Here is a 72,089-nt window from a genome sequence, read left to right on the forward strand (position 1 = left end):
GGAAAGCACGGGCAATTCCACCAGGATAACTTTTCCCTAACGTAATCAAAAGCCTTAACTAACTGAGCTCATCTGACCAAACCCGTAAGTCTTATAATCAGATTAGGAAAAAGATTGTACTTGGATCATAGAGACCAACGCTTTTTTCCTTATTGAGAGGCACAGCCGTTGATTCTTTTCCATAGAACAATTTTTGTCCGGAATTTACTTCATCTATCGAACTAAACAGAAATTGAGTCTCGATTACGGATCCATCAGTCCAACCCATCCAGTCCCATGGGTTAGCCAACCGCCCAACCACTGTAGTGATGGGATCTAATTAGGAATTTGGTTAGGTTTTATCCCGGGTACCAGGGAAAAGAGTTCCCAGGTCCCCTAGCCGGATGTTCATGCAAACATAAAACTAGTCACACCACTTACACACCCAATATGAAATTGCCTTTTTCTCAGCATCAGCTATCTTTAAAACAATCCTTTAATGAAACCATTGTGTCACTGATCACAATCCTCAAAATCTCTAGTTGAATCCTTATTTCCAATCATTCCTTCATCGGTGTACTTATGGCATCATTGGCAATCAGAACGCTCACCACCTGTTCACACAGGGGCCTTTTCGATAGTTCCTAGCTCATAGTAACCGGAAATATATTCACATAACAAAATGGAATCTCCGTGGAAGATCAACAAGATCAACCAATAGATCCATATAAAAGAGTCATGGACTCATCCGTTGAGGACCAACAAGGTCAATCAACCAGATCCATGCCCAGTTTCAGAAAACAACTTCTACTCCTTGATTCAATATCTTTCATGATGCACGTGTAGGTATCTTCAGCGACCCAGAGTCTGAGCATCGTATGGTCAGCACCCTCTAGGATCGTTCGCAGGTCACCTAGCGCTTCACTCATAGGCCGCTTCCTTGGTCCCTCATCTATCGTACTAGAAGCTCACCATTTAAATCGAACCGAGGCTGGTCAAGACCTCGGCCGACCATGCTACATGAGATGTCCTCCGTTGACTCTCCGCCGTCAGGTGTTGCAACTTTATCAGTTAGGTCTCCACGACTTAATCACAAGATGGTCAAAATGCTTCCCCAACATTCTTGACATAAAACAATCATTTACAAACAGGTCGCAAATATAGTTTCTATAATGAACTCTCGTCTTTCCACATTATCCCTCATTAGTCCACATTACTTATTCCACATTCCATTCATAGGTGTACTCATTGTCATCCAATCACATCATTTTCCATCTCATCACCTCAGATTCATTCACATCACATATCATTTATTCACTTCCTAATTCAGATGTCATCACATCTCATCCATTCACTTATATCGTTGTCACATCATTTCACATATACATTCACATTCATTATTCTACATACATATCCACATCCATACATCCACTTCCATATCCGCATTCATACATACACATCCATACATCCACATCCACATTCATACATCCACATCCACATCCACATCCATACATCCATTTCCACATCCACATCCACATCCACATTCATACATCCATTTTCACATCCACATTCATACATCCATATCCACATCCACATCTATACATCCATTTCCACATCCACATTCACATCCACATCCACATCTACATTCATACATCCACACATCCCCATTCACATTCATACGTTCACATCCACATCCACATCCATACATCCATTTCCACATCCATACATTCATTTCCACATCCACACTCATACATCCATATCCACATCCACATTCACATCAATACATCCATTTTCACATCCACATTCATACATCCATATCCACATCCACATCTCCATTCACATTCATACATCCACATCCACATCCACATTCACATCCACATCCACATCCACATCTACATTCATACATTTACAAATTTCCATTCACATTCATACATCCACATCCACATCCACATCCATACATCCACATCCACATCCACATTCATACATCCACATCCACATCATCCATTCATCCATCTACATCAACCCACATCATTCACACATCAAACCACATCATCCATACATCAATCTACATTAACCTACATCATTCACACATCAAACCACATCATCCAATTCACATACCGTCATTCATTCACGTCCCTTATCATTCATTCATATCACGATTCACATTCCTTCACATCCTATACCATTCATTCATATCCTAATTCACAGGACATCACATCCATTCATCCATTTTTATTTATCTAATTCATATCACTCCCATCCATCTATTTACATCTATCTAATTTCTATCACATCTCATCACATCTATTTATAGAATGTAAGAGAATTTTAATTTTTTTGATATAATGATTCTTTACGCATCTAATTAGGCATAAAGATAACTTTAGTAGGAGTAACACTTTTATAAAAATCCTTTTATGCATCTATTTAGGCATAAATTCAATTTTAAGAAAAATAACACTTTCGAATTACAAATAAACCTTTTATGCATTTTACTATCCATAAATTCCATTTTAATGAGAATAACACTTTTAAAATAAAAATAAATCTTTTATGTATCTATCTATGCATAAATTCGATTTCAATGAAAATAATACTTTCGAAATAAAAATCAATCTTTTATGCATCTTTCTATGTATAAAATCAAAATTGATAAGAATAACTCTTTTGGAATAAAAATAAAATTTTTTATGCATCTATTTATGCATAAAATCAAAATTGATGAAAATAACTCTTTTGAAATAAAAATAGATTTCTTTATGCATCTTTCTATGCATAAAATCAAAATTGATGAGAATAACACTTTTGGATTAAAATAAATTCTTTATGCATCTTTCCATGCATAAATCCAATTTAGTAGGAGTTACACTTTTAGAATAAAAGAATTTCTCTTATGCATTTAATTTATACATAAAATACATTTATGATGAAAATCACACTTTTAATATAAAAAAAATCTTTTATGCATATGTTTATGTATACAAATCATTTATGATAAAAATCACTCTTTTAATATAAAAGAATTTCTTTTATGCATCCATTTATGCATAAAAATTATTTATGATGAAAATAACACTTTTATAATCAAAATAACAATTTCTATATGCTTCCTTATATGCATAGAATTTAATTCTGAAGAAAGTAACACTTTTTTAATAAAATATTTTTAGAATGTTTTTTTTCTATACCTAGGATGAAAAATAACACTTTAAGAATACATATACGATGGGAATTACTCTTTTTGAATAATAAAAAAAGTAAAACTTATTTTACATAATTTTAGAAAATTTTACCATAACCTCCTTTGTATGGTTGACCATTTTTTAATTTTTAACTCTCTAAAATTAATTAGAATTTCACCAAGAGTATTTAAATCATTCTAGTGTAAACATTTTATCTAAATGATTGAATTCCAATTGTTATAGGAATTTCTCTTTTATCATTAAATATATTTATTATAATTTTCTCATTTCTTAATTATTTACTTACACATAAACTTAAAAATTAGTTTTCCATTGAATGTGACAAAAACCATTCTTTTAACCTAGGATATTCAATCCTAGAATATGATAGGAAGTCCTCTTTTCACGTTATGCATAAGAATGAATTATGCATCAATTTCTTAAAAAATTTGCCATAGCTTTGCTCCTATTACTGGCAATTTATAAATTTTATGAAAATAATAAGACAGTAAAATAATTATGATAGTATAACTATCTTTTAGCATTAATACTTTTATCGTCGAGGACAACGATTTCTTAATGGGGAGAGAATGTAACATACCTCCAAGATTAACTAAGTTAACATTAAAGATAATCCTAAGTTTTGGATGCTACAAATTTGAGTAATGAATTCCAGCAACTAAGTTTCAGTGGTTTTTTCGTAGCAATAAAGATTCTAAGTGTTAAAATTAAGTGAAAATTCAAGATTGAGTTTTCAATTAGTTAGTATACTCAAAGGAAGCCTTTAAGTTTGTAGATGGACATGCAAATCGAAATTTGATAAAAAAGTAAAACATGACCTATTTTTGGAGTCAACTTTCACATACAGCTGATTTTGGCAATTCCGCTCGCATTGGGTCGGAGACCGCATGCGTTCTCGTAATTTTAAGTATCCACACAACTAGTACTTGATAACCATGTGTGAAGTTATACCTATTGTAGATTGCAGCCCTCCCTGACAGAAGATCTTGTTGGAATTAGGGTTGCAGGAAAGCACACAAAGCTTGGAGAAGAAGAAGCAAGAATGCACACAACACAAAGTGTATTAGATTGTGTCAATGTACAAAAGATAAGTTAGCCCTAGAAGTATAGGCGTATATACAAGCTGGGGGAAAAAACCTCCTAAAGAGGGACTTGTGGACACTCTTGTGTCATAGCAACCAGCCCAATCTGAGTCCGAAAAAGCATGTAAATCTGGCGGCAACGATCCCCCCTTGGGATAAAACAACCCAAGATGTATGGTGCCACTTAAGTAGCGAAAGATGCGTTTAACTGCCTTCCAATGTTGAGACCCTGGGCTATGCATAAACCTGCTCACCTGTGAGACTATAAAGTGAATGTCCGGCCTCGTAATGCATACATAAATGAGACAACCAACAGCTGTCTGATAGAGTGTGACATCAAAGTGATCTCCAGCATCATGAAGACTCAACTTCAAACCTGTCTCCATTGGAGTAGCAATAGGCTTGCAGTCTTCAAGGCCAAATCTCCGCAACAATGTCTCAATATACTTTGTCTGACACAAAGCAATACCTCCATCACACTGCTTAAATTGTATCCCCTAATAATGATGCAAATGCCCCAAATCTGACATCTCAAAAAGGCATTCAAATCAGCAATATGACTCTCATTTGGTCCTGTGAGCAGCATGTCATCGACATAGAGAGCAATGATTAGATGTACACCATCCACATGTTTAACATACAAAGTGCTTTCTGTTGGACTATTTTGAAAACCATGTGCAGTCAAATATGTATGTATCTTTTCATACCAAGCTCATGGAGCTTGCTTTAAACCATATAAAACCTTTTTCAACCTGCACACTTTGTTTTCCTGCCCTCTTTGAACAAAACCACGAGGCTGCGATACATACACCTCCTCATGCAAATCTCCATTCAAGAATGTAGTCTTTATGTCCAACTGATGTACATTCCAACCATTATGAGCTACCAATGCACAAATGCTACGAATGGTAGTCATACGACAAGTGGGAGCAAAGGTCTCATCAAAATCAATGCCCTTTTCTTGAGCATAACCCTTTGCAACAAGTCTAGCCTTATAGCGATCAACACTGCCATCTGGCTTTCGTTTCAACTTAAAAACCCACTTACATCCAATGGCCTTTTTACCAATGGGCAAATCACACAAAGACCATGTACCATTCTTGATTATAGTATCATATTCACTTTGCATTGCAGCCAACCAATTTTCTGAATTTTGTGCCTCATCAAATGAAAGAGGTTCTTCCTCTTCACACATACCAGACACAGCCAAAGCATAACAATCTGATGCATAAGGGGCATGCTGAAAACCTGAACGAGTATGACTAGTCATAGGTGCATCAATCTTACTATCACGCAAGGTTTGCACCAGCCATTTAGGCATACCTCTAGCCTGCTCATTTTCAGCCCTATCCTCATGAATTACATCCTATAAATCTGCATCAGAAATAGGCTGATCTATGATGTCGTTTGAAATTTGCATAGGCTGAATATTTGCCTCATTAGGACTTACATTTGAATTCCCACCTATAAAGAGAGGCAACAATGTATCAAATACATCTCGTGAGCTCACACCTATCTCTTTGGTACATGATAACAAAGGCTGCACAGCATCTTCCACAAAAACAACATCTCGACTAATCAAGGTACGCTTTGACTGCGGATGATACAATCTGTAACCCTTGCTCTCAGCACTATAACCAACAAAAATGCATTTGACAACCTTATCATCCAATTTTCTACATTGTTGCACAGGCACGAAAGCATAGGCCAAGCAACCAAAGAAACGTAAGTGACCAATAGAAGGCTTCCTGCCATGCCAAGCTTCGTATGGAGTAATAGACTGCAAGGCCTTAGTGGGACACCTGTTGAGTACATATGCAGCACACATGACAGCCTCAAGCCAAAACGCATGTGGCAAAGCTTGGCTCTTGACCATACATCGTGCCATCTCCATAAGTGACTTGTTTTTCCTCTCAGCAACACCATTTTGCTGAGGGGTATATGGCACTGTACATGGTGTTTTATCCCACGATTAGCCAGAAATGCATCAAACTCTTTAGACATGTACTCCCCCCCTCGATCAGAACGGAGGGTGCCCACAGTACAATTGGATACATTTTCAACCATAAGAAAAAATTGTTTGAAGCACAAAAACACTTCGAACTTTGTCTTCAGTGGATATACCCATGCATGCCTTGAGTAATCATCAATGAAAGTCACGAAGTACAAGTGTTTACCAAATGACGGAGTTTGCATAGGCCCACATACATCACTATGTACAAGTTACAATTTGCGAGTGGCCCGCACAGAACCATCCTTTGAAAACACAGAACGCTGCATTTTGCCCAAAATACAGCCTTCACAAACATGTTTCAATGGTGCCTCAAGAGGGGGCAGTGAAGCAACCATATCAATATTCTGCAAACGCAGCAAACTAGCAAAGTTTAGATGACCAAAACGAGCATGCCATAGTTTTGCATCTAAAACTGCCTTTTCATCAGAAACTACATTTGCTGAATCTTCCACACACTTGTCATAAGAATTGAGCCTATATAGCCCACGAAACAAGGTGCCAGATACAATAATCGTATCACCAGAAGTCAAATCATGAACAGTACATCTGTCATCCACAAATTTGACTACAAGTCCAAGTCTAGCAAGCACAGAGACAGACAATAGATTCTTCTTTATCCCTGGCACATACAAAGCATCTAAAAGTGTGAAAGTGCTGCCATTTGCAGCAGTAAGCATAATTTTACCAATGCCCTTCACTGGGTAAGAAGCATTATTGGCACATGTGATAGTATTCCCATTAGGGATAGCCTCAAGAGAAGTGAACATATCACGATGCGAGGTAATGTGCTTTGTAGCACCACTGTCAAAATACCAAACATGAGAGTCAACAGAAACTGCCAAACATGCATCATGTACAGATGGGTCATACTGGCAATACACGCTAAACGCCCATTCTGTATCCTGCACAACATTTGCAGAATCTGCATTTGTAGAAGCATCCGCTATTGTGGCTGCATTTGACTCTTTCTTCTTTGCCTCTTTAGCCTTTAGCTTAGGGCAATTCTTAATGACATGATCATTTGCCTTACAATAGTTGCACCTGGTCTTTTTCTTGCCTTTATCAAGAGCCTTCTCAGACTTATTGTTGCTACCTGTGGAAGGAGAAGAAGTTGCAGACCTACTAATAGGAGAAGAAACAGTGGAAGGGGCTGCCTTACCACTTCTTCTCTGCTGTTGGGCAGCAATAAATGCTTGATCAACTGCACGTTGCCTGGCCCTATTTTGCCTGGACTGCGCTTCTTACAAGAGCTTGTTGACTAAAGTATCATACTTGACAACATCAGGTCTGTCCTCATTAAGAAGTCTCCACGTGGAAGCAAAAGTCTGATATGTCTCAGGTAAAGCATCAAGAACAGTCTGCACAAGAGAATGATCAAGAATAATCTCACCTGTAGAAATCAACTGTTCTTTGATATCTTTAATCTCAGCAAGAAAAACATTCATGTCATCATCTTCTTGCATAATCTTCAATTTTAGCTCTTTACGCAGGTAAGCAATTTTTGCCTCGTTACGACCTGCATACAAACCAGCTAGAATATCCCAAGCCTGTTTTGCTGTTTTAGCTGAATGAATATGTGGGGTGATGTTACGTTTGACAGAAAGTGCAATCAAGGCATGAGCCTGCGCATCTTTACCATTCCAAAACGAGCTTGTTCAGCAGTGGGTAAAACAGTAGCAACAGTAGAGCTGCTAGAACCTGCAACATCCTCAACAGATCCTACATCCACAGAACCTGGACGTACATCTGTACCCTGCACAATGTTTCACACTCCTTTTGCAACCAAAACATGCTACATCATGTATGCCCAAAGTGGATAGTTGCTGTCTCCATCCAGTTTGTCTTCAGCAGACAACATGCGAAATACATCATTGCTGTTATCAGCCATGGCCACTGACTGAAACTGATGCAAAAGCTACCTGTAATGAAGCAAAGACTGAACAGAAGACAACTTGTGCTATGTAGCACGGTCCACAATAGAACACGTATGCCTGTTTTGCAGAAAACTGCACTGTCAAAATTTCTGCAGAAAATGACGAAAACACATGTGCAGAACTTGAAATGCAAAAACGGAGCCCGAAACGACCTTAGATGCAAATTCTGAGAACGCAAAGCCCAACGGGTGTATTTGCAGAGTCTAGGGACCTGCAAGCGCTCATGAAAACTCACCTCAATCGGAGAACATGAGTCGGAGGGTGCTGGCGGCGTAGCCCTAGGAGCCGATGCTTGCTCTGATACCAATTGTTGGAATTAGGGTTGCAGGAAAGCACACAAAGCTTGGAGAAGAAGAAGCAAGAATGCACACAACACAAAGTGTATTAGATTGTGTTAATGTACAAAAGATAAGTTAGCCCTAGAAGTATGGGCGTATATACAAGCCGGGGGAAAAAACCTCCTAAAGAGGGAAAAAGTGCCCCGGCAGTCCTAAGTGTGTTCACACACATCACTGCCTATATATATATGGCAACAAATCTGAGAGACTTGCCAAGTCTACAAACAACTCTTCCACAACTTCTGGAGAGTAGACATGGATTCTCAATCAATCAAGACATCAGAAAATATATCGGGGAAGTACTCAAACACTCTTTCTATTATTTTTCTTTAAATTCTTCATTAGGACTTGTTTGGGGTCTTCTTGGGCCCTTTAATTTGCCCCAAGCCTAATGACAGTCATTAAGGAATGGTGCAATGGGAGAAGGCCATGTGGAGAAAAATGTTGGGTTTCCCTGCCCCTAATATGTAGGGGTCAAACTTGAATCATACGTTTTTTTTAAAGAAATTGGGCTGAAAATGCAAAATCTTTCAATAAAATCAAATTTCCCACCTTTTTTTAATAAAGACAGCTCAAATTGGCATAAATGACCCCACCTCAAAAAGTGGGCTAGGGCCAGAAACGCCCCCCCCATCATTATCCCTCATTTAAAGCTACTTTTCCCTCTCCCCACTCCCTCTTCCTCTCTCTAAAACTAGCAATTCGGTTTTGAGTCTCTCTCTAACTAAAAGAATCTTTTTTGGCCTCCTCCCTCCCCATTCTGCCTTCCCCTTCCCTCCTAAAGTTAGATCTATCTTTCTGTGCCTTCTTGGCTATGGAAAGCTTGGAAAACAGTCCACTTTTTCCCCCATCAAGTCGATCCTCTCTTGCTTGCACACATTCTTCACTCTCCTCTTGCTAGCTTATACACATTCTTGACTCCTCTTGCCAGCTTATATGCTCTGCTAGCATTAGGTTGCAGAGATCTTCTTGGCTATGGAAAGCTTGGAAAACAGTCCTTTTTTCCCCATCAAGTCCATCCTCTCTTGCTTGCACACATTCTTCACTCTCCTCTTGCTAGCTTATACACATTCTTGACTCCTCTTGCCAGCTTATATGCTCTGCTAGCATTAGGTTGCAGAGATCTTCTCACACACCTACAACTTCATAGCATTTAGCTTAGTCGGTTAGCCAAGCACAATGAGTCGCCGACCTCGTTCAAGGGTGGAGTCCTTTAGCACCAGCAACGAACAAGACACTGGCTTGTGGGTTACAAGCACCTTTGCAAAAGGAATGTGGGTGACGATGCGTCCAAGCACAAGGGGAGCCCACAAAGTCTCTCGCAGATACATAGGATTAAAGTCACACCATTGGAAGGGTCGCATAGTGGATCTCAAGCAGGGGGCTGACGGAAGCAAGCAGGTGATGATCCAACACGTCTACAAGGCATCGCAACTCCGTGTTGACAATGCCAATCACAAACGCTTTCCTGCAAATTGTAAGTTTTATTTGTGCTTCTTGTTTTATGGGCTGCACTGAGACATGCTAATATCATTTCATGTTACGGAAGCTTGATTTTTTCAAGTGTGTTCTTGTAATGTTCTGTGCAGACATCTTTCCGTCGACATTTGTGGAATGGGAGCCTTTAGAGGCCCTTTCTGGAACCTTTGAGGTGCACCACTTTGAAATCGGCAAGCTACTATATACTGGTTGTTCGGCATCAGAGCTTTTAGAGCGCTCAGTTTTCTTCTTTCATGCAGAGTATATTGTACCCACGTCAAGAGATGGTTCTGGGACTCTACGGAGGCTCCCTACACCAAGTCTCACGGACCATGATTGGCCAAAGCCCGACAATACTTTGGTTGCACTAACCAGACGTCGGATTGAGATTGATGTGTGCAATGCAATGAAGTGCACCTATGGGTCACATCGTGCGACTCTCACGTTCTTCATGCCTTTACATTTGTTTGTGTTTTTGTTCAAGGAGGCTGATGTTCACCGGACTCCTACAATGTGGATTGCAAAGGGAGGCACAGTAATGAGTGCCTTTCTGCCACCTTCGTGGGATTTGAAGGTTATTCAACATCAGGGTGACAAGATAAAGTGCATGGTGGTGTCGGAGAAGATGGTCGTTCGGTAGTACCAGCTTGGAAAGCAACAACTCTCTATTATCTTTCCTTACAGACGTTGGAAGCTGACTGGAGGCAAATGGCAAGCACTCGATTCGGACATCAACCATGCAAAACAGCTTGATGTACATGTTAGCACGCAAGCTGATGTGTGGGATATCGTAGTAAATGCTGATTGGAATATGGCGAACCTAAGGGAGTACTTAGGCCTTAGGTTTGCACTGAAAGGTGACTTTTCATTTGTGATTGATAACACACCTCTACGTAAGAGGAAAGAGGCATCTTACTTTTGTAAAAGCATTCCCTTCCCCAGATGTATCCATATCAAGCAAGCTATGTAACAGATTTTGAGAGATTAATTCAAAACAATTTTGGCTACTCGCAATTTGCGTTCAATTTTGTGCACTTTTAAGTTTTGTCGCGTGTTTTTATTTTTTTGGAGGTTTTAAGTGAGTTTTTAAACATAAAAAAAGTTTTAGAGACCTCTTTATAAGTCACTTTTGGCCACGTTGAGTTCATCTCCTCACTCTCGGCATCTTTGCGGTCCCCTCGCCTTCTTCGCTACTCAAGCATGGCCACCCCCGCCCAAGCTCTCCTATCTCAATTGTGAAAAGATGCAGGGGGGAAGAGAGCTTGAGCTCTTGCAAGCACACACACACACTCACAAAACCCTAATAGAGAACACACAAGGTGAGAGGCTGAAAATCTTCTTCTTCTCTACTCAACACTCAACACACCATATACAAGATAAGAGTACACACAATATGAAAGGTACTCAACCAATACATACACGGGTTCTCTATAATGTGAACCCGACTAAATGAGCTGGCGCTATAACTATGCCAGTCTCTAGAGTGGCTGTCACACAGCCTGTCATCCCACTGGCCGCATATCACCCAAGATCTCACCAACCATGCCAGTGGTGTAAGTGCGGGGCCTATCCCCCAGGCGGGTCATCAGTGTCCACCGCCTCACTAGAGCTCGATATCTCAACACTCCCCCTCGAGCTCAACTCCATCTCATGTACACCAAGCAAAGCTCTGAATCTGCGGAGCTTCTCTGTACCCAATGCTTTGGTGAAGATGTCAGCTACCTGATCCTCTATGCTGACATAAACAAGGTCAAGGTCTCCTGCCAAGACCTTCTCTCTGACGAAGTGGTAGTGGACCTCTATGTGCTTCGTACGAGCATGAAAGACTGGGTTCCTGGCCAACTGTATACTGCTAATGTTGTCACAGAAAATGACAACCTGTCTATCCACTGATAGACCCAAATCTGCAAGTAGCTTTCTCAACCAAGCTACCTCACATGCTGCCATAGCAGCTCCTCTGTACTCGGCCTCTGTACTCGATAGAGCAACCGTAGGCTGCTTCTTGCTGCTCCAAGTCACAGCAGCACTCCCCAAAGAAAACATGAATCCACTGGTAGATCTTCTATCTGAGATACTACCAGCCCAATCAGCATCTGTGTACCCATGTACACATATCTCTGTCCCAGTCTCATAGAATAGTCCACAATGCAAAGTAGACCTCACATACCTCAGTATGCGTCTCACTGCATCCAAATGCGGTTTCCGTGGAACCTGCATAAACTGACTCACCAACCCAACAGCATAGCTCAAGTCTGGTCTGGTGATCGTCATGTAGATCAAACTTCCTACTATGCGTCTATACATAGTAGGATCCTCCAAGATCTCTCCTGAATCTGCACTCAACTTGCCATTCTGATCCAATGGCACAGAAATAGGCTTACAGCCTGTCATACCATACTTGGACAACATGTCCAAGCCATACTGTCTCTGCAGTAATCCAATACCATGTGGTGACCTAATCACCTCAATGCCCAAGAAATATCTGAGCTCCCCCAGATCCTTCATCTCAAACTTCTGTCTAAGCAAGATCTTTACATCAAAGATCTCTGCATCATGGTCCCCCGTAATGATCAAGTCATCTACATAGATGACAACAAGCACAACTCCTCTATCACCATGTCTCACATACAATGAGAAATCTGCATTGGCTACATGAAAGCCAATAGTGACAAGATATTCAGAAATCTTGTCAGACCATGCTCTTGGTGCTTGCTTTAAGCCATACAAGGCTTTCTTCAACCTGCAAACATGCTCGGGGTGACCCACATCCTCATAACCAGGTGGCTGCAACATATACACCTCTTCTTGCAAATCCCCATGCAAGAATGCATTCTTTACATCCATCTGATGTAAAGACCATTGCTTTGATGCAGCCACTGCTATCACAACTCTCACCGTTGCCATCTTGGCAACTGGGCTGAAAGTTTCCTCATAATCAATCCCATATGTCTGCGCATATCCTTTGGCTACCAATCTAGCCTTGTACCTGTTTATGCTCCCATCACTGTTATGTTTAACTTTGTACACCCACTTGCATCCAATGGCTTTCTTGCCTTCTGGCAATTGCACTAAATCCCAAGTTTCATTTCCATATAGTGCATCCATCTCCTCATCCATAGCTTTCTCCCAATTCACATTTCCAACAGCCTCATCAATGCATGTGGGTTCAACAACCTGCACAACCTTTGCCATATATGCATAGTGATGTGCCACATAACCATCATAAGTAAACCTCTGCACAGGGTTCTTCACTCTCCCTGATCTTCGCAGCTTTTCATTCATGGCTTCCATAGCCTTCTTTACACCAGGTGTTCTCATAGCTGGGATCCCAAGCTCCTCATCAAGGCTCATATCTGAGCCACTAGACTCTCCATCAACATGAGAATGCCCTGCAGAAATGTCAGGCATACCAAGGGGCTCAACCACTTTCTCTTTTCCTTTACGTGATGTACTAATCACATTTGCAGGACTGGTATTATGACGCAACCTGCCACTCCATGGTCTATCAACAGACCCACTAGATGAGGACTCTCCTGGTCCACTCAAAGACTGTGATTGCTGACCTGCATTCTGTGCAACCACACTTCCACTCACATCAGCCCCAATAGCTTCTTTTTCAGCAGCATACCAGCTGCTCATCTCATCAAAGACAACATCCCTGCTTACCCTCAACTCACGTGTAGCAGGGTTATAACACCTGTATCCCTTTTGCTCAAGGGAATATCCAATAAACACACATTTTTCAGCTTTCGGATCCAGCTTAGTTCTCAGCTCATCTGGCACATGCACATATGCAATGCATCCAAAAACTTTCAGATGAGACAAATCTGGTTTTCTGCCAGTAAACCTCTCCTCTGGAGTTACATCATGTATGGCTGCAGTTGGAGTCCTGTTCATGATGTATACTGCTGTAGAAACAGCCTCAGCCCAATAGCAATGCGGCATATTCTTCTCTTCCATCAATGCTCGCGCAATCTCAGCAATGTGCCTGTTTTTCCGCTCAGCAACTCCATTTTGCTGCGGAGTGTATCTGCATGTATACTGTCTCCGAATACCATTCTTCCTCAAAAATTCAGAGAACTCATTGGAGAAGTACTCTCCCCTTCCATCTGACCTTAGGCACTTTACATATTTTCCTGTTTGCTTTTCAACCAAAAATCTGAAATTCTGAAAGTGAGTGAACACCTCACTCTTCTCCTTCATGAAATATACCCACACTTTCCTTGTGTGGTCATCAATGAAAGTTACATAGTACCTGCAGCCTCCCATAGACACAGTCTTCGTAGGACCCCATACATCTGAATGCACAACATCTAGTGCATTTCTGCTCACATATCTGTTACGTGGAAACACATGCTTTGTTTGCTTCCCAAATTGGCATGCTTCACATATTTTCTGCATACCTTCCACTTTAAATTTTGGCAGGCCTGTCACAATTCCTTTTGTCTGCATAGACTTCAATCTCTGCACATTTACATGTCCAATTCTTTTATGCCATATGTCTGTGTCTGCAACAACTCCTGAACCATTTGCAAACATCGCAGCACTCATTTCAGGCATGTCTACATCCAACGTAAACATTCTGCCCACTCTGTTGCCTTTTGCAACCAACCTGCACTTGTCTTTGAAATCTTCAACATAACACCCATCAGGGTTAAACCGAACCTGCAACCCCTGCTTAATCATCTGGCCAACTGAAACCAGATTCTTTGTTATGTTCGGTACATGAAGTACATCTGCAAGGTACTTCACTTTGCCATCCTGCATAGATAATGGCACATCTCCAACGTGGGCAATTGGATGAGCAGTGTCATCCCCTGTTTCCACAAAACCTGGTCTTTCTGGGTTTTTCATTTCCTTGAACCACTCCCCATGACTCGTCATGTGGTTCGAAGCGCCTGAATCCACATACCATACATTATCTTTTTGTGCTGCATCAACATTTTCAGACATGGCATTTACAACATGCTGCATAACAAACAACCTTTCATTGTCCTCATTATTTCTGCTTGAGGATGCATAGTTGTTTTGCTGCACTTTCCCATTTTGCATGTCAGCCTGCTTCTTATAACATTCTGACTGCACATGTCCTGGCTTACCACAATAGTAGCATTCACGTGCATCATTATATTGTCTTTGCCAATTTCCACGGCCTCTTTGACTCCCCCTGCCTCTGAATTTGCCTCTTCCACCTGCGTGTTGTTGTTGTTGTTGTTGATTCTGGGACTGTTGTTGCTGCTGCTGCTGCTGACCATAATTCTGATTACCTGTTCGGCCACCTCCTTGACCGCGTCCATGGCCTCCTCTACCTCGTCCTCTTCCTGAACTCGTGTAGAAGGCCTGTTGCTCTGAACTGTTCTTGCTTTGTGAAGACTGTTGGTCTTCACCCAAGCTCTTCTCTTCGATAATCAGCATAGACACCAAATCTGTAAAGTTGGGAATGTTTTCCCGAGTCTGAATAGACGTCTTAAACGCCTTGTATTGTGGCCCGAGACCACGTAGACAGACTTCAACCTTGTCATCATCATCTACTGACACACCAATAGATGCAAGGGATTCCACAATACCCTTTATCTTCAATGCATAGTCATTCACAGACATGCTCTTTTTCTCCACAGTATGAAGTTCATTCTTCAACTGTATCTTACGTGCCTTGGTATTTGTTTCATAAAGCTTTACCAAGGTGTCCCACGCCTCCTTGGGGGACTTGGCATCCTGAATATGCCCAATCATGGCGTCCTGTATACTAATGGAAAGCCAATACATAACCTTCCTGGCTCCTTGGTTCCAGTCTTTAAACTCTTTCACATCTGCAGCAGTCGGATTTATATCCGGTATCTCTGGTGCCTCTTCATGCTCACCTTCAATGTAGTCCCAATAGCCTTTTCCCATCAGGAAATTCGTCAACCTGAACCTCCAAGCATGGAAGTTATTCTTATCCAGCTTCTCAGCCACAATCTGTGTTATGCCATCATTAGACATCTTGCCAAACACACAATTTTACCAGAACCTGCACTCTGGTTTTTCCTGCACAAATGCTGTATTTTCTGCACAGCGGTACTGTAGTACTCTCAAATGTCACAACCAGTGACTTCAATGCACATACATACACCCAATGGCAACTGTAGACCTCTTTGCAGCACCCACAGTGTCTGCACAGTCAATCTGTCTTCCTGCAGTTCATAAAACAGAGTTCTGCAGAGAATCGATAACTTACCCGCAATGCTCGAAATCGCCTGCTTTCTAAAAAAGGGAGGTCCTGACGCGCCCGAAACGCGTTTTCGGCCCGAAAATATTAGTCCAAAGGACTGTATAGTTGCCCTATAGCTTTCCTCCCGCGAAGAAAGCTCCTCAATCAGAGACCGTTTGCCGGTGCCTCCCGTACAGCTCCCGACAAGGGTGTAGTCACCAACACAATAGGGAAGAGTAGTTGCAGCTCTTACCCTCGTACCGCTTCCTGTGGTTCTCTTGCTTGCAGCTCAGCCCTTAGCACGAACCAGGCTCTGATACCATGAAAAGATGCAGGGGGGAAGAGAGCTTGAGCTCTTGCAAGCACACACACACACTCACAAAACCCTAATAGAGAACACACAAGGTGAGAGGCTGAAAATCTTCTTCTTCTCTACTCAACACTCAACACACCATATACAAGATAAGAGTACACACAATATGAAAGGTACTCAACCAATACATACACGGGTTCTCTATAATGTGAACCCGACTAAATGAGCTGGCGCTATAACTATGCCAGTCTCTAGAGTGGCTGTCACACAGCCTGTCATCCCACTGGCCGCATATCACCCAAGATCTCACCAACCATGCCAGTGGTGTAAGTGCGGGGCCTATCCCCCAGGCGGGTCATCAGTGTCCACCGCCTCACTAGAGCTCGATATCTCAACAAATTGCACAAGCTTGACCTCGGTCACTTGATCGAGAAGCTTGCACCCATCTTTCAGACATCTATTGACATGGAAGGCACCGTCGAACTCCATAATGACGTGTTTGGGGCGTTCACTAGCTACATGGACACATACATGGCTGAATATTGTGTCAACTTTGAAGACGAGGAGGGAACTTGGGTGCCTGTGGATCTTATCAAGCATACCTACAAAGCGGACAAAAATTTCAGGTTCAGGCTTGCAAGATTCCTCAAAGGCCTTAGTAGCACATATCTAAGGGAGGAGGAAGAAGATAACCTGGTAGGTCTTGGAATGGGCAACATCGGCACAAGTTTTTTGAGGTGGGACATGACTCTTGCCCTCCTGATCTTAGAGGGAACAGAGAAAAGCAAGGGAAAGAGGAAGGCCACTCCTCCAAAGAAAGCCACACCTTATCTCTTGATCAAGGAAGCTGACCCAAAGGAGGAGATTGTCACCCCAGTGCAAGAAGCATCTCTTGCACTTGTGACTCTGGCGGAAGAGCCGCAAGCTGAGGCTGTGAAACGGGACATCGAAGGGGACGATGTCATGGATGAAGTTCCAGAGCTCGAAGTGCGAACTCTACACCCCATCATAGTAGAAGGTGTAGAGTTCTTATTTTTGGATGACATCGCCCATGTCCTTGGGCTGCACCAGGATGAAACTCTCTCAGTCATTGCTATGTACGCGGGCATGCGAGACACACAACGGCCGTCCAAAGATGATGACATCCGCATTGACTTCAGTTCCGCAGATGTCACAAAGGTGCTTGCGCTCCCGGAAAATCATGCCTCAATAGAGTCCCTTGTGGCGGAGACTCTTGTACAAATATCCCAGTGCAAGGATATCTACGAGAGTGTGCCAGAAACTAGCTTTGCCCCTCACAAGCCGCTTGCCATTTCGGATTCCGTCAGCCTCGGGAGCATCAATATTAGTGATGCAGACCTTGCGGATCATGATGATGCCACTGAGGTAGTACACCCAATTTCTTCCCTTCTTAATTTGTAATTTTTTGAAGTCAACTCATTCTTCTATCTACTTTGTAGACCGCAAGAGAAATGGACTGGTTCGCAAGCCGAAAGGGTGGAGCACGAAAGGAGGTGGAGGGGAAAGATGCTGCGCTATGGCACTACATCCCGAGCTTCAATGCCGAGATGCTTCGCGTAATTCACAACGACTTTTCAAATGATGCGCAAGCTGAATTTTTGAAGTGCAGAGCCCTAAGCGCCATCCTGTCTCAAGCCCCTATAGCCCAAAATGCCCATAAATGTATTCTTGTAAATAGGGAAGCAGCTATCTATAGCTTTGGTGATAAAAGTGCAGGGTCTTTCCTAGGATTTTGTGGCCTTAGCCTTGGACAAGGCATCACTGATGCCAAAGAGATAGCCGAACGCATTGGTGACAAACCATCAGTAAAGACTCTCACCCACGAGGCTTTCACCAAGCTCATCAAGCGAGTTGGCTAGATCCAATGTACTCATTTGCCTTCTGTGAAAATCAAACAATTAATGACATCAAGATGTTTTTCGAGCTGATTTTAAGTTTTATCTTCTTGATGTGTTTATATGTTGTTGTCGTGTCCTGTCATGATGTTTCAATCAATTTTTGTGAACGCTCATCTGCCACCGCCCGTCCGACTTTGGCTCGACTCGACGGGCCGATTTCTCCTGCGTATGGCCCCAAAAGGGTAGATCAGCTGTGCGGGGTGCGCCGGGGCCGAGGGGGGGGCCGGTGGTCGCGCCGTGGAACCTGTGTGCCACGGAGCGACTTTTGCCTGTTTGACCGGTCAAACAGGCAAAAGTCGCTCCGTGGCACACAGGTTCCACGGCGCGACCACCGGCCCCCCCCTCGGCCCCGGCGCACCCCGCACAGCTGATCTACCCTTTTGGGGCCATACGCAGGAGAAATCGGCCCGTCGAGTCGAGCCAAAGTCGGACGGGCGGTGGCAGACGAGCGTTCACATGAGGTCGAATGTACATAGCGACAACAATTACATGCAAAAGACTACAATTACCTTGACAAGAAAACAATCACTTGCACTAGAAAATAACTTTTTTGAAAATAGACATGGTTTTTCATTAATCAAATTGAGATTACAAAACACGGTGTCGTGATGTGTGCGGAGTAGCCAGGAAAGTACGAGACTTCTAGCTGTGAGAGTTGGTGCCAAACCTAACAAGGAAACTCACATTCAAAATTTCCCAAAAAGCATAGGACAAATCCATCCTCGAATTCGTGTTCCAATTGCTTATCCCTTTCCAAGCATAGATTCACTGGCTTCTTTTTCCAAAACTTTCCAGCTAATCACATGTAGGCATAACATAACCTTTAAGTGTTTCCAACATACATGTGACCCCTTTCATTCCATACATCCACTGTCACCATTCCCAACATCTCATAATGTTCTTTATCACCTGAAAATCTGGCTTAAAATTCCAACAACTCACAAACACAAAATGATATATGGCATAACTTTAACATATTCTTATGATTTTAAAAGAAATCCATGGCCTGCATTTAGTTCCACTAAGATAGAATCAAAATCAATTCTCACTAGAGTCGTTGCTGTATTTCTGACTCTTTGATTCCATGTCACTTGATGGAATATCCTCACATATCTTCATATCAAAATCCACCCTTTATTTTTTTTACAAAACCTTTGAAGGTTTGTTGGCATCCTGTATTTACAAGAGGTAGGTAGGAAAAATAAAGAGATTTTATCAAGCTTTACTTATCTGAAGACGGGGAAAAGCGATTCATTCGAATTTCTTTAAAAAAAATTCTTTCCACGCTTCACTGCAGGCAGCGTACAGCCGGCGCATAGCTGGGTTTGTGAATTTGTAGTAAGCATTTCATTAGATAGAACCAGCTCAGCTCTCTAATTCAAGCACCAACACGCCATATACAGTCGATAAATGCATGAAATGAATCTCTCTGGTCGTGTCGACTCTGTCACCTATTTTTTTTCTCTGCAGACTTCTTCCGATAAGCACCCACGCAATTCTCTGGTTTTTCTTCTGGTTATTCCCGCGAGGAAGTCGGCGCCCACGCCCTTTTGCAGCTGAAATCGCGCATTACCCATTTTAATTTTTCTCAGTGCGCCTACTATTTCCTTTTTTCTTTGTTTTCGAGTGTGACTTTTTTCCTCTATTTTGGAGTGTTGACCATATATATATATATATATATAATCAAACTCCTTTTCACCATAACCTTCAAACTCCTTTTCACCATAACCTTGCTAAGGGTTTTTCTCACGCCTCATCAAAAGAAGCTCCATTTGGCATCCTTATTGCACATATGATTTTTGCCATCTAAAGCATACGATCAAGACCCCAACCATTATGTACCATAAAGTTCTCTGTCTCAGTGCTAATATCAACTCAACCATGGTAGGCACAGCTTATGAGCAATTCACCATCTCATGGAATCAATAAAGTAGTCGAACCACAAGCATAATCCAGTCCTATCAAGGCACAAGGTATTTGCTAGCTCCGAAATTCTCCATAAGCATAAAAAAATCCTCCACAATTCACACCACACTGTCAAAGGCTTCGAAACCTGGCTCAGCCTCAGCTCATCTTATTGAACCTTATCTACAATATGAACATATGTACACGGCATCATATAATGACTCGTCATGGCACTTAACCCCATGCATCTGGATGTGTATTAGATGGCCTCACATGCACGGTTTCACATCATAGACGTGCCATGGCACGACATCCACCCCCTCTAAACCTGCACATCCTCTGGTATGTGCCAAATCATCATCAAGGTCCACATATAACTGGATGTCGTCTTCATCTTCTGCAGTTCCAGGAAGATCATCCTCTTCCTCTTCAACCATATCCATACTACCACTGTCAAGCCTCTCATCCTGAATCTCTTGTGAATCAAAAGGATCATTATCATGCCTTCTTTTAAATATCTTGATTCTTTTGCCAGCCACAAGATTCTTTATTTCTGTTCCATCAAGCTCACACAAAGTATACGTGGCATTTCCATGCACATGCTTGACAATGTAAGGGCCAAACCATCTTTTTGTAAATTTTCTTTGAACAGTGAATTGGTTGTCAAGGCTACTATCATACATTAGAACCCAATCACCTTCTTCAATAGGTTTTGGCCGGAGTCTGTGTCTACTATCAAATCTTTCTTTATTTTTCAGCCTTGCATCTTTCAAGCGAGCTTTAGCAAGCTCTACATCTTCAGGCCTCCTCTCCAACTGTCTTATTCGCAAGGCAAGGAGGTCATCTCTGCTCAATCCTTCCACCCAGGGCAATACATTCCAAGTTGGAACTACTTCTTCAACTGGCATCACTAGCTTCTGACCATACATTAATTCTGCAGGCATGTATCCTGTCTCACTGAGCTATGAGTTGTACGGTCAGCCCACAAGGCATATGGTAGCAGCTTTGGCCACTCTCTCATTCTTTCTCTACATGCCTTAGCCAAAGCTTTAATGATTGGAGGATGTCCTCGCTCACTTTTTCCATTGCCCTCAGGATTGTAAGCACATGTTAGGGACAGTTTGATACCAATTCTAGAGAAGAATTCCCTTGCTTCTTTAACATCTAGCTCACCCCTATCAGCTGTTATTTTCCCAACACAACCATATCGGCAGATCACATCTTCCAAGAGAAATTTGCATACTGTTTCCGTACTCTTTGTTCTAAGAGCACGCCCTTCTACCTGATTTGTCAAATCTTCTCTTGCAAGTGCTAAATACCGCATCTGCCAAATTCCCAAAGGCATTGTAACTAGATCCACTACCCATTTGTAGTGCATGGCAGGTGGGTAGGTTGGTTGCAAGCCATCACGATGCCGCACATTTGAGTACATTTGGCATACTATGCATGTTTCCACATATTGGGAAATATCCTTGTACATTCCTCTCCACCAATATTTTTCCTTTATTTTGGTAAAGGTGGCCCACACACTTCTATGTCCAGCCTAGAGACTCTCATGGAATTCTTTCACAAGCTTTCCTTGAGTCTCTTTATCACATATGACTCTCTGTGGCATAGCATTCCTCTGCTTAGGATGCTTCCAGAGATACCCATCCTTTAGGAAATAACCATATGCTTTTCTGCGGATTCTCTTAAATTCTGAGTCAGACCAATTTTCTTGCCTTGTCAGAGTACTCAAATATTGACCAATAAGCAACCAATCCCCTTCATATATTTCCTCAATAAAAGACTCAAGTGCATTTGATAGGCAAATATGATCCCCCTTTGCATATGCTGTAGTATAGAATTTTGTACCCACATCATCAATGTCACTAATCATTTCTTTCTCATCTTCATACCTGGCTCTTGATAGCATATCTGCAACTGGATTATCTTTTCCTGCAATATACTCAAACTCAGGATTTAGTGACTTGATATAAGCAATCCACCTAAGCATAGCAATATCTGGAGTGGTACAACTTGCTATCATCCCAAGAAGTGGCAAGCAATCAGTTTCCACAAGTACAGATGCCCCAATAAGATAATCTTTTTCACATTTTAGAGCAGTGACTATCCCCCATAACTCTCTCTTGATCTGTGGATACTTTCGTTGCCGAAAGCTTAACACCTTTGCTCCAAATCAAATTACATACCTATGATCATCCTCATCATCTTGCCCTACTGCCCATCCTATCCCAGTAGGACTAGTATCAACTGTAACAATCACAGGCCTGCCACACTCATAATCTGCCTTTCTCAAAGTGGGTGATGATTGAAGCAAATATTTCAGCTTCTGCATAGCTTTAATATGTACTGCACTCCACAGAAATTTCTGATTTTTCCTCAAAAGTTGATAAAGAGGATCTGCTACATGTGCATAATGTGGGATCCAAATAACATAAAAGACACATGCTCCAAGAAATCTCCTCAGCTCTGTAACATTAATGCATGTCTCTTTCATTCTTTGTATTGCATCTATTTTGGCTGGACAAGGTCGACGTCCACTAGTACTACAAAGATGTCCCACTATTAGCACTTCACCAACTCCAAACACTGATTTCAGCCCAGATAAAGTAAGATTCACTTCTTCAAGCCTAGATAGAATCATGTCACAATCCTTTATATGATTTGCCACAAACTTGCGGCACCCTTTTGAATCCAAATCCCCATCTTTGTCTTTCTCATCATAGCCCTTTATTGGCACATCATCCAGAAATGGCATAGTTTTTTGTGGTATGAAGTCTCGTAAGACTTTATTCATTCCATTCATCATATGTGCCACTGAGTTAGTGGCTCCCTGTGGTAAGGTACACATCCTTACTAATCCCAAAGGAGTTCTCATTGTGGTCAAGTCCCTGCTTTGTATATCCAGCTGGAACTGATCATATCCCGAATACAGATCACCCATAGAGTATATAGCTTTCCCTGCAAATGCTTCTGCAAACTCATCCACAATTGGGCCTGCTCCCACATTCCTGATTGTGACTTTGTTTACAGGTTGCATGTCTTGAATAAAGCGCAATGTCCCATTTTTCTTTGGTACAGTAAACCATCTGTTGGAATATGGGGCACATGAAGGCTCCAAGATTCCCATCCTGATCTTTTCCTTTAGTAATTCCATCAACTTTGGCAAGAGAGCCTTTGGTACTGGAATTGGCCGCAGGTTCCAGGGTACATGTGGAACAGTAAAGATCACCATTGGTGCTGTTACACTTGGATCAACACAGCCTATCTCATGCGGCTGAAAAGCAAAGGCTTTCCCATGTTTTACAAGCATCTCCTCAAAGCATTCCCTTTCAACTGGCAACAGAAAATCCTTCTCACCAATCTTCAGCTCTTTTAGAGTTTCTTGAGTAAATTTATGCCCAATTTTCTTCGGATCTCTAAGATTTGGCTGCATAGAAGCTTCATCTATCTTCTCCTTGCTTCCTGGTGGCAAGGGCAAGGCAACTGGTTTCACCTTCTTTGCAACCGTTTTGTACTTTGTATCAACATGAGCATCCATCTCACAATTCATGTTTTTACATTCCACCCCCTCAAATTCCTGGATTATATCATACATTTCCACAGATGACACCTTTATCATTTCATTTCCACCCTGTAAGCATGCTCTTCCCATATCAAAAAGCACATCCATAGTATCTATAAATGACACCTCATCAAGCACCCCTGAAATAAACTCATTCTTCCCCAAAAGACCACACTGCTCAAAACTTTTTTGTTCATTTTGTATATGTTTTTGCACGCCACGCTTCAAATCCTTGCTTTTTACAAAAACCAGTGACCCATAGCTGGAGAATCCCTGAAAATTTGCTGAAAAACTATTTACATTGATTGAGTCCTGCGAGAACTCATTTCCCTTTGTACCATTGGAATCCCGCTTTACAATGGCACCTGGCCAAAATCCCTCATCTCCCTGCAATTCATAAACTCTCTGTTTATCTTTGGGAGTGACTGTGTCCGAAGAGACTCACAATTCCTTTCATGATTAATGCAAACTGTCAAAAACTGAACAGCTTTTTTGCCATCTTTACTCCTTATTCTTGCATATGCTGAACCATCATCCAAAACCTTTGTTTCCATCCTTACAGCTGTAATGTAGGGTTGCCCAAGGATAAGGGGATACGATGACATCTCCTGAACAAAGAAATTCTGATCATCCTTCACATCCCCTATAGTTACCCTTACATTTGGACATGCTGCATAAAGCTCTCCAGATGAGTTATTAGCTGCTTTAATCATCCACCCATGATCCACATCCATTGGCCACTTACATTTGTTGTAGAGATTTTTAGCCATAAGATTTATTTCAGACCCATGATCAATTAGAGCGACATATGGCTCTTCCAAATCACCTATCTTGACAAGGGTTTCAGTGGTTGCTCTTGCCCAATGGCTCCTGGAGTAATGACTCTTTGTAAGAACTTCTTTTTCATCATCCTCTTCTACAAAGCGCACTTGTCGTGCCCCATCAGCCGAGTGATTACATTCCACCACATTTTCTCTCTCTTCCTTTTTCTGTACCTGTACTCCATGAGTCTTGGAAGTGCTTGCCTCTCCTTGTGATGGAATAGATTCAATTATGGACTGCCTTTTTCTTCGTATAATATCAATTATCTCATCATGAAATTCTTTCTTTGCAATCCCCAAGACTTCCCCTAGTGTGAATTCCACCCTGCTGTTTAGAATCCTTTCTTCAAGTACCTTTTTGAGATCTGTTGCAACTTCAATATCAGATTGAAGCTTGTAGAGTGGACCTTTCCCTTTACCCTTCTCCTTCATTTTTGCTGGCACTTCTTCCATTGAAACATCCTGTGGAGGTCTGCTATGCTGTGGAGGCATATGTGATGGCCCAGGATCCTTCTTTTCACTTCCACGTGTAACTCTTTTTGATGGCCCTCCTTCCTCATTTTCCCTTTTTCGCTTCTCCTCTACCTGTGCCTCATTATTTTGGCATTTGGCAATATAGGCATGAATGGATAAAGAATCCACAGGCTCCTCCCAGCCAGTCTCAAGACGTATACAATCACCTGCCTCATGCAAAGCTTGCTTTGACACTTTCTTTGACGCAATTAATTCCATTGTTGATGGCCAAAAATTCTCATTCTCATAATCCTCATCATTCTCCAATCCCTGCTTTAATTGACCAACCTTTAATCCATAGGTTGCTGCCTCAACCATAGAAATGGCATGACTAGCAGCCATATCCTCTACCAGCTTTTTCATCCCTCCTTTCCCAAAGTTTGTACTCAATGGAAGACCAGTCTCTGTAAGATGGATTTTCCCATCTTTGAAAAACACAAGTTGATTTTTAAGAGCTTCTTTATAGCTGGTACAATCCTTCTTTGCATGCTCTGGGTCATCACACCATATGCATCTATATGTAAACCCTTCTTTGCTTTGAGGCCTTTGCATAGAAGCCTGCCCCAATGGTAGACCTTTTTCTTCAATCCTGGACATCTTCAATTTTAAGTCACGCATACCCTTGATAAGCTCATCCATCTGCCCATCTATCTTTGGAATTGTAGCAGCTGGTTTGGATAGATTCTCAGGGGTGACAGCAGTTATGGGGGTTGCAGAGCCCATCACCATTTTATCCCTCCTCCGCTGCCGCTTTGCTAACATAGTGACTGCATCCTCAACATCATTCCAATCACTCTTTAATCCCTGCTCTGTATCCTTATCCTCAAGGAGGATTTCCAATTTCTCCTGGAGATCTTTCCCAGCTGCTTGCAAGAAGAGCTCTGTCTTTTCTCTGTCCAAAGTTGCACGCTCTATCCTTGACAACTGGGCATAACGCTTCTCAAACTCTCTTAGCAATTCTGTGGCAGAAATTCCCATTTTAGATTTTGTGACCCATTCCAAGAAAGTTCGTTTGGTCACTCGCTCAGAATCTTCCATAAAATATTCATCCTTTAAAGCAAGCTTGAACTCTTCCCAATTTCTGCCACCATATGCTGTCTGCAATCCTTTTATGCGCTCTCTTATTTCAGGAACACATACCAGCTCGAAACTTCAAACCATGTCCTCCTCAGTCACCCTGTTTAGCTCCATCTCCTTTATATAATTGCGCAGGTACTTTGTAATGTCCTTCCCATCAAATTGATCCATCTTTTTCACAATTGATTGTAATGCTTTGGTCGTGGAAATTCGTCCTCTTTCAGCAGCTTGTTGTTGTTGCATGTACATGGTAAACATTTGAAACATCTGCATAACTCCGGGGTCAAAATGAACCCCCTGACCCTCAGAATTCTCGGCCATAGCTTCCCTGTATATTTCACCACACTCTCACCCCAGCAGTTTCACGTCGGGTTCACCAAAAACTGTCGTGATGTGTGCGGAGTAGCCAGGAAAGTACGAGACTTCTAGCTGTGAGAGTTGGTGCCAAACCTAACAAGGAAACTCACATTCAAAATTTCCCAAAAAGCATAGGACAAATCCATCCTCGAATTCGTGTTCCAATTGCTTATCCCTTTCCAAGCATAGATTCACTGGCTTCTTTTTCCAAAACTTTCCAGCTAATCACATGTAGGCATAACATAACCTTTAAGTGTTTCCAACATACATGTGACCCCTTTCATTCCATACATCCACTGTCACCATTCCCAACATCTCATAATGTTCTTTATCACCTAAAAATCTGGCTTAAAATTCCAACAACTCGCAAACACAAAATGATATATGGCATAACTTTAACATATTCTTATGATTTTAAAAGAAATCCATGGCCTGCATTTAGTTCCACTAAGATAGAATCAAAATCAATTCTCACTAGAGTCGTTGCTGTATTTCTGACTCTTTGATTCCATGTCACTTGATGGAATATCCTCACATATCTTCATATCAAAATCCACCCTTTATTTTTTTTACAAAACCTTTGAAGGTTTGTTGGCATCCTGTATTTACAAGAGGTAGGTAGGAAAAATAAAGAGATTTTATCAAGCTTTACTTATCTGAAGACGGGGAAAAGCGATTCATTCGAATTTCTTTAAAAAAAATTCTTTCCACGCTTCACTGCAGGCAGCGTACAGCCGGCGCATAGCTGGGTTTGTGAATTTGTAGTAAGCATTTCATTAGATAGAACCAGCTCAGCTCTCTAATTCAAGCACCAACACGCCATATACAGTCGATAAATGCATGAAATGAATCTCTCTGGTCGTGTCGACTCTGTCACCTGTTTTTTTTCTCTGCAGACTTCTTCCGATAAGCACCCACGCAATTCTCTAGTTTTTCTTCTGGTTATTCCCGCGAGGAAGTCGGCGCCCACGCCCTTTTGCAGCTGAAATCGCGCATTACCCATTTTAATTTTTCTCAGTGCGCCTACTATTTCCTTTTTTCTTTGTTTTCGAGTGTGACTTTTTTCCTCTATTTTGGAGTGTTGACCATATATATATATATATATATATATAATCAAACTCCTTTTCACCATAACCTTCAAACTCCTTTTCACCATAACCTTGCTAAGGGTTTTTCTCACGCCTCATCAAAAGAAGCTCCATTTGGCATCCTTATTGCACATATGATTTTTGCCATCTAAAGCATACGATCAAGACCCCAACCATTATGTACCATAAAGTTCTCTGTCTCAGTGCTAATATCAACTCAACCATGGTAGGCACAGCTTATGAGCAATTCACCATCTCATGGAATCAATAAAGTAGTCGAACCACAAGCATAATCCAGTCCTATCAAGGCACAAGGTATCTGCTAGCTCCGAAATTCTCCATAAGCATAAAAAAATCCTCCACAATTCACACCACACTGTCAAAGGCTTCGAAACCTGGCTCAGCCTCAGCTCATCTTATTGAACCTTATCTACAATATGAACATATGTACACGGCATCATATAACGACTCGTCATGGCACTTAACCCCATGCATCTGGATGTGTATTAGATGGCCTCACATGCACGGTTTCACATCATAGACGTGCCATGGCACGACAACGGTTTGTTGCATTACAAAGGCTTCCCCTATCTAGTGAAAGAGAGCTTCCTCTCCACGGATACGCCTAGCTAGATGAAGATCATATGGCTTCAAAGTGACACGTTTTGCATGCACCATGCACAAAACCGCGTCTTGGAAAAGCGAAACCAAAATATCCTCGGCACCTTGTTGCAAAGCGCCTAGTGCCGCCGCTTGCACACGATTGACATCCCGGCGCGCTGGTCGTGGATAATCTCTTTGACGAGACACCCAAAAGGTGCCTTTGGAATAATTGGTGTGCAGGTCTTTTGATATTTGCGAATTTCTCTAAGGGCAACTGTCCCTGGTCTCCACCTTTGCTTCTTCTGCGTTGTTGGGGGCGGTGGTGCTTGCGCGTGGCGAGTCCAAGCTGGCGTGTCATTTTTAAACTTCTGTCGCTGCTCTTGGAAGTTATCGGAAGGGGGTTCTGTGCGTTTAGGAATGGTTTTCCCCTTCTTAGCCTTTGCAGGTGTTGGAGTTTTCTTTGCCTTTGCAGATGGAGTCTTCTGAGCTGCTCTCTGCTCTGCCTCCTTCCTTACTCGCTCCTCTTCATCTTTCCTTTCTTTTTCCTCACGAAGCCTCCGTGTGTTTGCTGCCCTGGCTCGTTCAAGCTTCTGTCTCTTATTTTCTACTTCCTCAGCTGAGAGTTTTCTCTTTCCTTTACCAAGTGCACGAGCCAAGACTCTGTCTAGCATTGCATTGACAATCCTATTGCTCGGCAGGTGCTCCCTTTCTACTGTGTCTTCATTTCTTCTCTTTGTATATTCTGCTCGAAGACTTTGTATAGCCGCTTCCAAAATTGTGTCATCTTCGTATCCGGCCATTCGCAGGTCAGCAACAAATCCGTGAGCTTTTTTGTTAAGCCAATCCTCCTCCGCAGCAAAGAATGCTAATCTTCTCTTGTTGCTTGCAGCGGCCTGAGCTTCTTCTACAGCCTTCTTATCTGCCTCCGCCTTCCTAACTGCCTCGTCTTCTTCCTCCTTCTTGGCAGCCTCATCCTCCTGTGCTTTCTTTGCTGCCTCGTCCTCCTGTGTTCTGACGGTCTCTTCGGCTTCTTTTCTTGCTCTCTCAGTTGCCTCCATGTCCTCTGCTTCTTTGTGTAATCTCTTCGCTTCTTGGCATTCTTGGGCTTCTTGGGCCTCTCGCTCAAGCCTCACACGCTCAGCTTCCAGATCCATTTGGGCTTGTGGGTAAATGTTTGGGATTGCAGTTCTATGTGCCACCGGTAAGGGCCCAAGGTCTTTGAAAATGTCATCCTGCGTATTGGAGGGAGGATCATTTGGGGGCTCCATGTGCGTGAGATATTAGTGCACGAGTGAGAGAGAGAGAGAGAGAGCGCGAGAGAGTCAAGGGGAGAGGAAGAGAGAGAGCTCACAAGTCAAGACTTTTAAAAATGACTATAAAACTCACTGATATTTATAGGGGGCCAAAATTACAAAAAAGTCAATTTACAAAATGAACGCGCCAAAAAGTGGCGAACAAGAATTATTGGGTGGGTAACCACACGCGGCCATTTCTTAGTCGACCACTGTGCCATTGCCTCGCTCTTTCACGTGCCATTGACGCATTGCACCCTTCTCTTTCGCCTTGCACCTAACACCTTCATGATTTTGCGCCTCAAAGATAAATTTCCGGCTCGCTTTTGGGCCTTTCTCCCAGTAAGTGCACGGTAAAACCAATTGAACATTTCCTGAAATGCATTGTTGCGAACCTTGCCACCGCCATGACCCGTGTTCTTAAAATAGGCCGCCTTGGCTTGGTAATGTGATCGTTCCATGCCTTGGTTGCTCCAGAGTGCAAGAGACCCATATTCATCTAGAAAGAAGGAACTGTGCGCATAGAGAATATGCATGTAGTGTGTTATATGAGTTTCCCCCCAAGCATCGATCATTTCTTCTGTGAATCTGTCAATCGAAGTCTTGAATGTAGCTATCTCTGCTTCATCAAGATACGGGCGCTCAAGAAGCCTCATCATCTCATCACAAGCTTCCCACACATGTGCACGCTTCAATCCTAGTGTCGCCTCATTGCCTCGATAGGTTGTTACATCACAAATCTGCTTCCATAATTCAAAATGTGTATGGCTTTGAGCCTCACCATAGTTTGAGAGCAGGTGTCTTGCTTTTGCACCACCCATACATATCTTATTAGGGTTATCTTGGGTACTTGATGGGTTTTTGCGATCCTTAGAGAGGGTGACAGCACCTGCGTGAAGCCCCACGGATGATAAAACAACTTCAAGCTCTTTGATGCCCTGTTCTCGCCGTGACTCTGGCTCTATGTTCCAAGCATAATTGATGTGGAGCATCAACAATTTGTCTAGAATTCTAAGTCTTGCGTGCAAGGTACACACATGTACTCGCGACAGTGGAATTGAAAGAATAGGGTTCCAAGTAGCATCCTCCTCTGCGCGAGATGGTGCCTTGCTTTGATTGCAGCTCATAATTCCATTGAGCCAGACGTGCATACCCTTCCCTTTTTGTACGTAATTGATTTGAGCCCTTTGCACTTGCCTGCTTACGACCTTTCACCTTGGTTGCTTATTTGGCCTTCCCCACTGCGACACTTGGCATCCTTGGATGACAACAAAAGATGCATGGAAACAAAGTGTTAGGGTCTTGAGATCACCACCAAGGTGCCACTCTATTTCAAAGTGACCAGCCAGGCACATGCAAGACTTCACCATTTGATTGCCTGTGTATCACTCCTTGAATACCTGTACGGGTGAAGTACCACCTCAGACTGTCATGGTCCTCGTGCGGAAGGGTCCATGCCGCCTGCCACCATATGTTCTTCTCAGATTGCACTCCAAAGTAATCTTGCTTGCGTCGCTTTGTGTGCAAGTTATTCTCCGCATCACCTGTTTCATCTTCGCCGTCTAAGCTCTTTCGCTTCAATGCCCTACTCATGAGTGTCAGACTTGTATGTTCCACCCTTTGGCCCTTTACAACCTGACATTCATCCAATTTGAGGACAAATATAGCCTTTCCATCCGTCTCCTCTAATGTCATATCATAAAACTGAATCATAGCTCGTTGAAGCGCCTCCACCTCGACGTAAACATTGTTAAACTTGTTGTAAGCAAAATCTTTTGAATTTGACATTGGCATGCTACCATCCACCCATCTGTAGCCGCCTAGCAAGTCGGCAATATTGTTGTTTGCTGACTTCCTTGCCATAACTATACTGTATGGTGTTGGAAGTATAGATCGTGTCATTCCTTTGCCTCGTAGACGTGCTGTGATGCAAGTATACAAAGCCCTGTATCCCTTATCACTGATACCTGCTGTGTCGCACACAGTGAGCATGTCAACGGGACTGACAATCTGCTCGAATTCCTTGAGAAAATACTTTTGAATCCTGTCACGCAACGCACCATTTACTGGATTGGTTATCATATTGATTACTTTCTGCTCTGGAATAATGTGCTCAAGGATAGACTCCTCAGTATTGGAACAACCTAATATTGCTTTAGCACATTCCCTGGACATCACATAGTTCAGAGTCAATGACATAACTATATGAAAAAGGAATGTAATGCTAGTTTTGAAGCTGTGATTACCTTGTTTGACGCACACGTCGCTTGCGAGCCCCCCCATCTTTAGAAAGAAGACTCAGAGGCTTGCGCTTTTGCTGCCTTGCATTATATCCCACGGGGAGGTGAGTGAAATGATCGACACGTCGGCGAAGGTTCCGAGTTGAGTTTCGAAGACGGAGATAGTTCTCTATAGCTCGATCCCTCCTTTCCACACCTTTATCAAGCTTCATCTTCTGCTCTGCATCCTCCTTCTCTAGATCCTTGACTCGAGCCAACATATGTTCCTTTGTGGCCATGAAAGTTGACGCACATTCTTCCTTTTCTGCCTTGCATAATTTTAGAAGCTTCCTGAGGTGATTTTGATTTGAGAGTTCCTGCAAGTACAAAGAATAGAGCCTCTGACAGTACCCTAAGAAACCATTATAACCATCACCCAAGAAGCGTACGACCTGCGTGATATTACGAAAAGGGGGAGGTGCACCAGTCTGTGGATCAAGGGGATAAATGCTTCCATCAGTCCAAAGATCAATGGCTTTTGCACCTTGAAGTCGTAGCACCTCAGCAGGAATACATCCCTTCGTTCGATTACTTCGCATTGTGGCATACTCCTCGTCTAAGTCCACGTGCAAGCGAAACTTTGATTGCTTGTTGGTGATGTCCCGTAGAGCCATTGTACCTAGCAAATGGAGATGGAGATGTAGATGGATACAGAGATGGAAATGTGGATGGTGATGGAGATGGAGATGGAGATGTAGATGGATACAGAGATGGAAATGTGGATGGTAATGGAGATGGAGATGTAGATGGATACAAAGATGGAAATGTGGATGGTGATGGAGATGATGGAGATGGAGGATGGAGGTGGAGGATGGAAATGTGGATGGTGATGGAGGAGATGAAGATGGAGATGGTGATGGAGATGGAGGTGGAGGAGATGCAGATGGATATAGAGAAATGGAGGCCTTGAGGAGATAGATATGGAGAGCTTGCTAGTGATGGAGATGGAGAGCTTCAGCTTGCAAGGATGTGTAGATCTGTACCTTCACAGGAGGGGATGGTGAGCTCTTCCATGAGAGTTGGTGGAGAGGATGATAGATATGGAGAGCTTGCTAGTGATGGAGATGGAGAGCTTCAGCTTGCAAGGATGTGTAGATCTGTACCTTCACAAGAGGGGATGGTGAGCTCTTCCATGAGAGCTGGTGGAGAGGATGATGGAGTAGGAGGTCCAGATCTGCAGGCCATGGCTCCTAGAGAGAGAAAAAGAAGCCCTTACCCAAGTAAAACACCCTAAACGCGTTTTAGAGAGAGTGTGTAGAGAGAGAGTGGGATCTGCAGCACCTCCAAAAAGGGAGGGAACAAAGTGACAAAAATTTTCAAACATTCTTTGTGAAAGGTACTTCACTACAAGACAAAAAGGCAGTTAGGTCCATATTCCTTCCCAAGGACAGAAGATCTAATGATTAGATTACCTTTTGGCCTATTTTCTTTTTTGTAGAAAAGGAAAAATGCATTTTCAGGCCTAGGCCACTAGCTTGGTCAAAGCTTGATTAGCATTTTAAGCATTTCACTAAGTGTCCAAATAAAAGGGCCCAAGAAGACCCCAAACAAGTCCTAATGTTGAGATTAAATAAATAAATCGATAAGCTTGTATGTGGGAGAATCTGAGTCAATGTACGGTGTGCTTAACCATGGTAACGATGGGGGAACAACACGAGAAAAGGAGAGGGGGGGTTTCCCACCAAGAGCTGTTGTTAATTGCCTTAGTCCGACTCATATAATAAACACTTTTGGAGATAAAGAATTAGAAGATAGAATATTTTACTAGTTTATGACTATATTCTAGTTATAACCTTTTTTAGGGGCTATTTTGCCAAGAGTTTATCTTTCTGTGTGTTTAAAGTCAGATGTTTAGGTGAACATGAAAGTTTTAGAGGACAAGAAACTCTACAAGAGTGTATGAGACTATAGAAAGCCAAATCCCCTTTATTTTTAAGTTATTCAAGTGCAAAGTGGGGAACTTAGTTGTTTTTGGTAGTTTTATGTTGAAAACACAACTTTGGCTGTTTTGAATGCTCTCGAAGAGACCTTAGAACTCATTTTTAGAGAACCTCACTGAGACGTGCTTTATAGAGCATTACAAGTCATAAAACTTTGTAGTTTTCACTTTTCTCTAATTCCAAATAGATTGGAAGATATTACTCTCCCAAAGAGACCAATTATTAGGCTTTACCTTAGAAATTGCTATCAAGATTGACTATCTTATCTATTTAGACCGGATGGACTAAGGCATAAGCATAGTTAAGACTGAGCTATAGTGACTAGAGATGACCTCGCTCGTTATAGAACATGATAATTGATTATATAAAAAACAAGGATTCCCATGTGACTTAAAAGATAAAGAGAAGTTAAAGATTGTTTAAATTAAAATCTTGTTTTATACTTGAAATTGATTGTGATTGATTGTGATTGATTGTGATTGATTTGAATATGCATGCCTTGAAAGATTGATTGTGATTGTGATTGATTGTGATTGATTTGAATATGCATGCCTTGAAAGATTGATTGTGATTGTGATTGATTGTGATTGATTGTGATTGATTTGAATATGCATGCCTTGAAAGATTATGAACTAGAGATGAGTGTGAGATGATATGTATAAGTTATGATTACTTTGTTTTAAGATGAATGATTGATATGCACGTGTATGACTGATTGATATGCATATGTATGATAAGACTCCACATGAGATTTTGAGATTTGGGCCGACCGTCCTTAGATAGGGAACGCCAGACAAAGATTGTGATTTATGCCCTCTAGGAGCCATTTGGAACCTAGAGTGGATGTAATTTACTAGAGGCATACCTGGGATAGCGACAACGTCCAGAGTGGTGGTTGGGTGGACGGGCGTTGGAGAAAGGACTAAATTGGCTGGATTTTGGTCATTATGACTAACCATGTTATCAAGCATGGTGATGATGATAGAATTTTGAGATAGACATATACATTGTAATTGATTTTGAGATAGACATATACATTGTAATTGATTTGAGATGCTATGCTATAATTGATAGAGATTTATATCATGTGAATGTTTATTTAAGATTACGTGATTCTTTGCTTATGTGATAAGAACCTTGAAAACGGCATGCATGTTTGTTTGCTATTTGAGAAGGTTGATTTGATTATATTGCTATATGTAGAAATAGTAGGATTAAGTGAGTTTAATGTTTTCTTAGATTAAGTTGTACGATTAAGATATGGCTAGATTCAGGATTAAGATATGGTTTTTGATTATATTGCTATATGTAGAAATAGTAGGATTAAGTGAGTTTAATGTTTTCTTAGATTAAGTTCTACGATTAAGATATGGTTAGTTTAAGTTGTACGATTAAGATATGGTTAGATTCAAGACCGTCACAAAAATATCCCAAATATTTTAGTGTGCAACTAGAGAACAATATTTGGTGGCTTGGGTCATTTGAGGTATGAATTTATTCCTTTTATTTTTGGTTTCATGAAATCTTTCATTAAAGAAATCTTGCTTTCAATTTCATCATGTAGGTTTTGATGGAGGACCATGATCTGAGTTGCATTATACATTATACGAGTTATACGTTGTCGGGAGGCTGGGAAAAGAAGAAATGCCTCTATAGCTACCTACCCAGCAGCCTTGGAAGACACAACAAACACAAGGGGCACCACCAGCACACTGCTGGAAACAGTGTGTACTATCTCAAGTGGCCTGTTACTCATATTTCCTTCTCTAGGAAATCTCAACCTTGCCTGCTTCCCAAACTGACAGGCTTCACAAACATGCATATGTCCATCATATTTGAACCTAGGCAAACCATTGACAATGCCTCTTGTTTGCATGTTCTTTAATCTCTATATATTGACATGGCCAATCCTCTTGTGCCACATATCAATATCCTGTACCACATTCCTGCTCTTTGAGAACATGGCTGATTTTAGCTCAGGAATTCCAGCATCCAGCTTAAACAGTCTTCCTTCTTTCTTGCCTTTAGCAATCACTCTACATCCATGTTTGAAGTCTTCAACGAAGCATCCATGCTCATTGAATCTAACCTGTAATCCCTGTTCTACCATTTGACCAATTGAGGCCAAGCTTTTAGTGATCGAAGGCACATACAGCACATCTCACATAGACTTTGTCTGACCATTATGCATGACCAATGGTACACTTCCAACATGTGTAATGACATGCTGGGTATCATCACCTGTTTCCACATAGCCTTTGACATCCATTGGCTTCATGTGCTCAAACCATTCACCATGGCATGTCATATGATTTGATGCTCCTGAGTCCATATACCATGTATCATCATTCTCAGCATTTGTTGTCATAGAACCCACAACATGTTTCATGGCAAACAAATGATTTGCAGTTCCATCATTGCTACTTGATGCATAGTTACCACCATGTTGTGCATAGTTTCCACCATAATGACCACCATGTTGTGCTCTTCCCCCTCTCAAATCATTCTGTTTGCGAAAGCAATCTCTCGCCATATGACCATATTTGCCACAATAATGGCATTCCACATCTTGCATAGAATTTTGTTGGCCTTGCCAACGTCCTCGACCACGGGGGGTACCTCTGCCTCGCTGAGGTGCATAACCACGACCACCTCGAGCACCATAAGAAGGCTGAAAATTCTGTTGTGGAGGTCTATCCTGCCATCCACGACCATTACCACCACGTCCACGTGATGCGAATCTCCCCCTGCCTCTAAAGCCTCTCTGCGAGTAGAAAGCCTGATTTCTGCCATCATCATGGCTAGTAGATGCATCCAGAAATGAATCACTGAGCTTGATTTCCTCAACCAATAAGAGTGAAACCAACTCATCGAAGTCGGGTAAACCTGTACTCCTCACTGAGATAGATGTATCAAAAGATTTGTATTCCTTGCCAAGACCACGCAAGGTAATATCCACCAAATCATCATCAGGCATGGGGGCATTTATTGTGGCCAATGCATCTGCAAACTTCTTGATTTCTTGCACATAATCATGTATGCTCCTTTTATTCCTTTTCACATTATGTATCTGCTGTCGCAACTGAGACTTGCGAGCACTCGTATCTGTATCAAACATCTTGACCAAAGTATCCCATGCATCTTTGGGATTCTCAGCATCCTGAATGTGTATGAGCATAGCATCAGAAATGCATATAGACAAATAATGCAGCACTTTGAATGCTCTCTCTGACCATTGTTTATGAGCAATAAGCTGCTGCTGTGTAGGTTGCCGAGGTAGCTCAGGCTCTGGCTCAGCACCTGTAATGAGATTCCAAAATCCTTTCCCTTTCAAGAAACTCTTTATCCTGTACTTCCATGCCTGGAAGTTCTTTCTATCCAGCTTTTCACCAACAATCTGAACTGGATTGTCCGACATGTTGCTCAATGCATACACCTTTCGCACACTTCAAATCTGTAAATGAGCCTTCCTCAGCTCAACCACACTCCAATGAATGTTCCAGATACTCCAAGGTAGCCAACAAACTCCAAATTTGATGTAGGAAATCAACCTGTAATCATCCAAGATGAACTGACTCACGCAGTGCGGGATACCCTGAATTGACACGCCTTCCAAGGCTCCAAATCGCAATGTAATGGTGCAATCAAGTCTAGGCAACTTGCATTGACACCTAATGAACCTCAATGTTGAGTATCAACTCCATCTGACATATGTAATTATCAATTTTTGAAAACCCCTTTTTCTGTTTTTGGAAAAACCAGAAAAACCAGTAATGATTTGGCTCTAATTTCTTCAATATTTGACCAAATTGAGCAACCAGGCATTCATTGGCTTAGCAATAGTGTCCATCAACTCCATGTAAGAGGAATTTGTCCAATTGTAAAACACCAAAGATTAATTGCTCGATTAAAATGCTCTGTTTCTCTGCAACCAGTGGACAGCCTGTTTTAATCAGCTCATTCCCAGCTCAATTAAGCATCATTGACCAAACAAATCACATAGCCCTCTTCTCCAAGGTGTAAAGCATCCAATTGCTAAGGAATTTATGGAAGATATCAAGCACCAAGTGAGAAATCAATCTCCTCGTAGGCAAAAACCAAAAAAAATGCTCTATTTTCTCTGTATGGACTGCGCCGCCTGCTGTAGGGCCCTTTGGGAAGCTTTATGATGATAATTGATGAGTGCTACAAGTGCCCAAGACACCTAGGTATGTGTGCAACCCACCAATGGTTGAATTTTTGCCAAAATCTCACTCCAAATGCATCAATTTTGGGCTTCCTCTTCTCTGTTTTGTGAGAGCTCAAAAAACCAGTAATTTCACTCAATCAAATGCATGTAAATTGCTCCAAAAATTGTTCAAGGCTTGCACATGGGTTGCTAATACATCCCTCTTTGTCAAATACATATGTCTTCTTCCAGAATCACTTGTATTTCCACCATACATCAATGTTCCCAAGCTTTAATGGAAAGCTTCAAAAACCAGAATTTTGCTTTGCTTTGATTTGCTCTAAAATGCTTTGCTTTTGCCTGTTTCACCTGCAATCCGCTCAAGGATGTTTAGAAGACCTTACCCGGTAGGCCAAGCTTTCAGATCTGATAGTATTTGGTGTGCTCCAAGCTTCACAGCTCCAATGGCAAGCTTCACAGCTTCTCTTCACAGCTTCTTCTCCCTCTTCACTTCACTCACTCATAAACCCTAATAAACAGCACAAGGCTCTGATACCATGTTGAAAGAACGGTAGAGGAGGAGGAGACACACACACAGGAGCAAACCCTAATGTATATTGCAAACCCTAACCATAGAGGGAAGCCATGTCCACTCTCACACAAGGCATAATGCACTAATCCATAATCCACACAACACACCATGAGTTGTGTCCACACTCTACTAACCCTAGCTAATGTCCACACACTATGACCAGCTGGACACGCGGTCATTTATGTCTCACACATGTTCCTACCTAATCTGCCAGCACATAGCATAGCTGGCTCACGCTGACATCGAGCTTGAATCTCAACAGAGAGTACGTAGAGATGGCTAGCAAAATGGAGCATTTATATGCAGAGATGAAAGAGCTTGAAGAGCGGTTCAGGAAGATTGAAGAAGAAAAGCGAATTCAGGAAGCGGTGGAAATTGCGGTGCAATTGGTATATAATAGGGTCAATATATTTGATGGTTTCGATCCAGAAAGCTATCTAAGGTGTTACGAGACAGAGATGAAGAATCAAGGGGTTCTAGAAAACATGATGATTGCATCTTTTGCATACCTTATAAGTCCTGATTTAAAAGATGAAGTGCTGGAACTAGCAGAGTATCACTCCAAACGATGGAGTGATTTTGCAGATGCACTTATTTATGCGAGTTCCATGAACCTAAAGCAGGAGCAACTTACTTGGGAAAAGAAAAAGCAAAAGGGTGATGAAATGAGGTATAATGTGAGCTGTGATAGTGTTCCAACAACGATCCGAGCCAATTTAGAAGCGGTTATCAATTGCTATTCAAGGCTGATACAGAGATTGTGGAGGCTGTTTATGCTAAATTAGGACTGCAAAAAGCCATTAGTGAGCAACAAGGCCTTCACAGTGACAAAAGCGATGCTTTGCTACAGCCTCATAAAGATGCAATGGGTGAACTGTGCAAGTATAATCTGTCTCCCTTGTTTGAGGGTGCAGACATACAGGGTCTTATAATCATACCACATGATGTATGTATGCCTATGCTTGAGGAGACACTTGATTCAGAGAGCTTCAGGACAGGTGCTCAAGACCCAGTACACGAGGAAGAGGACATTGCTAATAGTTTCCTCTTGGGCTGTGAAGCATGTAGGCTGTGTAAACTTGAGGATTCTCATGACGAAAGTGCTCATTTGAAGGGTATTCCTCAGGTGTCGTATCATATGTGTGAAGAACAGCAGGAACCAATGCTTCTTGCTGAAAGCATGATTGCAGAGTTTGAAGATCTAAGACAAGAAGAAGATGCTATCATTACTGCATTCTTATCTGGTTATGATGCTTATAAGCAGGATGATGTACATGAATATGCATGCGAGGAAAATAAAATATTACAAGATGGGCCTCAAGTATGTGTGATTGATTTAGAGGGGGTGAGTGATATGGGTGATTCCAACAGTGATGTTGCTTCTGAAGCTGGTTGCCAAGGTTCTTTGGATTTGGGTTATCCTGGAATGCTAACTGGGTGTTCCAACAATAAACAGGGTGATGCTATGTCATCAGTGTCAGGGTTACCTTGCAACCACATTTGTGAGCAACAATCTCGAGCTTGGAAGCCTGTTTATGATGATGATTTAGAGAGGGAAATTGAATCTGTCTTTTTGGATCATACAGGGTTCAATGACATACAGATTCAAGGGTACTCGGGTGAGGGACCCATAATTCTAAGCCCATCTGCAGATAGGTATCAAGAAATACTAGGAGATAACATGCAGGATATGCAAAGTGTGGCCACACAGCCTCATGAGGCTGCATATGAGCAACCAAATGGATATAGCTATGGGGGTATGAATGTTCATGATAATCAACATGTGGGATTGCAAGATGATAATGGCTTCAATGCGATTGATCTTGAATTGGATGCTATCCTAGATGATGCATTGGATGATTTCATGATATATAATAGATCCCCATCAGCTTTGGGCTCTTCTATGCTTGATGCTAGTCAATTGTCGGTTGCAAGTAAGGATATGCAGGTGTTATGTAAGCCAAATGATTGTGATGAGATTGATTCAGAGCTGGAGGCTATTCTCGATGAGGCCTTGTTGGACTTTGTATGTGTTGAAGCTTTTCCGTCTTTAGATAAGAAGAATGAATGTTTGTCAGTGGGGGTGAGCTGGATCCAGGCAAGGTAGATTTGGATGGGATGTTACCAAGTGTGTGTTCCATGCTGTTAATGCAGTTGTTACTTGGTGTGGCCATACAATATATGGTGCAAAGGCTTCAAACATGGCATGAGGAAAATTTTGAAGGAAATTATTTTGAAGAGCATCCCACTTTGAATGATGGGGGTAATTATGCATATGCAGGGAATCTAAGTGAAGATAGGGCTTCATATGAGCAAAGGATATGGCACATATGCCAAAAGCAGTTGGTATTTGATCCAGGTGGGAAAGCAGAACCATTCAGATGTGATTGCTGAGATATAAATATCTTGCAGGCTAGGGGGTAGGTTAAGATGTCATGCTATGTTTCAACAAAGGATAACCCCTTGTGAGTACCACTATGTATATTCTTCTACTGTTTCATGTTTACTAGGGTGATACCAACTGGGTCAGGTTTGACAGGGTTTAAAACGCCTAGTTGGATGCTTGTACATATACCAATGTTGGTGTGCAAATAATGCATGGACACTGAATTCCAGGACCTGTGTGGCACATACCAGAGGATGTGCAAGTTTAGAGGGGGTGGATGTCGTGCCACGGCACGTCTATGGTGTGAAACCATGCATGTGAGGCCATTAAATGCAAATCCAGATGCATGGGATTAAGTGCCTGTGTACATATGGGATGTATGGCGTGTGGAGGGTTTTGCTTTTGAGGGCGTCGCCAGGTATAAAGGGTTGACGGTATTGGCTTTGAGCTTGTTGCAGGCCTGTCGGGTGAGAGGTCAGATGATGGAGAAGATGTCAGCTGTTCGATGGTTCGTATGTGTGTGCGGCCGTTTGGTATGTGTGGGCACGTCAAAGTACAAAGGGCACTAAGCTGCATTTGAAGTTGGTGGAGGGCTTGTCTTGGACATGGTGTGAAAAGAGAACATGGTGGCCTTTTTCTTCAAAATAAATAAAATAAAATGATGAAAAATGTGGCCACTTATAAGGCAACTGCGTGGAGCCTTGAATGGCTGCCAACGCAGCTTCTGGAAGCGTGGCAAGCACGTGAAGGCGAAGAATGGAGAAGGGCTGGGGAGTCAGCGCAGCTGGAAGGTCACCGAGGAGCAGTGTTGGCAGTAGCCGTCAAAGGGGTGCGCCGAATAAAAGGTGGGGACGGCCGTGTGTTCGCCATGTGAAGAGAGCTGGGGGGCTCTTAGGTGGACGTAGCCGCATGCTATATGCAGGGGAGAGGAGTGTTGCGTGTGCAGCTACGAGCTGGAGCGGCAAGGGGTGCTGCAGCGGCTGCGGAAGAAAAGAAGGTAGCCTTGTGTGTGAGAAGGGGGCAGGAAAAAGGAAAGCGAGCCGCTTGGTGCTGGAAGGCAACTCAGAAGAGCTGCGCAGCTGACTGGCGCAGAGGGCACGTGGAAGAAGGGAGACAGAGGAGAGGCGCAAACTGCAGAGGAAGAGAGAAAAGGGTGTGTAGCGGGGGTGCGCCGAATCCGGGGGGGGAGAGGTGGTTCTCAGGAAGGGCGTGGCCGCAGCCATACGCAGAACAGCAACCACGAGGAGTTGGGTGACAGGTTCCAAAAGAGTTTGGGTGGCGATGACGTGAGGAGGCCGCCCTTGGAGCAGCTAAAGCCGGCAGCGAGCTGGAGCGCAGAGCAGTAAAAAGGGAGTAGGGGTTCGCCGTGTCTAGAGGCCAGGGGGGGCTGGTAATACATGGGAAGCTGCCCATAGAGGTGATGTTATGGAGTCGACCGGATTGGCAAAGCCAAAGTCCATTAAGGAGTGCTGACCACCTTGTAGTAAGGGTTGTCTTCACAGATCAAGAGGTCTAGGTAGTAAGGGTTGTCGCCAGAGATGAACACCTGGAATGTTCTGTGGCTCTCTGCTTTTCAGCAATCTTATGATCTTGCCAGGGATGGAGGCAACATCACTGCACTTGTTCAGGTATTGCCAGAAGTGTCAAGCTCTACTACATTGAAGTACAGGTGCAGGCTGCCAAACACACCATATACAAGTCAAGTAATGATATTGCTGCTTTCTTAACACTAGTTCTGTAATTGGACACTAAAGTGTCCTGAGGACACTAAAGTGTCCTGAAAGTTAGCTTTTTTCTTGAATTTTTGTGGGCAATCTATTAAGAGTTTTGAAATGCTTAACATCCACAGATGTTCCTCAAGACCCAAAAAAAATTGAGATTTTTTAAATTGCACTTTTCTTAGCTTTTGCAAGGCAATATTTTAATTTTCTTAGACGCATGCTGATAAAACGCATGATTTTTGCTGTTTTCAAAATAGTAGTAATTTGTACATAACTTTTAGGAGGGACATAGTTTGATCATGAAACTTGGCTTGATAGAAAGCCCATGATGTAAACTAAATCTTGGAATCATCAAACGATAATTATTGGATAAATTTTTGACTCGCTAATATTGAAATGATGTTTTTTATACAGGTGGAGCATGAATTTTTCTCCTTCCATATGCAAGCTAATAATGTAAAACTTGAGGTGCACCCATGTTATATAGGGTAAATACTACTTTGTTTTGAATTTTCCAAAACTTTAGAGCCACTTTTTGGGCCTCTTCTCATACATGGCCTTTTGCGCAACCTGTTTTTAATACGTAAAATGTCTAATTATGAGCCTAATTTTGATTTTCATCAAAGGGGAAAGCTGTGTAAGTGCATTATTTGTTGTAACTATAGGTGTAGACTACTTGTGCAAGCATAGTTATGATTAGTTTTTGAAAAAAGATGATCAAATTTTGTATTTTTGTTTTTTACAGTTTTTTTAGAACTAGGCGATAAGAACCTACTTAAGTGGAGGCTAAGTTAGTGTCATACACATCAAATTATGGCTTATTTATCTCATCTCAAGCATGAAAACCAATAATCAACATTCTCATTGATAGGGCTACAATTTTTTTTAGTGGCGTGATTGAGTTTTGATAATACGCGTTACTTTTGCTGATTTTATACAACTTTTTTGGAAAAAATTCTAGGAAAGGAAAATGATTTTTTTGGTGAACTTCTACCTCCTTGGACTGATGTATGCTATCAAAATATCTTGGGAAAAATGCTATTGATATCATTGGATTTTTTTTTTGAGAGAATGATGCTTGCATATTTGGAAAAATCCTGAAAAATCTTGAAAAATGTTCATTTTCAAGACATATGCTACTTTGTTGCTTATGTACTTCCAAATAAAAAGGCATTTTATATGTTTAGCATTTTTTACATAAGCATAGGGTTATGTTCTACATGCCCAATGAAGCATTTTGGTTTTTAAAGCCTACATTAGGAGTTTGATTTTTTTTCGCAACCCCCAAAAAAGGACACTCAAGTGTCCTGTTTTGGTACCAAACTAGTGTTAAACAAATGATTGCTCTCTCATATTGCAGCCACAAAGCTATGGCAAGTTCAGGGAATTAACATATAGGGATTCCAAACAGGCAGTGATGCACAATGCAGCCCTTGAGTCCCACAAGACTGATGCATGGCTGATCCAAAGATCTATGTCTTTCAGTGATCATGAGGTCACAATGTTATGGTTTTTCTTGGGTTTTGGAACCATAAGAAGGTTAGTTTGCTCATGTATATGAGATGTCTATGTTGGCTTTGATTTTATAGTTTTGTTGGATGTTGAGCCTCTGATGCTCCATGATAGTGATGTGTATCTTCCATGTGAATACCATAAGGTGATTTTCTGGTGTGCAAAGCCATATGAGATGAGACAAGCCATGTTAATGTCAGTTTTTATATGTATCATGTGTCCAATATTGGCTTTGAGGATACACATGTATAGTTGGGTACTCGATCTTTGATGGTACCAGCTTCTGTTGGTGGTGCTCCTTGAAGAGCTATCTGTTTGGTTTCCTTGCTGGATTTGAAAGCTACTCTCACAGTCAGAAGTCTCGCACTTCCCCAGCGACACCGCCCACGTCACGACAACGGTAGGTGGACTGTTGGAGCATGTTTGTATGCTCTTGTTTAGCTGAGATCTCTGTAAAATGTCTTATTAACAAACAAGAAAAGAAAAGAATAAAATTTGTTATTGGTGCCAATCACCTAATATAGCCGAGGGGAAAAACCCAATGGGAGAAAAGTGCCCTGGCTTGTTGATCTTATTGTGGAGTCGATGAGCTTATCCTTGCACTAGTGGTGGATCCGTGTCCACTTCTGCTGGAAAGATTGTATCAATCACTTCAGGATGCAAGGACAACCCTATACAAAAGCCGGCCTCTGGAGAAGGTGGTAGAGGAAGGAATGCTTCCTCGCTAAAATATGGCATTGGTTCTATGGGAAGATTAAGCAGACAATGCCGATTTTGGAATTGCTCAATATAGGTCCTCATAGAGTGATCCAAAATTGACATGTTGAGGCTGGGGGAAGAAGGGCTTGCAAGATAGGTGGTTGTTGCAAGTCATTTATGCATGTATCCCTCCATTGTTGTGCTTGAACCTCCTCAGGTAATCTACGTTGATTTGGTCCTCGGTCTGGTACTCTCACATCAAGAAGGTTATGGCGTTGGGGTGTAATTCCCACAATTTGTTTCATTAAGCCCGTGCCATATCATCGAAAGTAAGAGCGGCATAGCCAACAAATGTGTGAAGCTTCCCCTAATACGAGTCGTGCACACTCTTGACAATGTGGAAATGGATGATGCTATTGATAGAATAAAGTGACAAAGTGATGTCCACAGCAAATTTCACCTAAGGGAGCATAAAATTACCTCGAATGATTTTGAAAAGGCGAAGCACTATAATCCCCTCGATGTTCAAGTTGAGTACTATCAGGGTCAATGCATGGTGAACATGTATCTCGCCAAGTATCCATCAGGAGGTATCTGGGCGTAGAACAATGAAATTTAGAAACTTTAAACTTTATACACTCATATCCATCATTAAAATCCCTATAAAAAACAATGCAGATAAGATCATCTCAAAAAGAACACAATCCTGTAAAGGCAGAAGGAACCACATTAGTAAAAGTGAGACTATTTAAACATTGATCTACCAAAGAGCTTCAATTGTAGTGTTAATGCCTTACCTTTGGTTTTGGGTATGCCCTTCTTTTAATAGGTGGGAAGGATAGCAATTGTCGAGGAATTTGAGCAAGATAAGAGGATTTAGGTAGTGAAGTGCTAGAATATATGCTCAAAAGAGACTCATGTAAAGTTGGATTTGTCTTAGGCACACAAGTTGATGGTGGAAGTGTGTAACAAGGAGAAGTTGGGACAACTGGTGATTCAATACATGTTTGGGGAAGGTCAACACAAGGAGATTTGTAGGTGCTATCAAAACTACCTATCCTATCTTGAAGAGGTTGTGTGATTTCCTTTGCACCCTTCCTTTGCACCCATTAATATAAAAAACCAAGAGTGGCTTTTGGAATCTTATTGATACACTCTTCTGGCTCTAGCAAACCATGGCATTTGGGAAGCCAAAGTGCTGTTGCACCCTCATAATAGCCTTGTGCTTTAAGAACATGCTTTGGGACCCAATGAGTAACAATCTGAGGCTTAGGCTTGGAAAAGATATGCTTTTTAGGAGGTTTAGCAACTAGGCTAGATGGTACAAGTTTGTACGCATCTTTGGGTAGCCAAATTGACAATTCCTTCTTGCCTGGCCTTCTTTGAGCAGTGACTAGAGTAGTTGGAACATGCCAGCCATGGCCCTCACTTGAGGACTCATCGATTATCCACATTATTTGTCTTGGAGCTTGAAGAGCAGATGTTGAAAGTGGGTTGTGTAAGGTAGAACTACCACCCTTTTGACATGATAAAACTCGTGGAGCAGCAGATCCCAAGATGCAATCAGAATCAATTTGCAATTTATATTGTCTATTCTTCCAATCGAATGAACAATTGGTAGCACTTAACCATGATCGACCAAGAAAAACCTCTACCACTGCCTTGGACTTACTAGCCACATAAAAGGGAATTGATATCTGGTGATCCTGAATGGACATCATAATGACACATTTTTCCTCTATAGGGTTATCTTCACCTGAGAAGCTTCGTAAGTCAATAGGAATGTGCACAAGTGTTGGTTTTCCCAAGGCTACCCATGTGTCAAATGAGAGAACATTATAATCTGCACTAGAGTCAATTAAGGCAGAGACAAAGTAGGTAGTCTCATGAAGATGAAGACACACGTGAATATTGAAAGGATCGACATATTTCTCATCAGTAGCCAACTGTAAGGTCAACACAGAGGCCTTGTGACGCTCCTTGGCTTTTGCAACTCTAGCTTTAGCTTCTTCTTGAGCCTGATGTTTGAGTAGGTCATGTGCTTCTTTTCATGTGTGGGCAGCATGCATTTGTTGAAGCATGGCTTTAGTTAATGGTTCGTTGTATTTCTTGAGATGACTTCCATTAATGAAGTTAGGCATTTGCTCACCTTCTAGTGTCTCTAAACGCACTGCACCACTAGCAGTAAGCTCATTAATCACAAATGGTCCTAGGCCACGTTTCTTGAGCTTTTGCTTTTGCTTCTTAAGTGTGTACAAGAGCACAAGGTCCCCTTTTTTGAATCGGCCAATTGTTACATTTCGATCATACCATTTCTTTTGTCTCCTCTTCTCGGCATACATCCCCATTATCGCCAATAAGCGGGTCTCATCAAGCTTTTCCAATTCATCAATGCGTTGAGAAAGCTCATTCATGACCAGTCCAGTCCAATTGTTTAGCAACTCGTAGAGTAGGTACAAGAAATTCAATGGGAAGAATTGCATCTAGCCCAAAAGCAAGCTCAAATGGGGTTTGCCCACCACAGATGTTTTATAGGCTATTCTATATGCCCAAAGAACTGAGTGCAACTTTTGCTCCCAATTAGTCCTATGTCCCTCAACAATCTTTGTGAGTGCTGTGCAGAGAATCTTGTTAGTACTCTCAGCTTGACCATTGGTCTGGGGATGATAGGGTGTAGAACGCTTGTGAATTACCATAAATTCTTGAAGTAAAAACTCTCTGACCTCATTCACAAAGTGCACACCTTGATCACTAACGATTTTAATAGGTAAGCCATAGCGTGTAAACACGTACTCATACAAGAACTTGGCTGTGGTTCTGGCATCATTTTTGACTGTAGCCTTTGCCTCTATCCATTTGGTCAAATAGTCAATTTTGCAACTATAATATATTCGGCATGCGTGTGACGAGCTGGAGGTTTAATGGGACCGACAAAATCAATACCCCATTTGGCAAAAGCACGTGTGCTTAACATAGGCCGCAATGGCATATTGTCCTTTGTGATGGGAGGTTTGGCCCTTTGACAATCGTCACAACGTTTTACATATTCTTCGGCATCAATTTGTAAGGTTGGCCACCAAAGCCCAGACCACCTAATCAACTTTGCTATGGTAATGCCCGAAAAGTGTCCACCCCCAACACCTGCATGTGCATGAGTCAAGATTTTCAAGTGGTCAACTTCACATACACACATGCGCAAGTTGCCATCCTGCCCCTCTTGTAGAGTTGCCCCTCTATCAGCATATAGTTCACCGCTTCAAATTCAATAGCATGCTTTCGATATTTAGGAATTGTTCGATCAGTATGACCATGCTGAAGATAGTCCACAATATACTCCAACTTGGTGTAGTTGAAATTTGGAATAATGTGACATTATGAATTGGTTGTTGAATTTGACATGAAGCACAGTTACGAACAAATTTTTCAGCATCCGCATGTTTGGTAGGCCACCATTGCCCATCCTGAGTTATACGTCGCACACAAGTAGTAGCTGATGCATGGATTCCACCAATATTCTCATGTGCCCATTCCAAGATCTCCTCATATTGGTCAGGGTTAGGTATAAGCCGCAACACTCCATCATTACCCTGACGATATAATCTCCCTGAGATGAACTTGAATGGTCGCCATAGGTCCACATTAGGACCCGCTAGTTGTATGTGCTCACTTGTCAAAATTTCTAAGATGGGTTCAGACCATTTAGGAGCTGTCTCTACAAGAAAAAGTGTTGAATCTAACATATCATCATCCACACCCACGGGAGCTTCTCCAGAGGTGATTCGAGACAAATGATATGCCCTAAGATGAGTTGTTCCTTTTCGGACTGCCACTTCAAAATCAAACTCAAGAAGGATGACAAACCACCTCACAATCCTTCCAGTTACACAAGGCTTATTCACCAAATATAGCAGTGCTTGATGGTCCACAAAAAAGGTAAATTTGTTTGCCAAAAGGTAATGGCGAAACTTTTTCACTGCATATATCATGGACAAACCTTCTCTTTCTGTTGTGGTATAATTCTTCTCAGCATTGTTCAACTGTCGACTAGCATATGAGATTGGAAAATCCTTATTATGTTCTCCCGATTGAGCCAAAATACATCCAATTTTAAAGTTTGAAGCATCAATACGGACATGAAAGATTTGGTTCCAATATGGTGCCCGTAACATGGGTGTAGACACTAATGCTTGCTTCAACTTTTTAGGCGATCTTGAAGAGTGTACTGTGTGAAGTTGGGGGGAACATTGAGACCTTGTTCTTGTCCACTTGAGGCATCACACTAATTGAAGACCATGCGGTTTTGAGCTCTCTTTTGCAATCTTGCATTAGAGTTTTTCGTTCAACCTTTATCTTTGCACTTCCGACACTCTCTTTTGAATCTGTTTGAGACTTGAGTTTTTGTTCTGTTTTTTTTACGATTTTTGCTAACAGTTTTTAGCTTTTCTCCTGGTTGGAATCCATCTGATCGTTTTACTTGGTTGTTTTACTATCTGTATAAAAAAAAGAGCTAGGTTAGACTGGGGAGTCCTGTGAATGACTCCCAAGTCTGCCACATCTTTTTTTCTCACGCAATGGGATCGCTGCTCAGCACAAACATTTTGCTACTATTTTTGTTGCGATCTCATTTTGTAGCAAAAGTAGCTGAGTGTCTAAAAGCGAAATAGGCTAGACATCTCCGTGCCCTTGTTATAAAAACGCTACTATTTTTGCTTCTACTACATCCTCATTTCGTTGTAGTGTGTGTGTCCCTTTCCACACACTTATAAATTTTTGTCTCACCATCGAAATTTGTTCAGGCGAGATATAGCGATCTCTCCCATGTTTTTAGTCAGAGTTTCCCCAAGCAAGCCGAAACCACCTAAAACTAGGTTTTCTCGATCCCCTCTCACCTGAATGATGTTTGATGGTGGCCAAACTTGTAAGTGTGTGGGAAAGGATACCCCTTCCCACACACAAAGTTTAGCCATTATCGAAAATCGTTCAGGCGAGACATGGCACGTCCCCCTAAGTTTTCTATGTGAGTTTCCCCTAAGAGGGTTCAAACCAACTAAAAGTGGGTTTGCTCGACCTTGTTTGGCCCAAATGACATTCGATGGGTGGGGGCAAAGTTTTCATGTGTTTGGGAGGTAAACCTTCCCACACACTTGCAAAGTTTGCGCACACCTGGACATATTGTTCAAGTTAAATATGGTACTCCCTCCCACCCTTTTTTTGCAAGTTTCCCCAAAAGGGCCAAACCACCTAAAACTAGGTTTTTTTGGCCCCTTCTCCTGAACAATGTTTAGTGGGGCCAAAATTTGCAAGTATGTGGGGTACCCTTTCCCACATAGTCACAAAGTTTGGTCACCATCGGCTATCGTTTGGGCCAAATATGGCACTTCATCCCATGTATACTATGCACGTTTTCTCAAGAGGTGGCGTAAACTACCTAAAAATGGGTTTTCTCGACCCGTCTCGCCAAAATGATGTTTGATGGTGGCCAAACTCTACAAGTGTACTGTGAAGGGTACCCTTTTTCACACACTTATAAAGTTCACCTTACCATCGAATGTTGTTCAGGCTAGATATGATGCTCCCTCCCACGTTTTCTATGCGAATTTTCCCAATATGATATGGTGTCTCTCTCGTATTATAAACAACAAGATAGCAAAGTGCAATGAAGAAAATATATAAATCATGAACAACACAAAAAATTTTCAATGAAACATATCCCATAAACATAAATATCAACTAAGTACATCATAGTGTGAACTAGCCCCCAGCTAGTTCACACTATAAACTAGACCCCCCAGCTAGTGTGGGTTTAGTCTCTGGAAATAGATCTAAGTATAATGTGAACTAGCCTAGCTAGTCTAAGTTTAGTCACTATTGATAGGGACCTAATTTATATCATACTCCCAAAAAGATCTAAGTATAATGTGACCTAACCTTGCTAGTCTAAGTCTAGTCACTATTGATAGGGACCAAATTTATATCATCCTCCCAAATAGGTGGTCGATATGCACATTGACAAGGTTTTTTCTGAGAAGGCTACTATGACAACTTTGTAAGGATTGTTGAATCTCTGGTGGTGGTAAATCTTAAAGGCATGATCATGGGTAGGTGGTGGTCTACTAGGGAGCTCCATAGTCCTATAAGCTAAAACAACTTGCTCTCTCTCTCTCTCTCTCTCTATATATATATATATATATATATATATCTTAGCAAGACGTGTATCTGTAAGAATTTATGTCAAAAAACTCTATTTGAGACCATGGGAACCAAGTTGACCCCTAGTATCGCATATCATCTCGAGAATAATGGTCAAATGGAAAGGGTCAATAAGTGGGTGGAGTCTCATTTGAGATACTATTACCATACTTGTTGGGATGACTGGCTACCTCTTGCTGAATTTGCTTACAATAGTATTGACCATTTGAGGCATTGTATGGGTATAAGATTAATATACCAATGGTGGTAATCAAGCAAGAGTGTATTCATCTACAAGCAAGAGTGTATTCATCCACAAACAAAGGAAGAGGCATAAAGGATGCAAGCAATACTTCAACAATGCAAGGCTAACACCAAGAGGTCACAAGGAAGGATGAAGCACTATGAAGATGCTCATAGAAGACCATTGGAGTTCAAAGAAGGGGATTATGTGTTTCTACGAATCCCTAAATCAAGATATGGTTCTCTCAAGGGAAACACCAATACCATAATTAGCTCATCGCTATTATAGTCCTTATACAAAGTTTTGAGAAAAGTTGGTGAGAGGTTGCATACCATGTATTGCTTCCATCAACTACCAAGATACATGATTTATTTCATGTATCTCATTTGAAGGCTTATGTTGGATTGGAGGTACAAGTTTTTGATGAGCTACCACTAATGGATAAATAAGGAAAGATTGAATATGTGCCAAAGAGCATAATGGCATTAGGGGGCATTTGAGCATAAAAAGAGCCTTGTAAGAATCCTTAATTTTAATGAACTAAGACTAATTTTTTTGAGGTCTAAGGAGACAAAGTCATAATGAAGTCTACTTTTGGCCCTAAAAGTAGGAGATCTCTCTAGTTTTCCCTCTCTAGGATTTTCACTCTAGGATTCTCTTTCTAGCCACTAAAACTCTTGAAACATCATCAATCTCGTCCATATCCCTACTAGGGGTCCCAAAAATATTTTTTCTTACAATTCAAAATAACTTTCAATCACATTTATTGCACTTTCATTGCGTTTTTGAAGTTTCCTCTAAATTACATATCAACAGTCATTAAAAGACAATCTCATTTAATACACTTTCATTGCGTTTTTGAAGTTCTTCCCACAAATTTTAAATCAACAGTCATTAAAGACAAGAAAAACTTACGATTTTTTATTTTTTCACTTTTAAATACATAAAACATAAAAAGTTTAATTTAAATTTAAATTTTCGGATAGGCTAGCAATTTAGAATTTAGAATTTAGAATTTTTGGATAGGCTAGCAATTTAGAATTTATATTTTATAGTAAACCCACCTAAAAATCGTTTTCTTCATTGATTACTATCACATCTCCTCTCTGTCCAACTCAACAACTAAAAGATTCTCTCTCTCTCTCTCTCTCTCTCTCTCTCTCTCTCTCTCTCTCTCTCTCTCTCTCTCTCTCCTCCCAAGCCCTTCTCTCATTACAGTAGGTCTCTCTTTCAAGCTTCTCTTTGGGATCCAAGCTACCTACCATCTTTGATTGTGTCTACTATAACAAACACCTCAAATTCATCACGAGTGAGGAAGGTAGACTTGCATATTCGCATCTTGAATGAATATGCACCTATCAGAAAAGAACGTCTAAATGCACATGAGAAGCAAGAAAGAAGACAACAGGGTGTAATGTGGATATTTGGGTTGATGGGTGTTTATATCCTAATGATCCTTCTTCAAATTTCTCTCCACCTTTCACAGACCTACCCTCATTCATTCCATTTTGTTGGGCGAGGGTGAGAATGGGTTCCTTGGATATTGCAAATGCTTAAGTATATGTGATGCATGGAAGTTTCAATTTCTAAATTCACAAATTCATAGCTTGCAAGTCACTTTGAGTACTGTGCAACAAGCTCTTGAAATTGCATAGAATAATATTTTACAGCTACAGAGAGAGGGCAAAGAGAAAGAGAACCAACAAATCCTGAAGTTACAGGATACAATCTCATGTATGAAGAGCACACCCATGGGAGGAAGAGAGCGAAAGAGGACAATGAACAACATTCAGACACTTACAATTGGTGGTCGTGCTCTCAAGCGAAGAATTCATGCAGCAAGGTTTGTTTCTATTCATCTTTTTGGTTATAAGTTATTCTTATTAGACTGTATCTATTGTTTGATTTTTTTCATTAACTGTTAATTCATTATATAATATTGCGGCTATAAGTAACCTTTGTTAGTTCATTACATGATCTTTCTTAAAGATGCGTGTGGTGATAATGGTCCTCAAGATAGTTGCATGAGAAAACATGACATTATTTCCATAGTTCACGATCCATGCTACAAGAAGGTACGACAGATACTTGCAAATGAGATAATAAAAGATATAACTAACATTTTAGGCATTGAGGAAGTTCAGAATGCATGCGATGAAGTGGGCATAGGCACAAAAGGATACCAGGCTCTCCATCAATTACTGCAAGATACACTTTGCAAACAAGGCATCACACGAAATATTTTTCCTGCCCCAAGAAGATTAAGATTAGCAAAGAGGACATGCAATGAAGATGTGCAACGTAAGATTGGAGAGTACTACTGTGTCAATGATGTGCTGACCATTAGAGCTTAGGGGAGAAAGAGAGACAAAAATGGTAATATTGTGGTTCCTTACAACGAGTTCAACAATATATTTGTTGATCTACAATGTCTTCAGAAAGTTATGATGGGGATTACCTAATAATTGTAAGTAACTTTTATATCTCTTGCAAACTAGTTGAAAAATGAAAAATCAAAGCTTATTTAATTTTGTTTATCATGCCAGGTGACAAAGTTAGCTTTGTGTTGAAAATGGATGAGTGTCAGATTGTGAAAGGAAAGAGGATAGAGCAAATGAATATCACATTCATGAATGAGGCTATGGCATATGCAAAAAGTTCAGAGTTATCGTCTTTTATTAGTGAAGACACATTTGAGGGAAATACTGCGATCAACCAAACTCCTGATAGAGAGAGGATTTGCAAGCTAGACTTTCCCTCATATAGTGTCCAATCTGAGAAAGAGATATGGTGGCTTGGGGCATTTGAAGTACCAAAAGAGACACATGAAGTTCTCGCTTGGATGTTTGATAGGATACCCTGGATTACCACTGTCATCAAAGCATAGATTCAGGGAGAAAAACTTGAGGTAGAAGGCAAGGGTACTTATACAGTAGATTAGCATTTGGGGGGTGACTTGAAGACAATAAAGTGCTTGTTTGGGTGTCGAGAAGATGCTAACACCCCAAATCTTTATCCGTGGTGCATGAGAATGGTGAGGGAAAACAAACAAAAGTCGATAAAGAAGATGATGCTTGAGAATCAAGATATTGAGCATGACCCCGTGGATAATGATGCTAGCAATTGGGTTGGAGGTGTCTTGTCTACCAACATGCTAGCTGTGCCAAACAGGCATTTGAGAGACCCATAATGGAATCCTATAATTCCATTTGAGCTGAAGAATGTCCACTTCTATACACTACATGCATTCATGCGTGTGTTTGACCGTTTGCTCAAGTGTCACATAGACTATACATTTACCATGCAAGGCAAAGAACGATAAGAAGCTCTTCATAAAGTAGAGCAACTACTCAACTCAATTGGGTGCCATGGTGACAATGTGCAAAGTACTGTTAACAAAAAGACGTCTGGCATGAATCATGAGGTTGCACCATGAGTGGAAATAAAGCAAGACATTTTCTGGAGAAGTCAAAAAATGCAAAGGACTCAACCAAGCCTTGGAACTTGTGGAAGGATTTATGCAAATGTACAACATTTGACTGCACCAATTCAAGCCTTGTAAATCTACGTGAGAAGGTTTGGTCAAACTTCAATAAAATGGTGAAACTTTTGACCAAAAGCAAGAAAACCACATAGGAGCGACAAAAATTTCAAGACGAGCTTTCTAATTTTACGAAGTCCATGGTTGATACACATGGGGTGAAACCAACATTACGCACTGCATGGTAAACACATTTGCTCCTTCCTACTGGATATTAAGAAATGAGCATGGATATCTACTGACTCTGTCTTAATTTTGGTGCAGCACATTCTTTATGCTCATGGATATCTACTGACTCTGTCTTAATTTTGGTGCAGCACATTCTTTATGCTCATGGATATATACTGACTCTGTCTTAATTTTGGTGCAGCACATTCTTTATGCTCATGGTGCATACTTCATGAATGAGTATGGTTCTCTGGACATGTGGAGCACACAAGGAATGAAGAAATATCACTATCAAGCTAGAGGAGTATATTTTGAAAACACCCGGCATCATGGAGGAGGGAAGACTCGTACAAATTACCTCAAGGAGATGTTTAACTGGTTTTACAGATACACTTTTGGGTAAAAATTATCCATGGAAAGGGCACGTATGAGTAATCTAGCAAGGGCACCACGAAATAGTGCCAAACAAAGAAGATCACTAAAGTGGAAAGCTGGCACAGGACCAGTACGTCATGCAGCATGGAGATCTTCACGAAGATGCATATGAACACTACAAGAGAATCATTGTTTTTCGACGCTTAGTTTCCACGCTTGGTCGCGCTCGTTGATATGTGCGTCAAAATAGGCATCAAAATATGCATTGAAAAGTGCATCAAAATAACAGTCGAAATATGTGTGAAAAAGTCATCGGAATAAGCGTCGAAATAACAGTTGAAATTTTTCTTTTAAAAAAAATAAATTTATATATAATATTTTCTAGTTCCCATCCTGGTGTGTGTTTTAGTCTTCTCTTTCTACCTCTTTACAAGCATATGTGTCTATGAGAGAGAGAGAGAGAGAGAGAGAGAGAGAGAGAGAGAGAGAGAGAGAGAGAGATGATCAGAGAGAAAGAGATAGATAGAGAGAGAGAGATAGAGAGAGAGAGAGAGAGAGAGAGAGAGAGAGAGAGAGAGGAGAAAGAGATAGATAAAGAGAGAGAGATGATCAGAGAGAAAGAGATAGATAAAGAGAGAGAGGGGGGAGCCAAGGGAGAGAGGAGGGTATAACTTCCATCACACTCTTTGAAGGAGAAAAAATGCTAGCTCCTCCTCCTCATCATCACTAAGGTGCAATTAAGAAAGTGCTCTATTTTACAATGAAATTAAAGTGCTCTATTTTACAATGAAATTAAAGTTCATCATCAACTTGCTCATCCTCAGCGATGGCTCCAAATAAATCTATTTCTAGAAATACTCCATCATTGTTGTCAATTGGTGGAACCAGTTGTCTTGTAGTAGTAGAAGGTAATTCATACATGTCGTCATCCTCTTCTTCATGAGAGCTGTCGATGCATCATGATCATACTCAACTTGAATCTCTTCTTCTTCTAGATTATATCTAGTGTCTGTTTCTCGTTCAAGATGTATTTGCTCAATGAGTACACCTTCATCTGATCCTAATCCCGTGTGAGCCTCACCTACTTCCTCAACTAGTATGTCTTTTTTTGGTTCTTCTTGTTGTTCAATAGGTGCTAGTGGTGTATGCACAACGATCACATGATCTAGGGGGAGTTCCTCAGCATCTGGTAAACAGTCAACTGCTATTTTCACCTCTTCAAATATTTGTTTTCCATGTGGATTTATTTGGATCAGAAACAACCATTTATGATGTGTCGGGTCTTCCACAAAGATGACTTGCTCATAGTGCTCTGGTAGCATAAATGTGTCTCTTTGTTCAGTCCATATCTTTGTGAGGTCTATGTGAAGAAATCCACACTTGTCTTTGCGTACACTTACTTGCGCCACTTGAGTTACCAACTTGAACCATTTCACATAAAAAATGGACATATCAAATTTTCTGAATCCAACCTTGATTAATATCTTGGATTGTTCCACAATAATCTAGCATGCCTACTTCAGTTTTTCCATCACTTGCACTTGAATGACTTTCTTGCATGAAATTAGCCTTCACACAACAATCAAATGTTGTTCTCTTTTTATCTATTCTTTCTACTCGAAAGTGATGTCCGCGTGACCAAATTGCCCCAAACTTACAATACTGCAAGCACAATAAATAAGTACTTTTATTGTAAAAATTCACGAAAGCACAACATAAAAGATAATGCGTAGATATCTCTAACTCACATACATGAAAATCACAACCATATGCAAGCTCCTCCTCCTCATCACTTATTGATTCACCATTGTATTTAGCTTGTAGTATGGTTAATGCATAGTGCCGGGATACGGTTTAGTTTAGGATAGTGTGTCTTGCATAAGCCTAATGCATAAGCTTTTGTATGTATGCATTACTAATCCTTTCCTCACCCTTTTGTTGGTTTTGTAGGTCCTCTAATCCTCTCTTTCAACATCACGAAAAAGAGGTAAGTGCTTTTCTATCTTTCCTCTCTTTCCTCTATTATTATTGCACCCTTGGGTGCTGGGGATTTATTTTGTAGATTTGTGCATAAGCATCATGCATAATGCTCATTCATGCTTTATGCATAAGCCTCATGTGCATAGCTTTATGCATAAGGCCTCATGCATAGCTTTATGCATAATGAATGTTGAGGGATAATTAATGTGTATGCTCTTATTAAAGTGTCCATGTGGGCTTTGATATGTGTGTAGAAACATGTCTCGCACTCCAGATGAGACACCGGCTTACTCTCCATCCTTCTCTCCATATGCCACATGTGTCGCCTGACTAGTTCTTGGGTTTTTTAGCAGCACAAGCCATGCCCGAGCAAAGAGCGATGGCACAATAATATTTTGGGAGAGGGCGGGCACTTCGGCACCACCATCGCTAACCCTAGTTCACCTATAAAAACCCCACAAAGAGCCGCCAGAATGCTCGAGTACAATGCTCGAGTAGTGGAGGCACAGATGGGTCTACGCCCCCACATGAGCGTCCTTCTCCATCTATAGCGCCATTAAGCACTCCACGCTTGCGATCATTCACGATGTTTCGACACACAGCCCACACCCACCGATGGAGAAAAATTAGCATCTTTCTTGTGTGGTTTTTGCAGGACCAATGCCTGATCCTGAGTGAGGGCTCCGCATAGAGCGGCCTTGCCCATGTCTTTTCCTTTATACATACATATTTTGGTCAGCTCACATCTTTGTTTGAGCTTGTATAGATTGTATGCAAATTTTGGCTTATCTCGTCAGAGCTTGATGTGTAAATTTCAATTTTGACTTATCTCGTCAAAGCTTGATATCTACCTTCTTCACATTAAAGTATAGTTGGCTTTGGTACTCTATAAATTTGGCATAATGGTGCATCTAGCTACAAGACTGTAGCTGGATATACCATTATGCCAAAAAAAATTAATACCTGCACGCGTCAAAATAAGTGTCAAAAGTTTCCTACATCCGTCAAAAATAACGTCAAAAGTTTCCTGCATCCGTCGAAAACGTCTAAATGATAGAGTCAAAATAAGTGTCGAAATACGCGTCGAAATTGTAGTCGAAATAACCATCGAAATAGTGGTCGAAATAGCATTCGAGATAGTCGTCGAAAAATGCGTGGTAAAATTACTTTTTTCGACGTTTGTTTCGACACTTGTTTTGGCGCTTATTTTGACGTTTCTATTACAACGCTTTTTTTGACATTTAGACGATTTTAAGCTTAGTTCTAAAGTGTTGAAAAAAGCGTGGATAATGGCCCCGCCTCTTGTAGTGGAAGAATTTGGAAGTAGAAACAGCACTTTGAAGTTGAAAGTATTTTGAATAAAGTTGTAAACATTTTTGACTTATGTCAGCCCAAGGATTGGCTATAGATCCCGGCTAAGGCAGAGGCCACATCCAATATGTCTGCTCCCTAGAACATCAAGCGACTTGAAAGATTCCTTGGCAAAGTGAAGTGGCATGCATGATTCTTGAAGTATTTAGCCCATATAGCCTACCCAATACATGCAATGACCAAGAAGTAATCATAAAATAAACCCATGGAAAAGTAATCTTCCATGCATGAAGAAAAGTTCTCACATATGTTTCTTTTTATCTTTTAAACGGCATTTCATTGAACACATTTTCATTTAAGAGAGCATCTAATGTAAAATCATCTTATATTATGGTGCATCCAAATGCTGCGCAAAAAGAGAGTCACCTCATATCTTTTTTGGGTTGTCCCATATCCTTGTAAGTTGACATTGAGGACCCGTTAGATTTGATAGAGTTCTATAAACAAAGATCAATGAGTCTTACTACTAGAACTTATGCCTGTTTAAGTTTAGCCAATTTTCTTAAATATGAGGTAGGCCAAATAAACATGAGGAGAACACACACTAAGGGACTAAAAATTGGTGGGTTTGTTTTTTTTACTTCTTCGATATAAAAATTAGTGGATGCGCTTATTAGAATTGAATTAGAAATTTGCATATGTTGGGCTATTGGTTGCTTCAAACTGCATGCACTCACTCTTGCCAAGTTTGAAAGCGGTTGCTTCAAAGGCTAGCAACATATTCGCTAGAAGATAAGGCGCTAGAGAATGATATGCTTATTCCATCGTTAGAGCTTGGAAGCTTAGATGTGCTTACTAGAATAAAAATGCATGTGTCGGGTATTTTGAACTACATGCTTGTTGCTTCAAAGTTTGAATTGAAAGGGTGCAGGCGGCTTCGTTTGAAGACTAGGCCTTGAAAGTTAGAAGTTGGAAGGCACACTGGTTGGCATGGGCACTTGCTACTTGAAACTAGCTACTTCGTTATGTTGAAAGCCTGGATGCGCTTACTACACAATGCACTTTGCTAGAAAATGTTGATGGTGTTACTTCCAATTGCACGTGCTTGCTTCTCAGCAAGACAAAAGCTCGTAGTTAGGTTGAACCTCACGAGTCGAAGAGAAGACGAGGAGTTTTCACTTAGAAGTTAGAGAGCAAAGTCGATACTTATCTCGAATCTCGATTTTCCTAAATCCTCTAGTCAACGATTAAATCAAATGTAAAATGGGTTTAGAGCCATTTGGGACTTATATCTTAGGTGCCAAACTACCAACTTATTGCAATTCTCTAATTAAATCTACATTAGCATTAGCTGGCTATTGTAGTGGTCCACACTCTAAAGTCTAATCACTATTAACTAAAGTCTAATCATTGTTTACTAGAGTCTAATGCCCCCAAATTATCAATAATAAATATCCAAAAATAAGTCTTCAAACTTCCAACTTTCCAATGTGATTGTATGCTATTTAGAGAATTTTAAAATTAGATTTAGAAGGGTATTATTAATAGTAACTTTTCTATTGAAAATTCTAAAAAATATCTTACCTTTCTATTGAAGAAGATCTCATCTCAAGGTTGCATTTCTTTAGTAAGGATAATTTTTTGGAACTCTTATCTCAAGGGTAAAATGCCTCAAGAAGGGTGCCAAAGGCTTCAAATTTAAGGCCTACAATGAACCTATTATCTTTCTATTTTTTTATTCTTGTAATTTTTTATGGTCATAAATTGATTAGAATAAACGGGGAACGATCTTTTCTTGGGAATAAAAATAGGTCAAAACAAGAAAAATCCTCCATGATGACATATCTAGAAAACAAAGTACATGTTACCCACTACAGTAATGCTAACATGCGTAGAATATACCTTTTTATTTTATCATGAACTTGTCTGACTTCTTATACATATAGTAATGATGCTTGCATGTACCTTGATGGCTTATAATGGGCATGTCTTACTTTTGAGTATGAAGTAATATATATGTGAATAAAGTCCATGTTGTTTGCAATAGCAATAATTATTATGTCTACAACAACGATGTATGTACCTCAAGAAGAATTGTGAGATAACTTTGATAAAGTCTTGGGAGAAAAGGTTGAAATTTTTACGATTTTTATAAAGCGACAATTCCTTGTTATAAAAAAAGAAAATTAAAGCTTGGGCTAGTCATAACAACACTTTTGTTTCTTATTTAACAACTAATTAGTATTGGCTCTGTTAGCAATATTCTTGTGTGACACCTAATGGGAAGCCGAGCATTAATGAAAAGATGGCATTTTGATACCCACAAAAGATGGGAAAAGTGTCACTTAAATTTTCATGAAGTATAGCCGTAGGCAAGCATGGTTCACTATCTCCAATCATATTTGAGGTCATATAGTTCAAAGGTTGCACTTTCCTTCCAAGAGAGCCTTTAAAAGAAAGATAAAAGGTTGTCCTTCAAAAGAAGGCCAAGTTTTAATTAAATAAGTATATTTGTGAACTTTAAACGTCTTCAAAAATAGAAATTGAGATTCCAAGTGATCCATCAAATAAAATTTAGAGTGTGAGGACTTGGAGTTTAGCCGTACCTGCCATCATATACCCCGCAAGTAGAGGAGCAGAAAGACTAGTACCTCCAAGGGAGCGAGGAGGTGCTTCACCTCCGTTCAAGTGAAACCTTGGTGCCCGACAGACAGACCCCATAGGGGTAAGCCCCAAAGAACTAGGTGACAAAGAATACAAAGAACTAGACGACAAAGAATACAACCCCAAACAAAACCCTACCTTTTCTTTCATATGCAGCTTTTAATTTATTTATAATAACGATCTCATGCTCCGTTGATCTCTCCTTCTGGTGAGCTTCGATGGACGAATTTCTGGAATAGTGGGTTACTGAAGGAGGATAAAACCCGTGCAGAGCTGGAGACCAGAGGAAAAAACAGAAGAATGTCACGACGTTTTAAGCACTAGTTGAAGCTTAGTAAAATGCCCCAAAAGCGTAGTAACATGCCACAAAGATTACATCACAAACCAGTACATAAGACATCAAAAGATTACATCACAAACCAGTACATAAGACATCAAGCTTAAACATCAGAGTCGTTGCCTTCCGCCTCCAGCTCGTAGCTCGAGCACCAATCCATGGTGGCGGTTTCACTGCTCCAAGAGCGGGGCTCCCAGCCGGCCCTGTCGTAGACGAACTCTTCAAGAATGCCGAAGAAGTTGGAGCCATCGAGAAAAGGGTTCCAGAGGCCACTTACGATGCAGTAGGCTTTAAATCCGTGCCTGCTATGGTGGGGTGCATGATCCTCCCTTGACAAGAGAAGGCCTAAATCCTGCAGAATGACGACAAGGGCCGGCAGGTCCGCCTTCTTGGCGTGCGCCCACGCATGGCACTGCTGGCTCAACGTTACACAGGCCGAGAGGACCGCGAAGAAGGAGTAGACATAGGCGGGCGTAGCCGCGGGGAGCAACAAGATGGGCAACAAACCGAGTGCAGAGCCGCGGGCGAGCGAATGAGTGTTGTTGGCGAACTGTCGCCGGGTGATGGTCCAGGGCCTCCTGTGGTGGCCCTGCGCTGCATCCGCCTGGCCTCCAAATAAGGGAGTGTTTGCATGTCCGTAGTTGTCTATAGCCCAGTGAAACACCCCGGTGCTGAAATCCGCAAGCAGATACGCAACAGCAACAGAGAGCACGGCGACACAAGCCTCCTCTGCTGAAGCGCCCGACATAAATCTTATAATCGCCTTCGACACCACTCCGCCTATCGCGGCGCATCCTGCGGCCACCCACACCCTGTGCATCCACGTTGATTCGAGGTTGTTGTCTGTCAAGCCTAACTCATCATGTGAGGATCTGATCTGTGCCTGATCATCCTGCTTTATTCCAACAGGGTTGCGCTCTATGGTGATCTTCAGCTTGTCACGGTGCTCAGTTACTGGTGCCTTCTCATGTAAGACTGCCTTAGATCTCAGATTATAATCAGACCGGTGAGTCACGCCGGAGCGTAGAGAGAACATGACAATCTCACCGCCGGCGGATTGAGGCGGCTGAGAGGAACAAACATACTTGGAGATCGACGGAGACAGGAAGGAAATCGATTGCAAGGAGCTGGGGCGAGAGAGCACTGGCATCAGTGGCATGGCCGATGATCGGGGAAGTACAAAAACAGGGCCGATCAAATAAGAAGACTACGCAAGGAAAGCGCGCGAACGTCAAGAAGGGGGAGCTGCGTAGGAACTCGAGGTTCACAGACTAGTTGCGTGCTATAAGCAGAGGACGTGGGGGATGAGAGCGGGGTCCCCAGTCAACGACGAGTGGCAGCTCATCTAATGAGTCTGCCAGAGTTTGTCGGAGCGGGGCTGCAGACTACGACGCTTTAACTTTAATCACGTTTCGGAACTCTACGACGCGGACTGCCGACCAAAATGTCTTTAAAGAGGTTTGGTAGACCCTGTACACGCCGATGTGCCTTGGACATGGCTATGCTTTTCCCATCCACACCATCGATGCCCTAGAGAGAAGAAGAGGGATCATGTGATTGTCCTTGTTGGGGTACGAAAGAGGTTAGCAAGGGTTCTTATGGGATAGTGGGCACATGGGAGGAGGTGAAGATCGAGTATGAGGAGAAGAAGGTGGAGTGGTTGCATGAGGAAGATGATGAGAATGAAGGGGAGAAGGATGAGGAAGGGGAGGAGAAGGAGAAGGAGAATGAGAATGGGAGAGAGAAGAATGATGAGAATAGGGGAAGAAGGTGGAGTGGATGCCATAGGAGAACAAGGTGGACTGGATGTATGAGGAGAAGGGGGGAAGGATGCAAGGTATGAATGGAGCTCGGGCTGTTAGAAGGCATTTCACTGGCTGAAAAGCATAGTGTCGTCCACACCAGTAATGACCAACCTAGAATGGAATTTAATGTGCCATGTTTATGTGGATGCTTCAGACAAAGTAGTGGGCAACGCACTACTACAAGAAAAACAGAAAGGTTATATGTAGCCCATCCATTATGCTAGCAAAGCCCTCACAAGGATGGAAGGTGTTATTTGCACATTATATGTGCATATACCGGGGGGCTAACCCACCCTAGGCATGTGAGCATGGGATTAGGGAAATATGCTCTAGTGGGGCAAGGGTTAGGTCTAACCTTGGGTTGAGGTTAGGGTCAGGCAACCAAGGGTTATACATGGAAATGGAGAGTGAAGAGTCACTTGAGGGCCCTCATATATAATAGGGGCATGGGGCACTCTCAAGGGATGTTCTCTTGTGTAGAGCATTGTATCTACTCTCGTCATTTCATGCTAGACCTATGTACTACTAGAGTGAAGTCAATCTTCACACTTCACCCTTCCCAAACCACCCATACAAAAACACTCTTTCATCACATCAAACATACGGACAAGTCTTTATTCGTGGCTTTCCAGAGCTTCAAGACATCACAGACACATCATGGAGAAATTCCCTCTCTTTTCACCATCAAAACACTCTAGCATGCACCCCCCAGGCAGCTCTCTCTCTTCTACAAACTCCTTTGTTTTTCCTACCAAAGGCCGCCCTCTCACACGTCAGCCATGTTGGCATCAAAATGAAAAGAACCTGCTCGTTGGCTCAGCCCTATCTCTCCCAGTCGACCAGCCATCACTGCACCAGCGCCACACATTCCTTCGCTACCAGCAGAGGCGGCTCCCCAGCAAGTCACCACCACCTTGTTTGTATTTGTACTTCAGTCGACACCTCTGCACGCTATGGGCGCCCTCCTCACCTCTTTGTTTGCAGCCAGCTCTTCTCAGGCTCTCTCCCAGCCGCCGCCGCTGCACACGCCCAGCTGCTTCCCCTTCTCTACACTCGTAGAAGGCGGCTGCTCCACCAATCGCCTTCGGTTTTCGCTACCTCAGGATCTCTGCAGAATCTCCCCAGCGCCACCCGTCTTCAAGTACAAGGCGGCTCCAGTTCTACACGATCACTCCAGTGCTTATTTTCCGAAGCGGCCACCTTTTCAGCTCGCCGATGCTTTCTCCCACAAAGCAGCAACCTTCTCTTCGCTACTCCTTTTGTCGAATTACTAACCAGGCCTTCACTTACCCGAGCGTTGGCTCTCCCCACAATCCCTCGCCGTCCGTGTCTGCAGAATCCCCAGCAAGCATCTCCTAGCGACTGTCCCTCTGGTCGCTAACCACCGCGGCTGCCTCCAGCTTGTCAGCATCCGAGAGGCCCCCCGCTCTCCACACGGCGAACACTTCGAACCCGCACTCGCCAGCCGCCGACTCAACTTCTTCGCCAACCTTCCACCGCCTGCGCTGGCAGCAGCGTTTACAGCCATGTGGCCTTCCAATAAATTGGCCACATTTAATATTATTATTCTTATTTTCCTAAAGCCTCAACGATGGCTACATCAGTCTTCATTTCACACTATGCTCAAGGCCACATTAGCCACACCAATTTTTTATGGTTCTCATGCTTCCACATCTTCCAACATAACTTTCCAGTGCCCATTCATCTCTTGGTCGTGCATACACCCTGAGCCATCAAACGGCTGATATCACCTGCAGCTAGAGAGAAGAAGAGGGATCATGTGATGGTCCTTGTTGGGGTACGAAAGAGGTTAGCAAGGGTTCTTATGGGATAGTGGGCACATGGGAGGAGGTGAAGATCGAGTATGAGGAGAAGAAGGTGGAGTGGTTGCATGAGGAAGATGATGAGAATGAAGGGGAGAAGGATGAGGAAGGGGAGGAGAAGGAGAAGGAGAATGAGAATGGGAGAGAGAAGAATGATGAGAATGGGGGAAGAAGGTGGAGTGGATGCCACAGGAGAACAAGGTGGACTGGATGTATGAGGAGAAGGGGGGAAGGATGCAAGGTATGAATGGAGCTCGGGCTATTAGAAGGCATTTCACTGGTTGAAAAGCATAGTGTCGTCGTCCATACCAGTAATGACCAACCTAGAATGGAATTTAATGTTCCATGTTTATGTGGATGCTTCAGACAAAGTAGTGGGCAACGCACTACTACAAGAAAAACAGAAAGGTTATATGTAGCCCATCCATTATGCTAGCAAAGCCCTCACAAGGACGGAAGGTGTTATTTGCACATTATATGTGCATATACTAGGGGGCTAACCCATCCTAGGCATGTGAGCATGGGAGTAGGGAAATATGCTCTAGTGGGACAAGGGTTAGGTCTAACCTTGGGTTGAGGTTAGGGTCAGGCAACCAAGGGTCATACATGGAAATGGAGAGTGAAGAGTCACATGAGGGCCCTCATATATATTAGGGGCATGGGACACTCTCAAGGGATGTTCTCTTTGTGTAGAGCATTGTATCTACTCTCTTGTCATTTCACGCTAGACCTATGTACTACTAGAGTGAAGTCGTATTTCTTGGTGGTATGGGACATCAAGGTAGGGTATGTGGTACTTCATTGTCTTTATGTGTGCACCCTTGGGCTCAGGGGTGGTCGGGTGGATGAGTATATGCCTGATTTATGCATAGTGATTAGCTAGAGAGATCTTTAGGGTTTTAACAGTGGTATCTGAGTGGTCTCTAGTCATTTTTTGATGTTCTTTGTCCTCTTAATATTCTCTTATTATTCCAAAATTTTAGCATTTTTAAGTAAATTTTAATATTTAATAAGCAAAAAAATATTATTTTCTGGTTTGTTTTGGTGTCTTATGTGTTGGGAACATCAATATGGCAATCCGAGTACGGTGCTTCTCGACCTGGATAGACGTATTGACGTTGCGGGGAAATTCCATGAGTGAAAATGCTATTTTTATGGTTGAAATAAGCATTTTACGTATTTTTACCAAAATATCGCACATGCTACTGCGGGTATTTTTTGGTAGAAAGTATTCCCTAAATTTCTACAATTTTTGGGAATTATTCATAATTATTTAGGAATTTTTAAGAGCATTTTTATAGTAAAAAAGATATTTTTAATGCATACGGGTTTCCCACGGGCATGCTATCAAATTTCTACCGATTTTCTATTGAATTTTAGTAGGGGGAGCATGTTGATGTGTCAAATTTCTCCCGTGTGTGTGGCATTTTTTCCATTTCTCTAATCATAATTTTTCTTCAAAAGATATCTTCTGCATTTTGGACTAAATGATTGATATACATGTGTATGATGAGAATCAACATCAGGGACCATCGGATTGTGGTATGTGGTACTTCATTGTATTTATGTGTGCACCCCTGGGCTCGAGGGTGGTCGGGTGGATGAGTATATGCCTAGTGATTAGTTAGAGAGATCTTTAGGGTTTTAATAGTGGTATCAGAGTGGTCTCTAGTCAATTTTTGATGTCCTTTGTCCTCTTAATATTCTCTCATTCCAAAATTTTAGCATTTTTAAGTAAATTTTAACATTTAATAAGCAAAAAATGTTATTTTCTGGTTTGTTTTGGTGTCTTATGTGTTGGAAACGTCCATATGGCAGTCCGAGTGCGGTGCTTCTCGACCTAGATAGACGTATTGACGTTGCGAGAAAATTCCATGAGTGGAAATGTTATTTTTATGGTTGAAATAAGCATTTTACGTATTTTTACCAAAATATCGCACATGCTAGTGCAGGTATTTTTCGGTAGAAAGTATTCTCTAAATTTCTACAATTTTTAGGAATTGTTCCTAATTATTTAGGAATTTTTAAGAGCATTTTTATAGTAAAAAAGATATTTTTAATGCATACGGGTTTCCCACGGGCATGCTATCAAATTTCTACCGATTTTCTATTGAACTTTAGTAGGGGGGAGCATGTTGATGTGTCAATTTTCTCTCGTGTGTGTGGAATTTTTTCCATCTCTCTAATCTGAATTTTCCTTCAAAAGATATCTTCTGCATTTTGGACTGAATGATTGATATACATGTGTATGATGAGAATCAACATGAGAATGAGATTAAGGCCGGTCGTCCTTAAACAGGGAACATCGAAATGAGATTAAGGTCGACTGTCCTTAACCAGGAACATCGAAATGAGATTAAGGCCGGCCGTCCTTAAACAGGGAACATCGGAATGAGATTAAGGCCGACCGTCCTTAAACAGGGAACATCAGAATGAGATTAAGGCCGGCCGTCCTTAAACAGGGAACATCGAAATGAGATTTAGGTCAGCCGTCCTTAAACAAGGAACATCGAAATGAGATTTAGGTCAGCTGTCCTTAAACAAGGAACATTGGAATGAGATTTAGGTCGGCCGTCCTTAAACAAGGAACATCGGAATGAGATTAAGGCCGGCCGTCCTTAAAAAGGGAACATCAGATTGTGAACGAGATTAAAGCCCTCTAAGAGCCTTGTGGTAGAACCAAGAGAGGAAGAGAATGAGATGGAGGTAAACCCGGGATAGCCACGATGTACAGAGGAGGTTGGGTGGAATAGGGAAACACCCTATATCTATTGGTCATTTTGACTAACCATGTTGTGGAGCATGGTGATGATGACAAAATCTTTGAGATGGACACATATATGGAGATTGATTGAGATGCTATTCTTTAATTGATAGAGATTTATATTATGTGAATGTTTGTTTTGAGATTCTATGATTCTTTGCTTATGTGATAAGAATCTTGGATATGGCATGCATGCTTGTTTTGCTTTTTGAGAGGGTTGATTTAATGTATTGCTATGTAGAAATAGCAAGATTAAGTGAGTTTTAATGTTTTCTTAGATTAAGTTGTACAATTAAGATATGGTTAGATTTGGTTAAGATATGGTTAGAATTGGGACCATCACAAGATAGACGATCAATTTTGAAACTCTCTGCTTTTGCATATGACTTATTTCCCATCTTCTTTCACATTATAATGCAATATACACAAACTTAAAAAATTTTGATGTCACATACTCTAAATCACATAAATTAAAACATCTCTATACTATATAAAGAAGAATTCGATAGCCTAGCCCCTCCCCATCAAAGATGGGTGAGGCTACTAGTGTGAACAATGGACCCAAAAAGGGAAGTGCATGCCTCACTAGGAAGATGTGTTTTCGATTAATTTTTGGGGTCTTTATCCTTTTTTGACTTCTACAATATGTGATCCCAATTCACATTTCCTAGCTTCTTCTCACTAGATAAAGATGTGCACATGAATATTTCTTTTGTTTCAAGATTAGGCAAGACCCATCACGACTATTTTTTTTGTTTTGTTTGGATATTCGTCTTTCACACATGATAGAACTAGCAGGTATGAGTAGAACAATTTGCCATAGCCTTATTATTTTAGAAATCATTTGTCTCCATTCTTTCTCAGTATTACACTGGATTTAAGACTCAAATTGTAAGATCCCTGTCCCCACCATGCAACAAATTCAGGGGGCTAGTAGCAGAAGTAGCACTTCTTACGTGGGGTAGGGTCCCACACTCGGGGCCTCGCCCACACGGATATCTAGACAAGAGACTAATCCATCGGTTTTTCCAAAACCAAACCCGAAAATACTTCATTTGCCCGGAAAGCACAGGCGATTCCACCAGGATAACTTTTCCCTAACGTAATCAAAAGCCTTAACTAACTGAGCTCATCTGACCGAACCCGTAAGTCTTATAGTCAGATCAGGAAAAAGACTGTACTTGGATCATAGAGACCAACGCTTTTTTCCTTATTGAGAGGCACAGCCATTGATTCTTTTCCATAGAACAATTTTTGTCCGAAATTTACTTCATCTATCGAACTAAACAGAAATTGAGTCTCGATTTACGGATCCATCAGTCCAGCCCATCCAGTCCCATGGGTTAGCCAACCGCCCAACCACTGTAGTGATGGGATCTAATTAGGAATTTGGTTAGGTTTTATCCCGGGTACGAGGGAAAAGAGTTCCCAGGTCCCCTAGCCGGATGTTCATGCAAACATAAAACTAGTCACACCACTTACACACCCAATATGAAATTGCCTTTTTCTCAGCATCAGCTATCTTTAAAACAATCCTTTAATGAAACCATTGTGTCACTGATCACAATCCTCAAAATCTCTAGTTGAATCCTTATTTCCAATCATTCCTTCATCGGTGTACTTATGGCATCATTGGCAACCAGGACGCTCACCACCTGTTCACACAGGGGCCTTTTCGATAGTTCCTAGCTCATAGTAACCGGAAATATATTCACATAACAAAATGGAATCTCCGTGGAAGATCAACAAGATCAACCAATAGATCCATATAAAAGAGTCATGGACTCATCCGTTGAGGACCAACAAGGTCAATCAACCAGATCCATGCCCAGTTTCAGAAAACAACTTCTACTCCTTGATTCAATATCTTCCATGATGCACGTGTAGGTATCTTCAGTGACCCAGAGTCTGAGCATCGTATGGTCAGCACCCTCTAGGATTCTTCGCAGGTCACCTAGCGCTTCACTCATAGGCCGCTTCCTTGGTCCCTCATCCATCGTACTAGAAGCTCACCATTTAAATCGAACCGAGGCTGGTTAAGACCTCGGCCGACCATGCTATACGAGATGTCCTCCGTTGACTCTCCGCCGTCAGGTGTTGCAACTTTATCAGTTAGGTCTCCACGACTTAATCACAACATAGTCTCCACGACTTAATCACAAGATGGTCAAAATGCTTCCCCAACATTCTTGACATAAAACAATCATTTACAAACAGGTCACAAATACAGTTTCTATAATGAACTCTCGTCTTTCCACATTATCCCTCATCAGTCCACATTACTTATTCCACATTCCATTCATAGGTGTACTCATTGTCATCCAATCACATCATTTTCCATCTCATCACCTCAGATTCATTCACATCACATATCATTTATTCACTTCCTAATTCACATGTCATCACATCTCATCCATTCACTTATATCGACGTCACATCATTTCACATATACATTCACATTCATTATTCTACATACATATCCACATCCATACATCCACTTCCACATGCGCATTCATACATACACATCCATACATCCACATCCACATTCATACATCCACATCCACATCCACATCCATACATCCATTTCCACATCTACATCCACATTCATACATCCACTTTCACATCCACATTCATACATCCATATCCACATCCACATCTATACATCCATTTCCACATCCACATTCACATCCATACATCCATTTTTACATCCACATTCATACATCCACATCCCCATTCACATTCATACATCCACATCCATATTCACATCCACATCCACATCTACATTCATACATCCACATCCACATCTACATTCATACATCCACACATCCCCATTCACATTCATACGTCCACATTCACATCCACATCCACATCCATACATCCATTTCCACATCCTCATCCACATCCGTACATTCATTTCCACATCCACACTCATACATCCATATCCACATCCATTTCCACATCCACATTCACATCAATACATCCATTTTCACATCCACATTCATACATCCATATCCACATCCACATCTCCATTCACATTCATACATCCATATCCACATCCACATCCATATCCACATCCACATCCACATCCACATCCACATCCACATCCACATCTACATTCATACATCCACATCCACATCCACATCCACATCCATACATCCACATCCACATCCACATTCATACATCCACATCCACATCATCCATTCATCCATCTACATCAACCCACATCATTCACACATCAAACCACATCAATCTACATTAACCTATATCATTCACACATCAAACCACATCATCCATTCAAATCCAATTCACATCCCTTATCATTCATTCACATCCCTTATCATTCATTCATATCACGATTCACATTCCTTCACATCCTATACCATTCATTCATATCCTAATTCACAGGACATCACATCCATTCATTCATTTTCATTTATCTAATTCATATCACTCCCATTCATCCATTTACATCTATCTAATTCCTATCACATCTCATCACATCTATTTATAGAATGTAAGAGAATTTTAATTTTTTTGATATAATGATTCTTTACGCATCTAATTAGGCATAAAGATAACTTTAGTAGGAGTAACACTTTTATAAAAATCCTTTTATGCATCTATTTAGGCATAAATTCAATTTTAAGGAAAATAACACTTTCGAATTACAAATAAACCTTTTATGCATTTTACTATCCATAAATTCCATTTTAATGAGAATAACACTTTCAAAATAAAAATAAATCTTTTATGCATCTATCTATGCATAAATTCAATTTCAATGAAAATAATACTTTCGAAATAAAAATCAATCTTTTATGCATCTTTCTATGTATAAAATCAAAATTGATAAGAATAACTCTTTTGGAATAAAAATAAAACTCTTTATGCATCTATTTATGCATAAAATCAAAAT

General features: G+C 41.4%; 1 protein-coding gene and 1 pseudogene across 2 annotated transcripts; both read right to left on the reverse strand.

Annotated features, from left to right (window-relative positions):
* Window positions 1-27,618: 27,618 nt before the first annotated feature.
* On the reverse strand, window positions 27,619-32,127 carry LOC147631158 (uncharacterized). Its single transcript, XM_086809152.1, has 3 exons — window positions 31,922-32,127; window positions 31,475-31,842; window positions 27,619-27,674 (listed from the first exon to the last, which is right to left on the reverse strand). Exons 1-3 carry the CDS (start codon window positions 32,125-32,127, stop codon window positions 27,619-27,621), a joined length of 630 nt encoding a protein of 209 aa, XP_086665278.1.
* Window positions 32,128-61,129: 29,002 nt separating this feature from the next.
* On the reverse strand, window positions 61,130-63,057 carry LOC147631159 (fatty acid desaturase 4-like 1, chloroplastic pseudogene; annotated as a pseudogene). The gene is made up of 2 exons (XR_015267467.1): window positions 61,865-63,057; window positions 61,130-61,717 (listed from the first exon to the last, which is right to left on the reverse strand). The product of XR_015267467.1 is annotated as a fatty acid desaturase 4-like 1, chloroplastic pseudogene (transcript).
* Between the last annotated feature and the right edge of the window lie 9,032 nt (window positions 63,058-72,089).

Source organism: Cibotium barometz, chromosome 15 (genome assembly GCF_041138505.1).
Source record: "Cibotium barometz isolate CiBa-2024 chromosome 15, ASM4113850v1, whole genome shotgun sequence".
In the NCBI taxonomy this organism is placed as follows: Eukaryota; Viridiplantae; Streptophyta; class Polypodiopsida; order Cyatheales; family Cibotiaceae; genus Cibotium; species Cibotium barometz.

Excerpts from the sequence above, each read along its gene's own strand:
- LOC147631158 (XM_086809152.1), bottom strand. The coding sequence starts at position 32,127 with ATGAAGCTTGATAAAGGTGTGGAAAGGAGGGATCGAGCTATAGAGAAC. Across the intron at positions 31,843-31,921 it reads CGACGTGTGCGTCAAACAAG|GGAATGTGCTAAAGCAATAT; the intron begins GTAATCACAGCT and ends TGTGATGTCCAG. Across the intron at positions 27,675-31,474 it reads CGGCTACAGATGGGTGGATG|CTGCAAAAGGGCGTGGGCGC; the intron begins GTAGCATGCCAA and ends GCGCGATTTCAG.